Source organism: Schistocerca nitens, chromosome 7, assembly GCF_023898315.1.
Source record: "Schistocerca nitens isolate TAMUIC-IGC-003100 chromosome 7, iqSchNite1.1, whole genome shotgun sequence".
NCBI classification, from domain to species: domain Eukaryota; kingdom Metazoa; phylum Arthropoda; class Insecta; order Orthoptera; family Acrididae; genus Schistocerca; species Schistocerca nitens.
In genome coordinates, this window is record NC_064620.1 from 177,569,322 (window position 1) to 177,641,410 (window position 72,089).

Below are 72,089 nucleotides of genomic sequence, written 5' to 3' on the forward strand. Positions count from 1 at the left end.
CGTAAGAACAGCTGTAGTTTATTGGTCCATGACTTGTGATCTGTATCAAGTTCAAATGGCTCTGAGCACTATGGGACTTGACATCTGTGGTCATCAGTCCCCTAGAACTTAGAACTACTTAAACCTAACTAACCTAAGAACATCACACACATCCATGCCCGAGGCAGGATTCGAATCTGCGACCGTAGCGGTCACGCGGTTCCAGACTGAAGCGCCTAGAACCGCACGGCCACACCGGCCGGCGATGTGTATCAAGTGCTTAATATGGACAAGACGCGCTGGAAGTATTGTAACACGTATATGTAATTCATAAAAATGTTTAATAGACGGACTTGGCGAACTAAGATGAGAAACTGTGAAAGAAAGCCGTCGTTGTTGAAGAGAAATCCTGTTTATTATATTTTCCTGTGCAACAGATTTACTGCCTCGATTGTGCATCGTGTATACCGATCACTATAGTAAGACAAGAGAGACAAACGGGCTTACGGAGGTATACGGAAAGTAAAATTTTCCTACCTTCCGTACGCGACTTACAGAGGATGGGAAGTAGATAATACTGAAGTGAACTGCCATGGGGCTTGTACTGTACTATGGCTTGTAGAGCATATGCGTTTCCTGTAATTGTCAAAATTCTATTGTCAGTAAACATTTATTTTCCAAAATACCTTAGCATTATATTACGTTTTGCAAAGTGATTCTGTTGTAATGTATCATAACTGGACACGCCATGTAGCCGCCCATTTTGCTGTTGTAAACACCAAGCGGTTTCCTGACATACGATGGCAGCGGACACTGAAAGCGATATTTGAACTTTAGGAAAATAGGTTTTCTTGCAGCACCTATTTGAAATAAACTGGCAACAAGTCGTGGCAGGAAACAGCACTTTGCAGAGGAGTGGGATTGGCGGAGACAGGAAACGGCCACTGGAAATGGCTGCGTTCAGCTCTTCGGATTGATTGGCTAAAAGGTCCAAACGTCGAAAGAATTTCGTGATGGTGAGTGGAACTTGCAAAAGCGAGAGTTGGGTGGCAGCCCTTGAGGCTGTACTAAGCGAGTTGTGGGCCCTCTTCGACGGAGCTGATGTTACGCAGTCTTTAACATTTCTGAAGTCATGAGTTAGTGCAACTTCGTTTACGGCGAACTTACTTTTCCAACATGTGGAACCTACAAGAAATCGAAAGTCCAATACCATGTATGGGCTTGGGATATGCTTAGCCATTTTCTGGTTTTTTGAAGTATTGCGATATGCATTGAGATGACAAAAAAGTCCTAATGCCGTGTCGGACCTCCTTGTGCGCAGCGTAGTATAGCAACTGGATGTGACATATCTCTACAAGCCGTTAGAAGTCTTTTGCAGAATTACTGAGCCAAGCTGCCTCTATAGCCGTCCATAATTGCGAAAGTTTTGCCGTTTCAGAGTTTTGTGCACGAACTGACCTCTCGTTACGTCCCATAAATATTCCATGGGATCCACTTCGGATGGTCTAGGTGACGAAATCATTGGCTGGAATTGTCCAGAATGTTCTCCTAATCAGTCGTGAACATGGCGCATTGTCGTCGTTAGAAATTCCGTCATTGTTTGCGAATGTGAGGTCCATGAATGGCTGATAATGGTGTCCAAGTAGCCAAACATAACTGTTCCCAGTCGATGGGCGGTTCACTTGGACCAGAGTACCAAGTCCGTTCCATGTAAACACAGCTCACACCACTATGGAGCCACCACCAGCTTGCACAGTGCCTTGTTGACAATTTGGGTTCATGGCTTCTTGGAGTCTGCGCCACACTCGAACCCCACCATCAGCTCTTACCAAATGAAATCGGGACTCACCTCACCAGGCCACGTTTTTCCAGTCGTCTAGGGTCCAAGCGATATGGCCACGAGCTCAGGAGAGGTGCCGTTAGTAAAGTCACTCACATCGATCATAGCCCATTACACCAAATTTCGCCGTACTGTCCTAATGGACACCTTCGTCGTACGGCGCACATTGATTTCTGCGGTTATTTCACGCAGTGTTGCTTGTCTGTCAGCACCGACAAGTCTGCGGAAAGACCTCTGCTCTCGGTCGTCAAGTGAAGACCGTCGGCCACTGCGTTGTCCGTGGTGGGAGTTAATGCCCGAAAATTGGTACTCTCGGCTCTCACTTGACACTGTGGATCTCAGAGTATTGAGTTCCCTAAAGATTTCCGAAATGTAATGTCTCATTCGTGTAGCTCCAACTACCATTCCGCGTTCAAAGTCTGTTAATTCCCTTCTTGCGCCATCATGATGTCGGAAACCTTTTCACATAAATCACCAAATGACAGCATGGCCCAAATGACAGCATGGCCAATGCACTGGCCTTTTATACCTTGTGTGCACGATACTAGCGCCATCTTTATATGTCCATTTTGCTATCCTCTAACTTTTGTCACCTCGATATTCACATGTTTTTCGATATTTAGCTAAGATTTTCGATTTAAACGTGCGCCTGACGCGTAACCGCAGACAGTGGCGTATTGCATGTTGGGGACGTGGCGTGCAGCGACGCGTCGTAATTGCTTCTAAACGCCATCGGTGCAAGACGGGTGTCGGCGATCGCGGTGTTGCTCGGCGGGCGGCCGCAGGGCGGCTGGGTAGGCAGACGACTCGCACGCAAGCGCCATGTAGGAGCAGCTGTCGCCGGGGAGGCGGCCAGGGCAGCTAACTAGCAATAAAGACGGCCGGCAGCTCGTCTGCACGCGAGCCCTGCTCGGAGCGGTCATTTAAGGCTACCGGATCCCGCACAGCTTACCTCGCGTCTCCAGTTTTGCGCCAGCCACTCTTCTCTTTGCTCAGGCACCGTCCGGAACTTTTTGTTCAGCTCTTGATGTAGTATTTACAACCAACGTGTATATTATCTCCCATGTGCTGAAATTTGATTCGGCTGTTGTGCGGACTACATGCGATGCGTCATGGGTTATTATACGACTTCCCTCAGACGTTTACTCTTCTTGCGTCATAACCTTTTCTAATCTTAGTACTGTAGGCTCTGACCTCACAAGTGGAACCTCAGATACAGAGTTTTTATTCATTCTAGAGTTTTCACACGTTTCTAAATAATTTTCTGTGTTAAGGCCCAGATTTGAAATTCCACTGCACAACATTCGATCCTCCCTACCCCCTCTCCTTGAATAAATTTCTTCTCGTCGCGGGGGTTCAAAAAAATGGTTCAAATGGCTCTGAGCACTATGGGACTCAACTGCTGAGGTCATTAGTCCCCTAGAACTTAGAACTAGTTAAACCTAACTAACCTAAGGACATCACAAACATCCATGCCCGAGGCAGGATTCGAACCTGCGACCGTAGCGGTCTTGCGGTTCCAGACTACAGCGCCTTTAACCGCACGGCCACTTCGGCCGGCTCGCGGGGGTTCCACAGCTTCGTCGCATCCCATATCTCGCTCACCAAACGTCTTGATCTCACCATTCTTCCACATCCTCTTCGCTCCGTCTCTTCTTGGATACCCATTAATCACCCTTTTCGTGGTCTTCCTCTTCTTTCCCGCCATGGAGGTTGCAATGAAAGTGCTCGCTTTGGGCATCTATTTTCTTCGACATGCCCTAACCATCACATCTGTTCTCCTATTCTATCCGTAACACTGTAAGGGCTAGTGAAATGAAAAGCAGACACTTGAAAAAAGTAAGTAAACTGTTTATTACTTCAAAAATAATCGCTGTAACTGTTAATACATTTATCCCACTGTGAGATAGGGCGGTTAGTAGCCTCATGGAAAAATGTGGTTATCTACGGAACCATGATTGTACTCAGTCGTGCACCTCTTTGTCCAGAGCAAATCGACAGCCAGTAATGTCTTTCTTTAGGGCTTCAAAAATACGGAACTCTGGCGGGGACAGACGGGGACCGTATGGCGGAAGCGTAAGCGCTTCCCAGCGAAACTTGTGCAGCCCACATGTTTCCAAGGTTGTTTGGGTGCACCAACATGTTGTCAAGATTTTTTCGACTATACTGCAGAAGTTTCACTGTGAAGCCCTTACACTTCCTCCGTACCGTCTCGAACTCCTCCCATGCAATTTCCGTATTTGTCGCCATTGATTTGCTTCAGACGAAGGAGCGCACGCATCGGCACAATCATGGCTCGTAGGTAACCGCAAAAATCTTTCCGTGAAGGCTCTGACCGTCTTTTCTCGCAGTGGGGTAAATGTATTAACAGTCATAGCAATTACGTCTGAAGTAATATACAGTTTATTTACTTTTTTCAACAGTATCGTTTTCTTTTGCAATGGGACTGCGTATTTTCTGTTACTTCTTCATTTCTTACGCGGTCAAGTTGGAGAAATTCTAGTCTCAGCTTGTCCACTCAACCCTATTTTTATTTCTTCGTGCGAGTTTTGAACACTCATTCCCATTACTTGTTATTGGTTCCACGATGGATTTGTATAATCGTATTTTAACCTTTAACCTTTAAACTCATTTTTGAGGACCAAAGTACAGACGTTTACAGAAGTACTGTCGAACGAGATTGCACAATAATTAACTCAATGAATTTGTGTTCGGAAGGAGCAGGGTTTAAATAACCTATGTCTTGCTATCCACACTATGATCTTTTGAAGGACGCATGGCCGATATTGCTCGAACTGGTTTAGGGAGACCATAAAACCTCTTGAGTCACGATGGGCTGCTTGGCTCCGTATGTGACGGACAAAAGATATCCTCTTACATGTAAATTAATATAGCACATTCTCTCTCTTGTCCTTTATTAATACTTTTGTGTTACCTGGCAAAGTATCTCTTACCTAAGGCTGTCGCAGAGCTGAACAAGCTCCCTGACAGCAGGCAGCGCTGTTGCCAGCCTTTAGCTGAGAAGCGCCAACGTCTGCAATCGAAACACAGGCCTAGTCGTCTACAGAGGTGCGACAGCACTAAGGCACTGCCATAGAGACGTATAGAAAATCGCGTTACGTGACTGGTCAAGACAGTCCCACAACCGTTGAAGAGCTTCTTACGTCGAGTCTACTATATTACCAGCGTAAACCTCATAATGCTAACCTACTGTTGGGTCCAATAAAAAGACTGTGTAGTCTACTGTCACTGACGGTCATACACTCCTGAGAAAAGTCTGCACTCCACTTAGGACTTAAGCCCTTAACGCGGGACGGTATCTACGATCTTAAACAAGAGCCATTAAATACGATATTGCAGTGCCTGTGTTATTCCGAATTATGATGCAATGTTCCTTTGGAGATTGGTTTGTAATTCGGAATAACACAGGCAGTGCACTATCGTATTTGTCTGCCGACACTTGGCAAGCGACTTTCAACTAAAATGTCTCGCCTGTGCGGGAATATACACAATGGATGTACGAGTACAGGTTGTAGACCAGTGGTTCGCAACCTTTCTTAGACTATTATCACTGAGTGCAACCAGATGTCAGGCAGTACCGCCCCACCTTCCCCCTACCACCGCTCCCAGCACCTTCACCAACTTCAGCACCTAACTAAACTTTAGAATGAAAAAGAACTTTCTTTGAGCGCTTTCATTTTAAAAATAGTGAAAGTTGAATGGTATTTTATTAAGTCACAAACTAATGAGTGAATGAGACAATTGGTAATGATTATGTCTAACAACCATTTTTGCGTTTGAGCTGTTTTCAGTAACCCCACGTCATAAATCATGCTCCAGATCCATTCAGTTACTTGTTTTAACAACGATATTGTTATGCAGTCCTGGACTTTGCAATTACTTCCTTTTATTTTCGTTGTTATCATAGTCAAAAATCTTCTGTCACATCTATAAATCTTGAATCCCACATTTTTTTTCTACCAGTCATGTGCTGGGTTTGGGCAGAGAGAAAAAGAGAGAGAGAGAGAGGTAGAAAATGTGAACGAATGATGAAGCAATTCCCCGTGCATTGCCAATACTAACGTTTCTTCCTTCTCATGTAAGAAAGGTATCTAGTAATAGTGTGTGTGGGGGGGGGGGGGTTAGGGGGGGTAGGCACTTCTTACAAAACATGCTTCCCCTGCACTATTACTTTCCCTAGTGCCGCACGCTTCACCTGCACCTCCATCTAAAATGAACCAAGTTAAAAGTGTGTGCGCTATACTTGCCATTTGTAAATCACTTGATGGGTAGATTCTTTAATTCTGACCTGGCAGAAACTGGAAGACTTCAGACTGTTACCGCTTTGTGTATGACGATTCTTATAGTAATTAATAATAACAATAATAATAATAATAATAATAATAATAATAATAATACTGTACACAGCACTATAGTAGCCCTTATAAAGGGCGTCCCAGGAGGAATAAACAATATTCAGGGATAAGAGAGGAATGATAATTCGAAGCTGAAAAGTCTAGTAATCATGGTCTCTAAAATGAATACCTTAAGACTTACTAGTACTTCTTCATCTTCGATACTGTGAAAAAAATCTCTTCTACTGCAAGATCCTTACTTTCCACGTTTTGGGAGGAGACAGTATGGACCAAAACAAGAAAAAATTGTTTGGTACACATAGGCTCTAGAATACATGACTTAAGCACTACGCACACTTGTTCAGTAGTAAACATGTGATTCACAACAGCAAAGATGAACCAGTGCTCATAGGTATGCATTTCAGCTCGCGTTTCCTGGACTGTTTTTCGTATTTTGGTCCATTCTATCACCTCTCAAAATATGGAAAACAAAGAGCTTGCAGTAGAAAGGATGTGTTTCACAGTATCGAAGACGAAGAAGTGCTGATAGCTGTTAAGGTATGCATTTTATGCCTTTGTATACTAGACTTTTTTTGCTACAAATGATTGTTCCTGTTATACACCTGAATGTTAACCATTCCTCCTGAAACACACTCCGTACTGTTGTGCTGCCGATTAGTTTATTTATCTGTTTCGAAGTGAGCAAGGGAGCAATTTCTGGTCTATTGCAGAAACTATCTACAACTTGGAGAAGATATCTTTATTAGATATTCAGGATTTGTTACAAAAAAAAAAAATGGTTCAAATGGCTCTGAGCACTATGGGACTTAACTTTTGAGGTCATCAGTCCCATAGAACTTAGAACTACTTAAACCTAACTAACCTAAGGACATCACACACATCCATGCCCGAGGCAGGATTCGAACCTGCGACCGTAGCGGTCGCGCGGGTCCAGACTGTTGCGCCTAAAACCGCTCGGCCATTCTGGCCGGCGATTTGTTACATATATGTCTCAATTTTTCCATGATCAATCTATTGTGCGAACCACAGAGTATGTGTGTAGTAGGTGGACTACGTGAGAAACCTGTAATCTGCATAACGCTAGTAAATTAGAAAAAAAAAATATTGATAACTGACGTATTAATCTTACGAAATTGTGATCTTAGTAAAGATCTTGTAAAGGTAATTTAGTTTCACGACTGAATCACAATAAAACCCTTTTGTTTTTACCCCGTAGGGGGTAAACACACCCTGTTTGGAAATCACTGGCCTAATGGTAAGCGCTCGCGATAAGCAGGAAATCCGAGTTAGAGTCCTGGTCCGGCACAAATTTTCATTGTCGTCATTCCATTAGGCAGCTAACGGTTGTTCACGAGCCCGTAATTGTGGTGGTGCGCTGCAGAGAATAGAATAACTTCATTTGACAAAGTAACTGACGGCTGGAACAGTGACGCAGGGCAAGTACGAGAAAAGTCTTTGCTGTTTTGGATTCAACATCTATATCTATACTCGTCAAGTCGTAGTGTATACAATTACCATGCTCACAAGCATCAGCGAACGAACATTTTCTCTGATGTAAAGCAGTAGCCGGCCGCAACGAACAGCATTAGATGATGTTCAATTCGCATTCGCAGATGCTCGCTCATGTTCCGTCGGTGTTATCGATTTTTCAGCGAACCATCAGAGGAAGTTCTAGTCTCATCTTAGGCTCTCGCTTCGGTATGAATAGCAGAGAGAGTCTTCGTCTTTGCAGTCTGCTGTCAAGCGCGCGGACTACTCTTCATTCTGAATGTAAGTTGCGTGAGCGGTGGAAAAATGGTTCAAATGGCTCTGAGCACTATGGGACTTAACATCTTAGGTCATCAGTCCCCTAGAACTTAGAACTACTTAAACCTAACTAACCTAAGGACATCACACACATCCATGCCCGAGGCGGTCGCGCGGTTCCAGACTGTAGCGCCTAGAACCGCTCGGCCACCCTGGCCGGCTGAGCGGTGGAGTGGTCAGAAAAAAAATGTAGTGTACACTACCTGAGTTAAAAGTATCCGGACACCTGTAACGGAAAAATTAATATGGGGTGTGTCGATCATGAACTCTGCTGGAGACCTTGTAATTGATGTGACTGAAGATTAGAGGAGGCAGTGATGTTGGACGCTAGGGTCTGAAGCAAAGTGAACGTTATAACTCATCCCAGAGATCTTTGATTGTGTTCATATCGGGACCCTGGGCAGGCCAGTGCCTGTTACTGTCCTCAAACCATTGCCTCACAGATATTGCTTTACGACAGGCAGCATTGTCATGCTAATACAGTCATCGTCTCCGAACTGATCCTCTAATATACGCTGTACAGAATGCTGTGAAATGTGTCCCCTCAAGCGTCGCTTAGCATTGAACAGAGAAAAGTGTGGCTTATGAGGAACTGCTCGAATATTGTTTTCCATCCTTTTTAACTCCTTATGCACAGTCACTTTGTTAGCTCCACTGCTGGTAGCAATCAGGAGCTCACGAGTGATATCTTTCGCTGATTTCATGCGGTTTTTTACAATCACCCTCCGCAGTGCTCGACGGTTTCTTGCCGTCAGTACATGAGATCTGCCTGGTCTTGATTCAGCCATGGTACTTTCTTCACGTTTCCAGTCGACAATCACATCACCAACAGTCGATGTGGGCAGCTACAAAAGAGTTGAAATATCGTTGATGGGTTTGTTACTCAGGTGACATCCAATGTCTAGTCCACGTTGGAAGTCAGTGAGCTCTCCTAATAGACCTAGTCTGCTGATACTACTTCTGTAGTAACTCCCAGCTGCTCCTGTACTTGGAGAGGGGGGTCCGCCTCTCACGACATGTTGTGCTCTATTCTCCATGGCTTACGGGTGTCCAGATACTTTTGATCAGATAGTGCAGTAATCATTGGTGATTCTGGAATTAGAAATACAAGAGCAAAATACCGAACAAAAAGAAGTATAATTGGTTCCTTTGTGTGGACGTTAGTGCAGTCATTCAGGCCTGTAATCCCTCCTCCTGGGTAGAGAAGGTGTGTTCACATCAGCTACGACTTCACATTTAATTTCGTTCATGATATTAGATGTTTCGGGAAAGCCTGAAACTGTGTCATTCATGATTTGAGTAATGGAAACTGCACCAGTTACTTATTTTTTGCTGCTTAGCACAATGCATTTCGAGAATTTGTTCATATTTTCAAATGCATTTGTGCATTTGTTTGCATGAATATGTTTGGTGATGTTTGCGTGTGTGATTTTCTGCCCCTCTTAAGTCTTTTCGAAGATGGAAGGTGTTTGCCTCCTGCACTAAACAGAATATCACACACATGCAAATCAGCACTTACACTGTTTATTTACAAAACATCTTTGGAGCATGTTTTTTAAACAAACAATGTAAATGATGATTTCCGGTATGTGATATTCTGTTTAGTCTAGGAGGCACAAAACCTTCTAACTTCGAAAAGACGCAAGATGCAGAGAATCGTACATGCAAGCATCAGAAAGCATGCGATCTGAAGTTTTGCCGGCGTATTTCCAATTTGAACAGTTCTCGGGTATCCAACCGGGTAGCGTCGTAGTTTCTCCACAATATTTCGGCAGACGTTCACGCTGCCATCTTCAGGTGGTTCCTGACGAATGCTGTGGTGTTCCTCTCGGCGCCCTATATACACTAGCCGTTACCCTCTGCACCCTTCCTCTCCTGGTGTCTCTGGTGCGGCCGGCGCGGCGGCTACTGGAGGTGGTGGGGGAAGCGGCGCCTGGGTCTGAACTGGGGTCTGCAGTCTCCCTGCTGCCGACGTCGGGGGCGGACCTCGATCTCTTTTATGGAGAATTTCGAGGAGAAGGCACTAGAACAAGCCAAAAACCAACTTGTTTCTTCCGCTACTGGATGACACGTTCGTTGTTTGGCCACATGGACGGGGCAGACTGCTCCAAGAGAACAAGAAGAAGAAACAGAAGAACACAAGTCATTGGCGTGCATTCCGTTTGTCGGAAACACCTCAATAAAAATCGGTAGAATCCTAGGGAAACACAATGTGAAATGTGTATTCCGACCCCCTGCAAAAACCTTCACTCTACTGGGTTCAGTGAAAGATGACCTAGGCCTTCGAAAACCAGGCGTTTATCAAATTCCCTGTCAGTGCGGAAAATCATACATTGGGGAGACAAATGGCTATGAGCACTATGGGACTCAACATCTTAGGTCATAAGTCCCCTAGAACTTAGAACTACGTAAACCTAACTAACCTAAGGACATCACACACACCAATGCCCGAGGCAGGATTCGAACCTGCGACCGTAGCAGTCCCGCGGTTCCGGACTGCAGCGCCGGAACCGCACGGCCACCGCGGCCGGCATTGGGGAGACAGTCCGCACTGTAGAACAGAGGTGCCGCGAACACAAGCGCCATACCGAATTACGCCAGGCCACTAAATCAGCCGTGGCTGACCATTGTATAAAGACTGGCCATACTGTGGACTATGGAAAAAAATACTCTGTCAATCCTCCTACTTCTGGAACTGCGTTACTAAAGAGGCCATCGAAATTCGACTACAGGACGATCTAATTAATAAAGACAGCGGCCTTCAACTTGGTCAGGCTTGGAACCCTGCACTCAGCCTGGAGAGAAAGTTGCGGTCCCAGAGATCGAGGACCGCCGCCGACGGCGGCAGCAGGGAGACTGCAGACCCCAGTTCAGACCCAGGTGCCGCTTCCCCCGCCACCTCCAGTAGCCACCGCACCGGCCGTACCAAAGACACCAGGAGAGGAACGGTGAAGGAGGTAGCGACTAGTATATATAGGGCGCCGAAAGGAACAGCACAGCATTCGTCAGGAACCACCTGAAGATGGCAGCGTGTACTTCTGCCGAAATATTGTGGATACCCGAGAGCTGTTCAAATCAGGAAACATATTCATGTTGCACAAATGCACTTGAAAACGAGAATAAATTGTCGAAACGCGTTGTGGTAAGCAGTAAAAATAAATAAATGGTTCAGGTTTCATTATTTAAATCATACTTTACAACTGAAACAATGCAATACTGAAATGAAGCAGCTCGGTACTGGCAATAATGCTTTGCCTCCGCTTTGGAGCGAGGACTCATCAGCTGTGTATTGCCTCAGTGGTACATATTCAATAGTTCGACGAGGACTTCTCGAACACTCCGTACTAGCGAATAGTAGGGAACACTGGTGAACTGTCTGCAAATGGTCGTACGCCGGTGCCCATTCGTTCCGGTTTAAACGAGGTTTCAGCGATTTAAAAAAAAAGTTTGTTACTGACAAGGGGGGAGCGGGGTCGGTGTGGGCGGTGTGCGTGTGTGGCCTTGGCCGCGCGCCGCCGCTGCAGATGCAGACCGGAATGCCGGCTGCGGCCTTGCTGGGCTGCGGCGGCCTTGCGGCGGACGCTTCTTGCGCCCCGGCCTCCCCCGTCGCCGCAAGCCGCAGGTGGACGGGACGGCTGTCCGCGCGGCAAAAAGCTCGCGACGTACCTCGCTGCGCCTTGCGGCTTTTCTCCCCATTATTTCTCCCCCCCCCCCCCACACACACACACACGTGGCCAGCTCTGTCGCGGCGTATCTCGACGCCAGTGCGTGGTTGGCGCGACCGACAGTGCAAGCTCTTCTAAGTAAGGACTACTTTACTGTAATTTTCTAATGAAATGTACTTTCCTTGCAGTCATGCTTTGTGCGTCGTCAGAAACAGAGTTTCACTGCTTATTCTCTTTGTTGTTCTTAGACTGCACGCAGCGGCAGATCGTGTCATCTGTATATACTCTGCGTGGCGACGACAACGACTTGTTCAAGACCCAACCGTTCTCTGGCCCATTACATCTACATCCACATACTCCGCAAGCCACCTGACGGTGTGTGGCCGTACCGAGCTACTGAGCGTCTCTCCTGCAGAGTCTTCCACTGGAGTTTATCTATGATCTCCATAACGCTTTCGCGATTACTAAATGATCCTGTAACGAAGCGCGCTGCTCGCCGTTGGGTCTTCTCTACCTCTTCTATCAACCCTATCTGGTACGGATCCTACACCGGTGAGCAGTATCCAAGCAGTGGACGAACAAGTGTACTGTAACCTGCTTCCTTTGTTTTCGGATTGCATTTCCTTAAGATTGTTCCAATGAATCTCAGTCTGGCATCTGCTTTACCGAAGATTAATTTTATATGGTCATTCCATGTTAAATCACTCCTAATGCCTACTCCCACATAATTTATGGAATTAACTGCTTCCAGTTGCTGACCTGCTATATTGTAGCTAAATGATAAAGGATCTTTCTTTCTATGTATTTGCAGCACATTACACTTGTCCACATTGAGATTGAGTTGCCATTCCCTGCACTATGCGTCAATTCGTTGCAGATCCTCCTACGACAGTCCCCTGCGGCACACCTGAAATCACTTTTACTTTCGAAGACTTCTCTCCATTGAGAATGACATGCTGCGTTCTGTTATCTAGGAACTCTTCAATCCAATCACACAATCGGTCTGATAGTCCATATGCTCTTACTTTGTTCATTAAACGACTGTGGGGAACTGCATCGAACGCCTTGCGGAAGTCAAGAAACATGGCATCTACCTGGGAACCCTTGTCTGTGGCCCTCTGAGTCTCGTAGAAACTAAAATTACTGTTGATTTTGTTTTCTGATGAAACCTGATGAAACACAACTATTTTGTACAATATTTACCATTACAATTACAACACGAAGAAGGAGAGCAAGCAACAAAGTGTCACATATTATTTATGTACGGTATAGTGGGAAAAATATATGATTGTACGAGGGCCATTCGGAAAGTAAGTTTCAATAGGTCGCGAAATGGAAATGATAGTGAAAATCCGATGAAGCTTTGCACACATGTCTTGGGCAATGCCTCTGGTATGCCTGTCGATCGCATCACTCGCTCTTTTTGGTTCTGAGCACACAGTGAGCACGTAAAGATGCCTAGAACAGTAGTGTATCCCGCCAAGTATGGATGGCCACTGCGAGGTTTCGCCTGACTTCAGGCTACCCCACATAACGTACCTGCCATGCCTTTCCTTCTTCATGACAGTTGTTCGCGCACACTGCAGGGGAAATGAGGACGCCTGTTCAGCGTTTTCGATGAGAAGTGTTTGCCGGCCGAAGTGGCCGCGCGGTTCTGGCGCTGCAGTCTGGAACCGCGAGACCGCTACGGTCGCAGGTTCGAATCCTGCCTCGGGCGTGGATGTGTGTGATGTCCTTAGGTTAGTTAGGTTTAACTAGTTCTAAGTTCTAGGGGACTAATGACCTCAGCAGTTGAGTCCCATAGTGCTCAGAGCCATTTGAACCATTTTGATGAGAAGTGTTTGACTATCCACCATACAGCCCGCATTTGACTCCCTCTGATGTTCATCTCTGCTCACATGTACCACTGGCTATGAAGACAACATTTTGGCACACACACAACGAATTGAAGACCAGCATAGAGAAGTGGCGGGAAGCACAGATGGATACCTTCCATGACGAGGGTACTAGAAAGTTGGTACAACGCTACGAGAAATGTCCAAGTCGGAGCGGCCACTATGTAGAGAAGTAACTGGAAGGTGTAGCAAATTCTTGCAAATAAAAAATTTTTGATTTTCACAGTAGTTACCATTTCGAGACCGATTGGACCTTACTTTCGGAATATGTTCGTACTTGTAGGTGGCTTAGGGATCTATAGAGTGCAATATTTGTAACCAGAATTCCCTCCTCTGGCAGAAACAACGGCTCTCTCGGCTTGTAGAGAGTCGATCTGAGCTCGGATGGCATGCTGTTTGTATAGCCGTTTATTCTGGCAGTTAAGGCTGTGCACCAACTTCGATGTCCCCGCTGCGTCATCTTTGAACTAGGAGACGCAAGACTGCATGTTGTGCGTACTGTCCTGCTCTACCTCCACACAGAGGTGTTCGCTGGTTGTCTTTGCCAGCGCATTCTTGAGATCTCTCATCCGCTGAGAACTTCTGGCATAGGGGTTTGAAGCAGCATGGAATGACTTACCCGTATCAGGTCGACTCGATGTGCAGCCGATTTAGAGCCGTTGTTGGTGCGAGAGGTGGGAGTTCTGACGACTAAAATTTGCACCCTGTGCACCAGTGGTTCCCTATCTGGGAGTAATTGATCCCTAAGGGATAAAATGAAATTTTCTGACGGGTGAAAACAAATGGCTTCGATTGTCTTTCGGTCACTGAATTATTTTCAGAAGATCATCGCTATTATCACTGTTTCGTAAGACTGTAACACTGGCTGCACAAGGTACAATAACTACACTCTTGTCAGATTGTTGTGGTAACGCGTGGTAGAATGTGGTGGAGGTTAGAAACGAATGTTTGAACACATCTTCCTTGTTCCTAAATCGAGCGTGGTGGCGCAATGGTTAGCACACTGAACTCGCATTCGGGAGGACGACAGTTCAAACCCACGTCCGGCCATCCCGATTTAGGTTTTCCGTGATTTCCCTAAATCGCTTCAGGCAAATGCCGGGGTGGTTCCTTTGAAAGGGCACGGCCGATTTCCTTCCCCTTCGTATCTCTAATCCGAGCTTGTGCTCCGTCTCTAATGACCTCATTGTCGACGGGACGTTAAACACTAATCTCCTCCTCTCTGTGCCTAATGTAGTCCACTCCCATACATCTACGACAGTAAATAAAGACATATATGCTTAAATATCTTAGGAAAACGCCTTCTTCGAGTTGCAGGCAGTTTCTGCAGTGGACCAGAAACTGCTTCATTATTCATTTACAAACAAATAAACGGACAAATTGACAGCGCAACACAACAGCAACTATGTAATGCCTACTACTCTCCTTTAGGGCCAACACATTATTATTATTATTATTATTATTATTATTATTATTATTATTATTATTAGTGGCAGAGTTTAGACCAAAACATTTACAGCCTGAAGTCTTCCTATTTCTGCCAGTTCAGAAGCAGAGAGTCCAGAAATAATGTGATTTACAAACAGTAAATGTAGCGCACATGTTTTAACTTGGTTGATTTTGAATGAGTAAGCAGGGTGTGACTGAAGCAAGTGATGCCAGAGAAGCAATAGTTCAGAGGAAACATATTTTGTAGCAAGTGTCTATCACGAATGTCGATACTTAGCTTTCTTTTCTGAGCAGGAGTTGTACGTAGCCCCTGCCATGCAGCGAGAAGCAATTTATCTTTCTATACGTTTTTTAGAAATAAATACTACCATTTGTCTCTGTGCTCATTATTTCGTGATTTAATGAAGCACCTACAAAATTAAATATAGTTTATCTTTCGTTCAGAAGTTCATTTGGCTTCTAATGTTGATGATGGTACGGAAAGGGGGGGGGGGGTTACTAACTAATATGTATTTGCATTCAGGAATAATGGTCTTAAATGTCTGGGAAGCAATGATGTAAACCCGCAAATCACCTGCCAATATAAGCGTGAATTATTTCACTGTACTGCGCACACACAATAAATAATATTTCACTATTTGCTTTCCTTAATCGTATTGTGGCTAACATTGGACGAAGTAGTTTCGTTTCCTGAGGAAACTGTCTCACAGCTACGAACCGTTGCCACCCACAGGAGATAATGTGTGAACAAACGTAGCTCGTAAACACCAGAATGAAGCCTGTGCCACTGTAATAATTTGCCAAATGTCTTTACCCGACGTTGAGAAATTACACCCCGTTAACACTTGTATGTCAGTTGTTTCATCGTTTCTACTGAGGTAGAATGAAAAACCAGAAATGCGACGTAAATCTCCTTTAGTGGTTTTCGGAGCGGTTGGGTAGTGGTCCTCACAGGTCTCTGAAAGTATGGAAAACATTTGAAGACGGTAACAAGGGATTTAGTAAGCCTGGCGCAGTTTAACGTGTCCCACCGTAGCGTAACTATATAGTAAGTGGGATATTAACTTTCGTTTTGAAAGGAGATATGGTGTTGTGAATTACTTGTAGAGGATATCTGTTGTATGCAGAGTTATCAGACACGGGGACAACAGTGTTATAATTAGAAAACTAAAGTTGTTCCTCACTATCGACATAACTGATTCACAGCAACTGTAAATGTTTAATGTTTTCTGTGTGTACCATAAATGGCATGAATTCCTTATCCTGCCAGTAAACGACAGCGAGGTAGTATCAGCTGACGGCCCAACTCAGCAGGAATGGAGGAGTTATCTGCTTGTCGATCATTATTTTGCATATATAATTTTGTGCGGGGCAGCGTCCGGAGCAGTTTAACCTAACTTGCTATACCTATGACAAAACCTGGCTTGCCCTACTTTTAGGGGGGGGGGGGTAGTGGGTAACTGTGGAATGACTAGAGAGAATTCAACCGAACAAGCACCGCGTTTGACACGTGATTAATTAGTATAGACGAGAAAGCTCGCGAGACTCTGACGTCACTATGAGAGAAAATGACCACCTCATAGGAGAAGCTTTGGTAGATATCTGCGGAGACTTTCTTTAAACTCTGTCCGCCATCACAATAAGTCAGCGCCAGCCGATGAGATCAACACAATTTAAAACATTCAGTTTCACGGTGACCTGTGAGAAAGATAACTTTAAACCTCGAGGAAGTACATCTGGGGGATGACAGTGCTTAAATTTTCTCAACCCAGCTCTTCTGGTAAGGTGAAAGTGCCATATATTTTTTGAAAAATGATGACATTCCTTGTGGAGTTAATAAATAAAGTCTTGCTGTTTTCCAAAACTATCAGAATTTGGCATGGTTGCGAGAGTAGTCCACGCTTGCAACTAAAACTGAAGACATGCTTAAAATAAACGAACTCGAACACACTATTTTCATGTTGCTAAGAGTGGTCACTGAATATAAGTGTGTCGATACCGTAGTTAAGTCCAGATGTTTCCCATCAGAGCCCTCAGTGTTTGTGATACAGCTCAGTTGCCACCACATCTTCTTTTAATTGAGATCTCCAATTATTTTTCTGTGGAACCGCGATCCGCCGAAACTCTCCAGCAGCGCAAGGCTGCCTGTAAGGATGACGTCGGGTGACTTAACCGAAGTAACAGTCTTAATTTGGAAGGAAGAAGGAGAAACAATCTTTATCACGACAGATCTCCTTTTTGTCTGAGACTGATATTTTCTGTGGAAGTTGCATTCTCAGTCACTATCAGTAAGCCACATATGTATTCTATTAAATACTGTGGAATGAATTTGAGATCATCATGTTTCGACAAAGATCAATTTTTTGTTGCGTTTTCAAGAAATGATTTTTGTAAAATATTTCTAGCGTATCATTCCTAGCCTCATCATATAGTCCTTCTATGGGATGTAGGAGGCCAAGAGCTGAGTTGGTTTCTGGTATATGCTGATAGTGGTCTTCATGTAGCCTAGACCTGGTGGGCCAGTCTAAATCCATCTAAAGTTGTTTGTGGTCGGAGGTCGGACTAAAGGCACATTAAGGCAGACGTTTTCCAGGAAATCTTGGAAATAATATTGTGAGAAGTTCTGGTAAGAATCAGCACTTCGCAGAGAGGGCCTTTGATGGGGGCAGGAAATGGCCAATGTAAATACCTACAGCCTGCCCTTGAGGCTCATTGGCTTAAAGGCTAGACTGTGAAGTCAATATTGTGGACGGTTTGGAGTTCACGAATTCAAGGAGACACCTGGCGGCCCTTCCAGGCATAGTAGGCGACTTGTATGTTCTAGGGACAGAGGTGGTGTTTAATGCAGTTAACATTTCGTCACTTTCGTTTTCAAATTACCTTTTCTGCATAGGTAGGGTAGAAAAATTCCAAACTGCATTCCCGCGCGCGGACATGGAATTGTTTTATCTCATTCTCCGATTTTCTAGGTCAACGTTGAAGACAGTAAATTATAGCGGTTGGACATAGATATGGAAACATCATGAACTAAACGTAGACACTCTCCAAGCCTGCACGTGATCTTTTTTGTATTTGTCGAGGAACGGCACCTGTCCAACATTGCACTGTAATTCGGAATAACACAAGCTCTGCGATATCGCACCTGTGGATTGCCCTTAACACACTGCAAGTGTCAGTATTGGTTAGAACGGAGCTCTGTGTAGCTGTGAATGCATTACGGCGGAGCTAAGGGAATTGGAACGTGGGCTCGTATGGTGCGTGCTTCTGCGTCCAAGGCAGCCGGAGTGTTTGGTGTTTCAAGAGGCAACATATCGATGACTGATACCATATACAGGTAAAGCCGAAAAACACTATCCGCTAAGTCACAACGCGGACGTAAGTGTGAGTATGAGATACCGTGACAAACGGTCACTGAAGAGGATTGTGACGAAAAATAAGAGGACGATCACTGGAAAGTGACTGCAGAACTGAATGTCGCATTCACGAATCCCGTCAGAATCACAAAAACACGAAGAGAGCTCCATAAACTGGGAATTGCAGGACGAAATGAAATTTCAAAACGAGACGTCAGTGATGCAAGTGTCCGCAACAGGAAGACGTGGTGCCGGAGCCATAAAATCTGTATTGTGGAACAACGGAAAAAAGTCACTTGTTCGGGTGAGACTTGTATCACACTATTTCCAACTTCTGGCCGTGGTTACGTTCGAAGAGTGGAACGTGGCGGGAGTTCGGTGATGATTTGGATACCCGTATCGTGCTATTCGATGGGCTCCACAGGTTACTTAGTAAGGTGGCATTATTTCCAAGGAGTCTGTGATCTTTCTGGCTAAGATCTTCCCGTGGTACAGTCTTGGTTTTTCTCGATGTTGATGTTGTATTCCTAGACGACAGGGCCGCTACTCGCACAGCTTGCAAAGTCCAGGAGAGGTATTGTGAGCACAAAGATAAATTTTCGCATCTCCCAAGGGCGCCACAATCACCTTATCATATCAGTATTATTGATGTTCTGTGGTTTACCTCCGAGAGAAGGGTGCGTCAGCGCTGTCCACCATCATCGTTACTTGGTTCAAATGGCTCTGAGCACTATGGGACTTAACTTCTGAGGTCATCAGTCCCCTAGAACTTAGAACTACTTAAACCTGACTAACCTAAGTACATCACACACATCCATGCGCGAGACAGGATTCGAACCTGCGACCGTAGCGGTTGTGCGGTTCCAGACTGTAGCGCCTAGAACCGCTCGGCCGCTAGCCACTATCTTGCAGGAAGAATGGCATAATCGTTTTGAACACTCCGTATTAGGCATGGTATGTGTTGTGTTTTCGGTGTTTCGATATTTTTGTGGACCCCTGTACACTGCTTTGTGGACACACACACTTTTTAGATGGCGTGGAGTCATTCCAGAACACACCTCTTGTGCAATCTGCAGAGCTCGCAGAGATGAGCGGTGTGGGTCTCGAAGTAATGACTGTCGGTGCTGAAAAACCGCCGGAATCGTGGCATTTCCCGCTAAGCGCATAATGCATCATTTCCTGCGCGGCAGTGGCGGTACCGCAGTGTGGGCGGCGTGGGACCGGGCGCGTCCTCAATGAGCGCGCTCTTCTCACGAGGCGCGGCCGGCAGCCTCACCGAGGATGGACGTGACACGGTGGGCGCGGCCGGGCTCCGGGCTTCTTGCGCGGGGGCCGGCGGTCAGTGACTCGGCGGCGCAGACCGCAGGCCGGCGCGCCGTACCGTCTTGGCCGCTGCGTGAGCAGATGCTGCGGCCGGCCGTTCCTCCCGCCGCGCCGCCGACGGCTTCTCGGAATTATGCGGAGGGCGACTGCTGCTTATCCAGTCGCCATGTGACACGAAACAATGCGCGTCGTTGGAAGAACGCAGGTGTCACTAACGCCTCGTTGGAAGAACGCAGGTGTTACTAACGGGTAGGAAAGAGGAAATGCCGGCCGTGTGGCCGAGCGGTTCTAGGCACTTCAGTTTGGAACCGCGAGAGCGGTACGGTCGCAGGTTCGAATCCTGCCTCGGGCATGGATATGTGTGGTGTCCTTACGTTAGTTAAGTTTAAGTACACTACAAACCATTAAAATTGCTGCACCAACTAGAAATGCAGATGATAAACGGGTATTCATTGGACAAATATATTATACTACAACTGACATGTGATTACATTTTCACGAAATTTGGGTGCATAGATTCTGAGAAATCAGTACGCAGAACAACCACCTCTGGCCGTAATAACGGCCTTGATACGCCTGGGCATTGAGTCAAACAGAGCTTGGATGACGTGTACAGGTACAGCCGCCCATGCAGCTTCAACACGATACCACAGTTCATCAAGAGTAGTGACTGGCGTATTGTGACGAGCCAGTTGCTCGGCCACCATTGACCAGACGTTTTCAATTGGTGAGATATCTGGAGAATGTGCTGGCCAGGGCAGCAGTCGAACATTTTCTGTATCTACAAAGGACCGCACAGGACCTGCAACATGTGGTCGTGCATTATCCTCCTGATATGTAGGGTTTCGCAGGGATCGAATGAAGGGTAGAGTCACCGGTCGTAACACATCTGAAATGTAACGTCCACTGTTCATAGTACCGTCAATGCGAGCAAGAGGTGACCGAGATGTGTAGCCAATGGCACCCGATAATATCACGCCGGCTGATACGCCAGTATGGCGATGACGAATACACGCTTCCAATGTGCGTTCACCGCGATATCGCCAAACACGGATGCGATCATCATGGTGCTTTAAAAAGAACCGGGATTCATCCGAAAAAATAACATTTTGCCATTCGTGCACCTAGGTTCGTCGTTCAGTACACCATCGCAGGCTCTCCTGTCTGTGATGCAGCGTCAAGGGTAACCGCAGCCATGGTCTCTGAGCTGATAGTCCATGCTGCTGCAGACGCCGTCGCACTGTTCGTGCAGATGGTTGTTGTCTTGCAAACGTCCCCATCTGTTCACTCAGGGATCGAGACGTGGCTGCACGATCCGTTACAGCCATGCGGATACGACGGCTGTCATCTCGACTGCTAGTGATACGAGGCCGTTGGGATCCAGCACGGAGTTCCGTATTATCCTCCAGAACCCACCGATTCCATATTCTGCTAACAGTCATTGGATCTCGACCAACGCGAGCAGCAATGTCGCGATACGATAAACCGCAATCGCGATAGGCTACAATCCGACCTTTATCAAAGTCGGAAACGTGATGGTACGCATTTCTCCTCCTTACACGAGGCATCACAACAATGTTTCACCAGACCACGCCGGTTAGCTGTTGTTTGTGTATGAGAAATCGGTTCAAAAATGGTTCAAATGGTTCTGAGCACTATGGGACTCAAAATCTGTGGCCATTAGTCCCCTATAACTTAGAACTACTTAAACCTAACTAACCTAAGGACATCACACACATCCATGCCCGAGGCAGGATTCGAACCTGCGACCGTAGCGGTCGCGCGGCTCCGGACTGAGCGCTTAGAACCGCTAGACCACCGCGGCCGGCAAGAAATCGGTTGGAAACTTTCTTCATGTCAGCACGTTGTAGGTGTCGCCACCGGCGCCAACCTTCTGTGAATGCTCTGAAAAGCTAATCATTTGCATATCACAGCATCTTCTTCCTGTCGGTTAAATTTCGCGTCTGTAGCATGTCATCTTCGTGGTGTAGCAATTTTAATGGTCAGTAGTGTAGTTCTAAGTTCTAGGGGACTGATAACCTCAGATGTTAAGTCCCATAGTGCTCAGAGCCATCCATTTGCCATTGAAAAAGGAAATGAATAGCTGTTACACTACCAGGTGACACTAAACAATGCGCGTCGTTGGAAGAACGCAGGTGTTACTAACGGGTAGGAAAAAGGAAATTTATATGTTACCGTAAATGTGATTCCTGCAAGACAGAGCAATTGGGAAAAAAGAGAAGCCCACTATCGCTTAAACTTAGTCAAACGCTTGCCGGTACGCTCAGTCACGAGGGACGATCGTATGGAAATGCGCATCTTGTAAACGATAGCTGGTCACAACAGTAGTGTATGCTACGTCGAGACGAACACTTTGATTTAAGACACTTGCGGTCTATAAAACGGGGAAACACCCTCAGACTGGCCTGTAAAAGCCACCTCAGCAGCAGCGCATGAGCGCCGTTCCAGCTTTTTAATATCTTCTCGCCCTCTTACGTCGATGGCTTAGTCGCGCACTTAAGAGGGGCGTTCAGTAACTAATCGAACACATTTTTTTCTGAATGCAGGTTGGTTTTATTCAGGATTCCAATACACCATGTTATTCCCCATTCTGTTTTCTTCAGAACTCTATTATGAAACATAAATCTCCGTTCAGTGCGACGGCGTTATGTTGTCTCAAAAGGAGGGCCTGTCACGTGTTACCACTCTACTGGTCAACGTCGGAGCCATGGTCTTGCTGAATCGTAACTTCCCAATCGTCTACGCACTGCTTCCCGCGGAGTGCATCTTCCATTGGGCTGAACAGATGGAAGGCGGAAGTTGCTAGATCCGGGCTGTAGGCAGGGTGAGAAACAAGCCAAATAAATTTTTGTGAGCTCAGACTTGCTTGAGGCCTTGGTGACGAACATGCTGAAGTCGTTTCTTCAATTTCCTGTGGGTAGCAGGAAACATTTGAGAGTAGATTGTTGCACCATGAGATCGGACAGGTTTGCGCGACAATGTTGTCATGGTGACAGACGCCTCGCCCAACGACTCACCTTGATTTTTTCACTACCAGATCTACGTAGACGTTCTGCAAACACCTATGAACATCTGCGAAGCTCTGGTTTTCCGCCAAAAGAAACTCGCCCCTCAGTTACAGCTATGTATAGCGCTGCCACCTATTGAAACTTCATGAAACTATAGGGACTGCAGCTGAAATATTCCACGATGTACCACGACAATTTCAGCAGTTTTGAAACTAAATTCGCCGAGAAAAAATTTGTTTATTACCTATTGAACCCTGTCGTGCATATAGTAAAATTAACATTTGTGTAAACATCAGCTCACAATTTTGTGAATTTTAACATAGTAAAGCTAAGAATTAAATATTTTTTTCTGGCCTTCTTACTACAAGATAACCCCTTGTACGGGCTAAATTTAGATCGAATCGGGAACGTAATTAGTTTTTGGATAACTTTTTCAAAATTTGTTGTCTCGTTTCATTACCATCACGCCCGCCCCCGGTAGCTGAGTGGTCAGCGCGACGGAATGTCATTCCTAAGGGCCCGGGTTCGATTCCCGGCTGGGTCAGAGATTTTCTCCGCTCAGAGACTGGGTGTTGTGTTGTCCTAATCATCATCATTTCTTCCCCATCGACACGCAAGTCGCCGAAGTGGCGTCAAATCGGAAGACTTGCACCAGGCGAACGGTCTACCCGACGGGAGGCCCTAGCCACCATCACAGCGAAGGTTAACATACTAGTGTTAACGAAAGCCAGCAGCGTAAGAAGGCGAGAGGATAATAAAGATCTCCGATGGCGCGCTTGTGCTGTAGCGTAGATGGCTCTTATTGGCCTATTCTTCCTCAAGAGCCAAACCCGACAACTGATTTTATTTTACGATGTCTGTTTTGACAATTCACGCTATACAATGTTCCTTCAGACACGTATGCGTCTGAAGGAACAGACACTGCGTGACGATCCACAGCTGCTCATTAAATATTACGAAATTTGATTCGCAAATTGCTAATCTAAATTGACTTTATCTATTTTATGTAACAGTGACATAAGAAAATTTGCGCCGCACCAGGACTCGAACCCGGATTTCTGGCTTTTGGCCAGCTGTCGCCTTAACCGCTTCCAAACGCGTGCGTGCGCGCACACACACACACACACACACACACACACACACACACACACACACACACACACACACTCACACTCTGTGTGATTTCCGCCATGGAGGGACATTCGATACGATAATCGTTGAGGCATTAATGTTTATTGTGATATTGTACAGTTTCTGTGTTGACAGTTGACGTTATACAATGTTCCTTCAGATATCCATGCGTGCCTGAAGGGTCAGACACTGTAACAATCCACTGTTGCTCGTTAAATATTACGAAATTTTATTCGAAAGTCAAGTATCTAAATTGAGTTTAGTTGTACTATTTGTACGAAACCAGAGAAGGTAATGAATTGGGACGCTGGGTTCTGAAGCGAAATCGACGTTCCAACGCATCCCAAAGAGGCCAACTTGGGAGTCTGGGCATACCAGTACGTTTAATGGACATTATTATCCTAAACCATTGCATCAGAGATAGAATTTTATGACACAATCATCAACAGGGAACAGTCTCTCTACTGTACGCAGTACCCAGTACCGCAAAATACTATATCCTTTCGCATTTAGCGTTTTATTTAAGCACTATAATGATATCACACCCTAAACACGAAAAACAGCCCCTTTTCTTAACGTTACCCCTTTTTATTTCACATGATGGCAGGTAACGTTCTTCAGACACTCGTCAAACGCAAACTACAGCTGTTACTTCCACTACCATTTTGGAATTCTTGAATCGAATACGTTAGAACATAAACAGGAATTCATGACACAATTGTCTTAATTTAAACGCCACTTGATGTCGTCTTGCAGCTTTTCCATTCCCCTATGTTTATCTTCCCCTATGTTTACCTCCAGAACATCTGTTTGCTGCTTTAACAGCGATGTGACATGCAGGAGTTCTGCAGTTACATTAAACTGGTTATTGCCATTAGGTACAGCAGTACGATGACCATTAGTACTAACGTTTGTCTGTGCGTAGAATACATTCTAAGACAAAAAAAGAAGGCACGCCACGAAGGAATTATCCGAATGGGACGGAAATCAGTAGAAGTGATGTACATCTACAGAAAAATACATGATTATAATTTAATAAAATACTGGATGATTTCTTAAAGATCAAGAGTTTCACAAACTGAGCAAGTAAATAAGGCTTTGGTCCACTTAGGGTCCTTATGCAATTAGTTATTCGTCGTGGCATTACTTGACAGAGCTACTGGATGTCCTCCTGAAGGATATCGCACCAAATTCTGTTCAGTTGGCGCATTAAATCGTCAGAATTCCAAGATGGTTGGAGGGCCTTGCCAATAATGCTCGAAACATTATGAATTGGGGACTGCTGGCCAAGGTACGGTTTCACAAGCACGAAGACAGGCTGTAGAAACTCTTGCCGTGTGTGAGCGGGCATTATTCTTGCTGAAATGAAAACCCAGGATGGTTTGCATGAAGGGCAACCGTCGACGTACTGCTATGATGTCAGGGTGTTGTTGATGGCAACTAAAGACGACCTGCCATGTAATAAAATGGCACCCAGACCATGACTCGTGGTAGTTGGGCCGTATGGTGGGTGACAGTCAGGCTGGTATCCCACCCGCTGCCTGGGGCGTCTCCAGACATATCTTCGGCCGGGAATCTCATTGACTGAATTAGAATTGTCTTCAATGATAAGTGCCTCTCTAACTGAGCCCCGATGACCAACGAAGAGCCGGCCGCAGTGGCCGAGCGGTTCTAGGCACAACAGTCTACGCTACGGTCGCAGGTTCGAAGCCTGTCTCGGGCATGGATGTGCGTTATGTCCTTAGGTCAGTTAGGTTTAAGTAGTCCTAAGTTCTAGGGGACTTACGACCTCCGCAGTTGAGTCCCATAGTGCTCAGAGCCATTTGAACCAACCAGCGAAGACTTGTCTGTAGACGCCCTGGACGGCGGTGGGATACCAAATTGTCACCCGTCAACGGCCCTAAAACCGAGAGTGACTGTCTGGAGTGCCATTTCTTTTCATAACAAGACCCTTTTGGTTGACCCCTTTGGTTGTTGCCCACGGCATCTTTACTGCACAACGGTACGTTGACGATCTCTACGCCCGGTTTTGTTATTCTCATGACAATGCCACGCCCTTACAAGAAGAGGGTTTCTACTGCTTATCTTCGTGCTTCCCAAACCCTATTTTAGCGCCGGCCGCGGTGGCCGTGCGGTTCTAGGCGCTCCAGTCCGGAGCCGCGCTGCTGCTACGGTCGCAGGTTCGAATCCTGCCTCGGGCATGGGTGTGTGTGATGTCCTTAGGTTAGTTAGGTTTAAGTAGTTCTAAGTTCTAGGGGACTGATGACCACAGCAGTTGAGTCCCATAGTGCTCGGAGCCATTTGAACCTATTTTAGCTATAAACGTCACCGGATCTCTTCCCATTTGAGAACATTTGGAGCATATGGGCGACGTCCTCCAACCATCTTGGGATTTTGACGATCTAACGCGCCATTTGGACAGAATTTGGCGTGATGTCCCTCAGAGGGATGTCTAACAATTCTGTCAATAAATGCCGAGCTGAATAACTACTTGCATAAGGACCAGAGGTGGACCATCGCGTTACTGGCTTGCTCAATTTGTGGAGCTCTTGCTCTTTCATTAATCATTGGTTCAAATGGATCTGAGCACTATGGGACTCAACAACTTAGAACTACTTAAACCTAAGTAACCTAAGGACATCACACACATCCATGCCCGAGGCAGGATTCGAACCTGCGACGCAGCAGTCGCGCGGTTCCTGACTGAAGCACCCAGAACCGCTCGGCCACCGCGGCCGGTGATTAATCATTAATGTTTTTCTGAAATTGTAATCATTTGTTTGTACATCACATATGCCAAAATACTTAAACCTAACTAACCTAAGGACATCACATACAGCCGTGCCCGAGGCAGAATTCGAACCTGCGACTGGAGCAGCAGCGCGGTTCCGAACTGAAGCGCCTAGAACCGCTCGCCCACAGAGGCCGGCATCACATATACCGATTTCCGTTCTGTTCTGGTAATTCCTTCGTGTTGATTTTTTTTCCCTGTCTTAGAGTGTTTGTCTTGACTCGCAGTAATCTACAACATACTGGAATATCACGCAGTGCCGTACGCACTGCATCTTATTCAGCAACTTCCGTATAATGGTGCGCCTTTCGAAACACTGTGTGCGAAACTGAGATGTGTGTTCAGTCCGCCGCGCGGGATTAGCCAAGCGGTCTTAGGCGATGCAGTCATGGACTGTGTGGCTGGTCCCGGCGGAGGTTCGAGTCCTCCCTCGGGCATGGGTGTGCGTGTGTTGGTTCTTAGGATAATTTAGGTTAAGTAGTGTGTAAGCTTAGGGACTGATGACCTTAGCAGTTAAGTCCCATAAGATTTCACACATATTTGAACATTTTTTCGTTCAGTTCTTGACAGTTATGAGCTCCATCGATTGTGCAATACGTTTTTTGCTACCTGATAGTAATAACGATATTCCTGACGTAAAATTTTCCGATTTCAAAAACACTGGAATATTTTCATTCACTGACTGAAATAATGAGTATAGTCTTCAGAGTCTAAAACCCCACTGGCACGAGAAATAAATTGTAGCTGACCATCTTTCGTTTGGTGTTTTCACCCGTGAATGGGGAAAAATGCTCCTTAAATGAAATTTTATTGTAAAGGTAAAATATGGTTTTTGTAATCTTGTTGTAATCATGTTGTAATCACCGAGCAACGTGGCGTGGGGTTTCTGGTGTTACGACTCTTGTGGTGGTTTGAAGAAACTGTAGTAATCACTGTCTGTGTCAAGGCTCATAACTCTTTCCTGGTGGAAGCTGCATACTCTCCATTTGTTTAGAGAAACATACCTGTAGTGCTGAACTTTACTGGCGCTATCTGATGGAAAGGAATTGTCTCGTAAAGCTTTCATAATCGTCGTGTGCGGAACCTGAAGGGGCAAACTGTAATACAGCATTCCCCCGCAAAATCTATTATTTTATTGCTCTATCACACTAGAAGTTTATAGGAAAAGTAAAGGTTGAGAGGAATTTGCTTCAATTGTAAGTTGAGAGAGAGAGAGAGAGAGAGAGATAGAGAGAATATATATAAGAAGACCGGCGCCCAAGGGAATGCAGCTCACCAAACGTATATTTTCCGTGTAAATGTTACTCTTTAAAGGTATCTTTATTTTTACTGGCCGTACACCGAAGTACGGAACCATTTCGTAGAAAACTAACAACAGAAGAATACAAACGGTTGTCGTACATATGTGTTCATTTAACTGCTGCAGGGAAAATTAAACGATGCTTCCATACAGCCATATAGACGAAACAAAACAACTGCCTAGGGGCATATTACTATAACGAATTTAATTTAATCATTGTGATAATTATGAGGTAAATATGCTGACGATTTCCAGCCGCAATATTTATGGTTTTGAACGTCAGAAAGAAAACGATGCTTCATTGCCAGAGAAAACTGACTATATAACACTATATGGAAGAAATCAAACTATGGAAAATCCAGTATGGAACGTAACAATATAATGAGAAGGAAAGTAGCTACTCACCATATAGCGGAGATGCTGAGTCGCAGATAGGCACAACAAAAAAGACTCTCACAATTAAAGCTTTCGACCATTAAGACCTTCGTCAACACTACACACACACACACACACACTCACTGCGTTTATGTGTGTGTGTGTGTGTGTGTGTGTGTGTGTGTAGTGTTGACGAAGGTCTTAATGGTCGAAAGCTTTAATCGTGGGAGTCGTTTTTGTTGTGCCTATCTGTGACTCAGCAAAAATGGTTCAAATGGCTGTGAGCACTATGGGACTTAACATCTATGGTCATCAGTCCCCTAGAACTTAGAACTACTTAAACCTAACTAACCTAAGGACAGCACACAACACCCAGTCATCACGAGGCAGAGAAAATCCCTGACCCCGCCGGGAATCGATCCCGGGAACCCGGGCGTGGGAATCGAGAACGCTACTGCACGACCACGAGCTGCGGACTGCGACTCAGCGTCTCCGCTATATGGTGAGTAGCTACTTTCCTTCTCATTATATTGTTACTATATGGAAGAAAGTTGTATCTTCTTCTGATTCATAAAGAAAATTTTACGTAATCTATGGAGGAAGAAAGAAAGGAGGATAAGAATTGACACGGATATATAAGCAGTTAGCTACGTTGTAGCATTCTAGGAACTACAGAGAGTAAGTGTATTATAGTTAACAGCATTTGAATGTTACGCATTTCTTTCACTGTCCTCTCCAATACGACGGTGATGTAGTGGCCGCTTAATATTTTAACATTTGTTTATTCCCGATAGTGGCAAATAAATTTCTTATCTAAGTTTGACTGGCCAGGGCTAGAGAGACAGCTGCCTACATTCTTGGGTACAAGGGATATCCGTAGTTAAAAACTAGAGAATGAGTGGTTTTTGACAGTTACGTGAAGTTTTTTGGAAAAATAAGCTAGAAAAACATATTGCAAAAGGGCATTTATAGCGGCGGTCAGATAATTTCTCATGCCGAAGTCAGAACTAGTGGTAGTCCAATGAAGAGGCTTAAGGAAACAACAGAAAACATTTATTATCAGGCCGGCCGCGGTGGTCTCGCGGTTCTAGGCGCGCAGTCCGGAACCGTGCGACTGCTACGGTCGCAGGTTCGAATCCTGCCTCGGGCATGGATGTGTGTGATGTCCTTAGGTTAGTTAGGTTTAAGTAGTTCTAAGTTCTAGGGGACTTATGACCACAGCAGTTGAGTCCCATAGTGCTCAGAGCCATTTGAACCATTTATTATCAGAAGTGTCAACAGGTAAGGCAAAATAAAATATTATTGTTGGAACTATTTGTCTACATAAGTTATGTGTCTTTGTTAAACGCACAGTCATGATGTGTAATCATCACCTTAAGCAAACAGGTAGGGCTACAGCCTACACCATTAGACGTGAGATGCTGATGTATCACATTTAGTTGTTGTGTCATAAAGCACTCGATGACTTGCCAGTTGCTAGGTGCACCTGTTGGACACGTAACATATGGAACGCCCGCAGTATATGTTTGACTTTATCATGTGACTGCTGACGTGTCGTATCTGTTTGCACGGATCTCATGGAGTATCGATATGAATAGAAACAGCTGGGTTACTCGATTTTCGCCTATGGGTGCGCCGTTGTGCACTAATTAGACTCTACAAAAAGGCTTGTAGCTTTGTGTCGTAATACCCCGCTTCATTTAAACCATAGTATCAAAAACCAATGCAACACTACCTACCGCTTATCAAAGATTCGAACTATTAGGAAGTTAAAATGGCTTAACTACTTCATATTATGTGCCCTTCGGTATCATGGCCCATGTCACTTACGAACTTCCGCCTTTTCTGCCTACTCCTTTTATGATGTCACTCAAATTTTAGACTTTTCTTTTACTTCCTTATGCGCCTGTTAATGTTTCCTTTAACTTACATTTCTTTAATGTCACGGTAATGCTAACGTCTTGAACCCTACCATATTTTTTAATTAGAGGGAATTTTTGTAGAGGGATTTTTGTCATTTTTTCTATGCCCGTCCCGTAAAGTCTCTAAGGATTGCTGTACCAGAAAGACCAGTTAAATGCTGGGTGAAGGCACCTTACATCTAAATGTTGTAGGTGAGTTGAAAAGCGCTTGTATCGCGATTAAGAAGCTGCGCTGGCGTTACAAAATTTTTGGAAAGTTGATTCCATTGGTACAAATTACATCCTGAGAATTTATTGTATCTCTTTAAGTGGTTGTACTTCCCACGTGTTCATTGTCGCCTAACTGCGACATTATGGGTCAAAGAGAAGTGTTGGACTTAATTTCACCGTAATGTGGACCTAATTGTAGAAAATTTGCTGGCAAGACTGTACTTCTGTCACGACCTAACGAAGTGCACCGGCGTGTTTCTCCGAGAGAAGTATATAAAGAGTGGGCGGAGGATTCAGTGCTTACCCGGTGACTCTTTGAAGCCATTGTGAAATTCTTGTGGGAGACCATGAAGTCAGGTGGAACGTTTAGTGTGTAAATATTTTGTTGTTGCTTTTGAACAGGCGCGGTTAGCGAACAGTAGGGGCGTTGTGCGCGGAACTGACGGCAGCTGCTTCCTGCGTCCGGGCACGCAGGCTCGAGACGCGCCTTCTGGGCACGCACAAGGCCGCCTCTGTCATGTTTCGCTGTGCAAACGTAACTGCGGAGATCGCTGATGGCTGTGGGAATACCCTTTTGGGACGCAAGAAAATTAGTGTTGCCTCTGTTGCGGTTGATTGCAGTTAACGAGCAGGACAGTAATTCCGACAGATTCTCCAAATCAACACGCGTACTTCGTCCCACAGTATTTTCGTAGGCGGTTCTATTACTGCTGACTATAATAATAATAATAATAATAATAATAATAACAATAATGTACAGGGCTTATGCAAAAATATTCAAACACTGCGAGAAAAGCGAGCGAGGTGGTCCAGTGGTTACCACACTGTTCTCGCATTCGGGAGGATGACTGTTGAAACTTGCGTTCGGCCATCTTGATTTAGGTTTTCCTTCATTTCCCTAAAAAGATTCAGCCAAATGCCGGGATGATTCCTTTGAAAGGGCACGGTAGATTTCCTTGCCCCCCTTTCCCTAATCCGATGAAACCGATGACATCACCGTTCGGTCCCCACCCCAAGTCAACCACCCAACTAGCCAATCAACTGCGAGACATGAATGCTTGAACATAAAAGCTGACTGCAGCCAAGCTGCAGGTTGATACCGCTTACAGGGAAAGCGGGAAACATCATCCGCTAAGTCACCACGCCGACGACATTGTATGTAGAGTCATAGTGACAGACGGCCACTGATGAGGATTGTGACGGAAAAAAAAGGACTAAAGCTACAAAAGTTACTGCAGAACTGAGCTTCGCATTCGGGAACCCTCTCAGCACCAAAACAACACGATAGCAGCTCCATAGGCAGAGAATTACAGTGCGCGCTAGAATTCCAAAACCACTTACGAGTGATGCAAATGCCCCTATTGGAGAACATGGTGCCGAAGCCACAAAACATGGGTTAAGGAGCAATGGAAGAAAGTCATTTGGTCGGATTAGTCTTGTTTCACACAGTTTGCAATTTCTGCAGTTTGTTTGCAGTTTTGGCGTCTACCGTGTTGTTACGTAGCGTGTCATGTACTCAAGTTCGTTCAGTGGCTTGCAGCTATTTTTAGACACAGAAAATACATAACTTTCGAACCATATTCGTTGTCCAAAACATTACGCCATCTTCTTCCGTAGGTAAAAGTAGCTGCACGTCGTCCAGCAAACGTGAGCACATGACACACTGCGTAACAATAAAGTTCTCACCAAAATTGTATCCACAATACTACCGCGATCCAATTTGTATAAAGCTGACAGACGTTAAGTTCCCTTTTTTGTATTTGCTTAGTAACAGCCACTTACACAGTTGCAAATGACGTGACGTATTGCGAGAAAAACGGCAACAAGAAAACGCAGAAAATATGCCGGGGACAGCGAAAACAATCGTACTACCATGCTGTGACGTATAGTAAATAAGGTATTATGAAATTATTCACGATAAACAATATCTGGAACCAGACAGAATTCACGTTTCACAGTGTTTTATAAGTATACTATTTATGCATGTTTTAGAATCAAAGCACCCACTGATGATGGCGATATTTGTCGCTGAACTCATGGCTCGTCTTCACAGTTCCAGTTCTGCCAGTACCTCGTCTCCTACCTTCCAAACTTAACAGAAGCTCTCCTGTAAACCTTGCAGAACTAGCACTTGTGGAAGAAAGGATATTGCGGAGACATGGCTTAGCTGCAGCCTGGGAAATGTTTCCAGAGTGAGATTTTCACTCTGCAGCGGAGTGTGCGCTGATATGAAACTTCCTGGCAGATTAAAACTGTGTGCCGGACCGAGACTTTGGTAGAGCGCTTGCCCGCGAAAGGCAAAGGTCCCGAGTTCGAGACTCAGCCCGGCTCACAGTTTTAATCTGCCAGGAAGTTTCAATAACTGATGGCTTCTGTAAGTTATACAGACCGTGGAACAAGAAAAACCTGTACCAGCTGAAGATATGAAAGAAGATGATGAAACTGCTCTCATGAAATTCGACACCCAGAAGCCGCTGAAAGTGGAAAATAACGAAGAATTAGTAATGGAATCAGTTGTGCAAACTCACATGGACAGCTGGTTCAATAAAGCATTGCATTGATAATATTTGGAGCGCACGAAGGCAAAGAGACAAGGAAGAAGCGTGATTATCACTGACCAATGGAACCCTAGAAAAGGAGACAGAAAGACTGGTTGCGACAGCCCAGAAGCAAGCTATCAAACGCTATCAAGGTCAGATTTGACAAATCAGCAGAAGACCCGAAATATAGACTTTACAAATAAGCAAGGAAACCATCTACCACATCTTGAGCTGTTGCAAAAAGATCGCAGGTCGGATCGGAAACAGACTTACAACGGTTGCCAGATATATTGTCTGATACTGGGCCACAAGCCAGAGAAAGTAATCTAAATGTACAAAGCAAACTGCTGTGGAACGTCTGGTTTCCGGTGGTCAAACACTAGAACGCAACTGCGAGGAAAAATAAAGTTTCAGTCGTCCATATTTCTAGTCCAGTCAGCAGAAGAATCGACGAAAAACGCTACGCTGTGGCAGGTAGAACCACCATTAGTGTTGCTAATGTTTAGTGTTGTTTCCAAGCCTGGTGCGGTATATAAGGGCGTGAAAACGCCAGAGACTGAGCGATCATTGTGAAGGACACGGAAATGCAGTGTACTCGAGTGAGACAGAGTTATCTGCACCATACATAATTTGAAAGAGGCCTCGTTGTGGGTCTTCATTTGCACGATTAGTGATTCGTTTAATATCCAGATCTGTCTGGCATACAGTTGCGACGGTGGCCCGATGATGAACTGTTTGTGAACATGGGGCCAGCCATACTCATCGTCAAGGTTCTGGTCGACCGCATCTAACCACCATAAGGCAGGATCGTTGTACTGTGCACCAAAGACGTCGTAAACCTTACACATCTGCTCCTGAAATCCAAGAACAAGGATCGGTCTCCCTAGAATACTCTGTGGTCCTCTACCACAGCTCGGAGGCTAACAGCAGCGGACTACACAATTGCCGTCCCTTGCGTAGGCCACCATTACATCACAACACAAACGGCTGCATTTGGAATGGTGCCGTTACCAGAAAGCGTAGGGTGCTGATTAATGACGTCGTAATGTTTTCAGCGATGAATCACGGCTCTGCAGTGCCGTGGATGACGATCATCGGCGAGTATGGCATCGACCTGGGCCGAGGTCCCATTCTTTCAATATTTTGTAGAGGCACATCGGTGTTACTCCTGGCGCGATGGTGTAGCGAGACATCGAGTGCGACTTTAGATCACTCCTGGTAGTGATTAAGGGAACTTAGGCGGCACGGGGGTGCCTCACGAACATCGTGAGTCCTCATGTTCTACCTATTATGCAACATTATCATGGTGACGTTTTTCAACAGGACAGTACCCGTCCACACATGACACGCGTCTCTTTGAGCTGTCTGCGTGATGTTGAGGTACCTCTGTCGCCAGCGAGGTTCGCTGATCCGTCCCCGATAGAACATGAACACTGCTGGCCATTACAATTGCTGCACCACGAAGATGACGGGCTACAGACGCGAAATTTAACCGACAGGAAGAAGATCCTGTGATATGCAAATGATTAGCTTTTCAGAGCATTCACACAAGGTTGGCGCCGGTGGCGACACCTACAACGTGCTGACATGAGGAAAATTTCCAACCGATTTCTCATACACGAACAGCAGTTGACCGGCGTTGCGTAAGGACGAGAAATGCGGACCATCACGTTTCCGACTTCGATAAAGGTCGGACTGTAGCCTATCGCGATTGCGGTTTATCGCATCGCAACATTGCTGCTCGCGTTGGTCGAGATCCAATGACTGTTAGCAGAATATGGAATCGGTGGGTTCAGGAGGGTAATACGGAACACCGTGCTGGATCCCAACGGCCTCGTATCACTAGCAGTCGAGATGACAGGCATCTTATCCGCATGGCTGTAAAGAATAGTGCAACCACGTCTCGATCCCTGAGTGAACAGATGGGGACGTTTGCAAGACAACAACTATCTGCACGAACAGTTCGACGTCTGCAGCAGCATGGACTATCAGCTCGGAGACCATGGCTGCGGTTACCCTTGACGCTGGATCACAGACGGGAGTGCCTGCGATGGTGTACTCAACGACGAACCTGGGTGCACGAATGGCAAAACGTCATTTTTTCGGATGAATCCAGGTTCTGTTTACAGCATCATGATGGGCGTATCCGTGTTTGGCGACATCGCGGTGAACGCACATTGGAAGCGTGTATTCGTCATCGCCATACTGGCGTATCACCAGGCGTGATGGTATGGGGTGCCATTGATTACACGTCTCGGTCACCTCTTCTTCGCATTGACGGCACTTTGAACAGTGGACGTTACATTTCAGATGTGTTACGACCCGTGGCTCTACCCTTCATTCGATCCCTGCGAAACCCTACATTTCAGCAGGATAATACACGACCGCATGTTGCATGTCCTGTACGGGCCTTTCTGGATACAGGAAATGTTCGACTGCTGCCCTGGCCAGCACATTCTCCAGAACTCTCACCAATTGAAAACGTGTACTGTGGTATCGTGTTGAAGCTGCATTGGCAGCTGAACCTATACACGCCATCCAAGCTCTGTTTCACTCAATGCCCAGACGTATCAAGGCCGTTATTACGGCCAGAGGTGGTTGTTCTGCGTACTGATTTCTAAGAATCTACGCACCCAAATTGCGTGAAAATGTAATCACATGTCAGTTCTAGTATAATATATTTGTCCAACGAATACCCGTTTATCATCTGCATTTCTTGTTGGTGTAGCAGTTTTAATGGCCAGTAGTGTATGTGACCAGTCGGACGTCGACTCCGTCCTAGTGCCAGTAACCAGGAAACAGAGGACCAGTTACAACAGTTGTTGGCCAGCTTGTCTCAGGAGAGGATACAACGGTATTGTGACACCCTTCCCATACAGCCAGGCGAGAGGAGGTGCCACGTCACACTGGTAAGTGGCCTTATGCTGCCATGGCCTTTTTGTAAATTCGTCTCGATTTTGTAATTACTGGAATAACATTATATATCCTTTCAATCCGCGAACTACATCCGTTCCCTGCCCCCTTTCTGTGTGCTTCACTTTTTTTTTGTCAGGGTCTGTATGTATTCTGAGCACGCACGGCAGTGTCTGTCACATATACGATTTATTAATATGCAGACAAAATAATATCAGTTGGTATAATAACCTTATCGAGTATTTTAATTAGTGCAAGATTCGCTTTGATCTACCGTGATACCAATTTCTCCTCGTATCCACATCGACGCAGCATATCAAGTCCACCACTCAATGAAGTTAAAAAGTTTCTTTTTTTTTTTAATTTAAACTGAACGCAAATGGAAACGGATAGCCACAGACGAGGCCCTCGCGAAGTCGTGAACTTTATGCGTTGTATCAGTGCTCTTTGGTCTTGACAGCTAGACCGCTCGGATCAGGTAGTTTTTTTCCTTCATGCACATTCTGCCAGCTGCACCACTGAATATAAAAGGAATATTTTACCGATGCTAGTAACAAGGCTCGTCATATCTTGACATTTCCTTGGGAAATTCTACTAGAATTCATAAAAATTCGATTAAGGGAGGTTAAATATCTGTTCAGGCCATACAGTCTACGTGAGCGAGCAGCGGGCGCTAAAATAGTCGAATGTAGGTTAGGAAATGATACACTAAAAGTAGTAGATGAATGGTTCAAATGGCTCTGAGCACTATGGGACTTACCTGCTGTGGTCATCAGTCCACTAGAACTTAGAACTACTTAAACCTAACTTACCAAAGGACATCACACACATCCATGCCCGAGGCAGGATTCGAACCTGCGACCGTAGCGATCGCGCGGTTCCAGACTGAAGCGCCTAGACCCGCTCGGCCAGTCCGGCCGGCCAGTAGTAGATGAGTTTTGCTATTTTATCAGTAAAGTAACTGATGATGCCCGAAATAGAGAGGATATAAAACATAAACTGTCAATGGCAAGAAAAGCGTGTCTGAAAAAAAAAAAAAAGAACTTTAACATCGAATATAGATTTAAGTCTTAGGAAGGAATTTCTCCAGAGTGTAGCCTTGTATGGAAGTGAAACATGGACGATACACAGGTCAGACAAAAGTGAATAGCAGCTTTTGAAATGTGGTGCTACGGAAGAAGATTAGATGGATAGACCATGTAACTAATAAACAGACACTGAATGTAATTGGGGAGAAAAGAAATTTGTGGCACAGCTTGACTAAAGGAAGGGATCGCTTAATAGCACACATTCTGGGAGGTCGAGGGATCATCAGTATAGTGTTGGAAAGAAGTGTGTGGGAGGTAAAAATTGTAGAGGGAGCCCTAGAGAGGTAGCAGCACGTAGGTTCAAACGGATGTAGGTTGCATTAGTTATTCAGAGATGAAGAAGCCTGCACAGGATAGAGTAGAATGGAAAGCTACATCAAACCAGTCTTCGGACTTAAGACATCAACAACGTCACGGTACTCATGTACATCTACACACCTGGGTGATTACTCTGCAGCTCACAGTTAAGTGCCCGGTAGAGGGTTCATCAAACTGCCTTCAGGCTATTGTTCCACCGCCACTCTCTAACAGCGCGAGCGTAAAATCGATTATTTATATATTTTGTGCGAGCTCTGATTTCTTTTATTTTACTATGAAGATCATTCCTCCATATGTAAGTATGCTCTAACAAAATATTTTCACGCTCCGGGAAGGAAGTTGGTGATTGAAATTTCAGGAGAAGATGCTGCGGAAACGAAAATTACTATTTTTTAATGAACGCCGCCCCAATTCACGTATCATATCTGTGGCGATATCTCTCCTATTTCACCATAGCACAGAATGAACTGCCCTTTGTCAATCCTATCCAATGCTGATCGCTCACCACACAGCAGTGTTCCAGGAGAGGACGTACAAGTGTAGTGTAGGCAGTCTCCTTAGCAGATCTTTTGCATTTTCTCGGGATTCTGCCAATAAATCGTAGTCGGCGGTTTGCTTTACCCACATCGTCATCTATGTGATCGTTCCAACTTAAGGTTTTCGTAACTGTAACCTTTAATCATGTAGTTGAATTAAGAGCCAGTAGATTTGTGTGGTTTATCGTGTAACCGAAATTTGGCAATTTCTTTTTGGTACACATGTTGATGACTTCAGACTTTCCATTATTTAGAGTCGATTGCCACTTTTCGCACCATACAGATATCTTGTCTAAATCGTTTTGCAATTTGTTTTGATCATCTGATGACTTTATAAGACCATCTACAAACAATCTAAGAGGGCTGCTCAGATTGTCTCCTAAATCGTTTATGTAGATCAGGAACAACAGGGGATCTGTAACACTTCCTTGGGTAACGCCAGGTATTACTTCTGTTTTACTTAGTGACTTTCCGTCATTTACTACGAACTGTGATCTTGCAGGCAGGAGATCTCGAATCCCGTCGGACAACTGAGAAGATAGTCCATAAGCATGCGATGCGATTAGAAATCACTTGTGAGGTACGGCGTCAAAAACCTTCTGGAAACATAAAAAGGTGGTATCAATTTGACATCCCTTGTCAATTGCACTCATTACGTCATGAGAATAAAGTGCTTTGGGTTTCACAAGAACGATATTTTCTGAACCGATGTTGGGTTTTGTCAATAAATCGTTTTCTTCGACATAACTCGAAATATTCGAACACAGTATATGTTCCAAAATCCTACTGCAAATCGACCCTGGCGATATTAATCTGTGATTCAGTGGATTACTCCTAATTCATTTCTTGAGTATGTTTTGGGTGCGGATCCTTCAACGACCGATCAGTTGTAAATGATAGCTAAATATTGAGTTATTTTATCAGCATACTGTAAGAGGAACCTGACCGGTATACAGTTAGGACTGATGCCTTGCCTTTATTAAGTAGTTTAAGCTGCTTCGCTACACCGGGGATATCTACTAAGTTTTTCGTGTTGACAATTGTTCTTGGTTCGAATTCTGGAATATTTACTTCATCTTCTTTGGTGAAGGAATTTCGGAAAACCGTGTTTAATAGTTCCGCTATAGTAGCACTATCATCAATAACATCGCCATTGTTATCGCGCTGTGAAGGTATTGATTTTGTCTTTTCGCTGGTGTACTTTACATACGGCCAGAATTTCTTTGGATTTTCTTTTAGATTTGGAGACAGAGTGTCGCTGTGGAAAGTATTAAAAGTATCTCGCATTGAAGTTCGCGCTATATTTCGATCTTCTGTAAAACTTCGCCAATCGTGAGGCTTTTGGGTTCTTTTAAATTTGGCATGCTTTTTTCGTTGCTTCTGCAACAGCGTTCTGACCTGCTTAGTGAACCACTGTAATCAGTACCATCTCTTATTAATTTATTTGCTATATGTCCGTCAATAGCTGTCGATTCTGTTTCTCTGAATTTAAACCACGTTTGGTCTACGCTTACGTATTCAGACTGGAAGGAGTGGGGATTGTCTCTTAAGGAGGCCTCAAGCGAGTTTTTATCTGCTTTTTAAATAGATGTATTTTGCGTTTAGTTTTGGTAGATTTGGATGTTACGGTATTCATTCTCGCTAATCTCGTGATCACTAATCACTGTATCCGTCATAATGCTTCCTGTTTGCTCAGGATTACTGCCGTGCGGTCTGGGGCACCTTGCCACGCTTCGCGCGGCTCCCCCCCTCGGAGGTTCGAGTTCTCCCTTGGGCGTATGTGTGTGTGTGTGTGTGTGTGTTGTCCTTAGTGTAAGTTATTTTAAGTTAGATTAAGTAGTGCGTAAGCCTAGGGACCGATGACCTGAGCAATTGGTCACACAGAACTTACCATAAATTTCAATTTTCAGGATTATTTGTTGTCAAGAGGTCAAGTATATTTTCGCAACCATTTACAGTTCGAGTGGGCTCCTGAACTAATTATTGAAAATAATTTTCTGACAACTCATTTAGTATGATTTCGGACTACGTTTTATGCCTACCTTCGAGTTGCACGTATTTTGGCCTACATATCGAGGGTAGTTTGAAGTCACGACCAAGTATTACTGGATGAGTGGGGCACCTATTTGAAACGAGACTTAAGTTTTCTTTGAACTGTTCAGTAACTGTATCATCCGAGTCGGGGGTCGGTAAAAGGAACCAATCGTTACTGTATTCCGGTTGTCAGATATAACCTTTTTCGACTGACGCCTTTTCTGTAGTTTCCCTAGATTCTCTGATTTAAAAAAACCACCCAGTGTCCTCCACACAGTCCCCGCTACCCGTGTAGACACTTGCTGTGTGTTGTGGGCACCTGACCTATTAATCGGAGTCCCGAAAGCTATCACCCGTTTGGCGCATGTCGAGAAATCTGCAGCCTACATGGTCACCGTCTGAGCCTTTGATTCAGACTCGGCAATACACCAAAGGTCCACAGTCGGTTCTTTTGACGATGCTACAGATGGCGAACTCCGCCTTCATTTCTCAAGCAAGTGGCGGTCTTTACTGCTTGAGCTAGCCGTCCGAAACCAGAGAGAGAGAGAATTTCTTGTGATCAAAAGCGACGCACATCGTTAGTTCCGAAATGAGCCACCACCTGCAGTTGGCTGCACCCTGTGCTCTTCATGGCATGCAGAAGCACCCTTTCCACAACTGAAATGACTACTCCCAGAATGCACACAGAGAGCACAAGTGCACATTCGGTTCCTTCCCCCCCCCCCATCCCCCCCCTCCTCTTGCAAGCCATATCCACAAGGGCCCCATGATGCGCTGAATGTTGGAGCGCCCAACTATAAGTAAACCCATACTCTGTGAAAGCCGACCATATCCTCTGGGCCTGGATACTCTGTCTGGAACAGGACGAGCGACTTCATCTGGCTCAGAGACTTCGTCAGCCGAAATCTGTTCGTAAGATGAACCAGGGTGGCGTTCGGATCCCCCACCCCCCACCCCTCAGAAGATCTTCCAGTGCCTGCCTCTCCTTGGAGCGAACTCCCATTTGACCATGGGTGAGGGTCAACTTCAGTACAGGCAATACTTGGGGCGGACATAGTAGTGGACCAATCCGGGATATGTGGGACGTGTTGGACATCCCCTAGGTCTCCACGTCCCCCCCCCCCCCCCCAGTGAACGAAACCAACACTGCCTGGAGCTGTGCATGAAGGGTCACCCACTCATTTCGTGTCTGAACACAACAATCACAGTCCCTGTCCATACAAAATCCGGCAAACCTGTACACTACACACACCGTTATTAGAACGCTAGACTGTGCCTCGTAAGCACTCAGACATGCACGAAATTAAGGAAGTAAACTAGTATCCACTCACGTAACTGAAAATAAGTCGCTCCTGTTTGGAACCCGTAAATATAATTCGTAAACAAACAGTGTACTTGGCTTGTGTGCAGCAAAAGCAGAAGACTACTCTCTCTCTCTCTCTCTCTCTCTCTCTCTCTCTCTCTCTCTCTCTCTCGACAGTGGCTGAGTAAAATCTTACCGAAAGTCAAGAAATACTGCTATCTGATTGTCTAGATAATAACAATGAGGATTTGCCATCCTAACGTGCTGTGGAGCGTGTTACAGACAGACACACAGAGTGAAAAGAATTAATTTTGGACGTTCGGCTGCACACGGCGCATCTCGATAGCGTTGTGAGGTCAAGGTGGTGCACCCGGCGGCAAGTGGCGCTATCTGAGAGAGATAAGAAGTGCAGTTCCGCAGCGCGGGGCCCTGGCGACCTGCTTAATGTAGCGGCGGCCCGAGTTGGACCGCAGTCGCCGCCCATTACAGTTGCGCCAACTTGGGATTACTCGGCGCGCAGGCTGCAGCTGCCATTAGGCCGGCGCCGGCTACAGCGAGGGCGTCGGCGGCGGCGGCGGCGGCGGCGGCGGCGGCGGCGGGCATTCTTGTCGCCCAACTCGGCCGACCGCTGCAACTCCGACAGCCGGCGCGACGCGGCCGCCGGGACACCGGACAAATGCGGAAGAAACTCCGTCCAAAACCGCTGCGCTGCGAATTGCCAAAGGCGACCTTCTTATTGCTTGTGTGCGTGTTCGGATGCTATGCAATAATACTAAGGCTCTTTAAATATGATGTAGAGCTACCTAGCCAACCAAAACAAACAAAGGAAGAAATACAGGGCATCTCAGTAATCTCGGCTACCCCAATAACTTTTTGTCTAGAAGCAAAATAAAAAACTGGTCAAGCAAATGTTGCACAGGTTGCATGATTACCTGTCTTACGGCTTTAATCGTAACGAAGATATGAACACCGGTACATCTTTTTCAAATAGCATCGTATACTTGCTATTTGGTATTCCGCTTCCATTCAGAAATGTATCACATTGTACCATTCACGGAAATCTGACTTTATTAGAAAAGTAGCACAAAACTGACTTTGACCATCGTCTACTAGCACACAGTGTAGGTGCCCCTAGGTAACTCAGCTCGCCCACTTGCTGGAGTTGACACGAAACAAATGAAGACACAAGGAAAATGCACACCGGTCATTCAGCTAACCATTTTCAGTTGAAGATTTTGTGTGAGTACTACGTCTGTACTAGTTACACGAAGATTACATTGCCTTTGGTTGAAACTTAACGTTCCCTGAAGCGTCAGAACACGACGAGAGAAAACATCTGTTGCGAAAGTGGTTTCTTATCAGGATACCCCTCTTTGTAGAGGTCCTCCTGCGTGAGTAGCAGTACGCGTACCTTCACTACAACAAAATAAAAGCAACGATGGTGCAGTTTTTAATGAAGGCCTGCCTGTACTTGACACGACTTATCTCTTAAAAGTTCTAGAGTACAGTACTAGATGCACTAGTATTGTACATAAGATATCGTTATTGCAATTACTGCTCCGCTAACTTACATTCTGCATCGATGAGTAGCATTTTAGCATGTCTACCTTCTCTTCGTTGGTACTGTATTCACGTCAACTAATGACGAAATGGAACACCTACAGCCGTCGTTACGATGTTGTTTATTGTAAGGCTACCAATTTCGGTGCTTCAGTGCACCATCTTCAGGCCTTAACTGACGCTGAGTGGGTTAACTCCAGTCGTATACACGTTTCATGAGTGCCCAACATCTGTGAACTGGTTTTCGCAGACTACTTGTAACAACGATGTTGTGTCTCCAACCATCAACTAGTTGGAGTTAACCCTCACAACGTCAGTTAAATAACGTCGTAAGGACGGCTGTAGCTGTTTCACTTTATTACATAAGTGAACGGCCAAAGTCCCTCAAACCTTCAGTTAGAAGAATAGACATAGAAAAACTCAACTGAAGACGGTTGACTGAATGACAAATGTGCATTTTCCTTGTGTTCCCATCCGTTTATTGCCAACAAGAGTAAGCGGACGAATTACGTTACCTTTAGTACTTGCACTGAGTGCTGGGAAGGGACAGGCAAGTCGAACGCAATTTTGTGTTACTTTTTAATAACATCATCTTCATATAAATGACACACTGTGATACGTTCTTGAATAGGTCTTCAGAAAAGCGAGTAGATTACCAAATAAATAATATCAGCAAGCCCTCGATCCCTTAAAGAATCGGACTTCCATACATAAAGCGGTTTCAAATTTATGATTGTTAAACAAATCATTTAATGTGTTAAATATTGAAGATTATGCAAGTTACAGTGAAAAAATTTAGTAAAGGTTTGAAGTAATGCTTAGAGTTTGTTGGAAGTGCTCTCATTAGGAAACAGTGGATGAGTGTACAGTTGCCTGAATAATTTGCGCTCTAGTTTAAGAAAAAGCTAGTTTTTCACGCATCTCAGTGTTTATGACGTCTCATATCCCGAACTGTATGTCATACAATGATATAATTTTGAAGGTAAATGTAGATACAATCTACAAAGTGTGTTGCGAATAGAGTTAGTAGTAAAGAAGTAATGAATTAACACGTCACACCTGATGCCGCAGTTTCACTGTGTGAACAGCGAAAATGTAGTAAGCGTGTAAGGTAGCGGGGGTTTATTATTGCTTGCTTATTCTTGAATTGAGAACAGTTGTGTGAGGTGAAATGACAAGTTTAATGTCGCAATATTTCACACCAAACTACAACTTTTCACATAGTTTTCAACTCGCCAACATAAAAACAGTGCAATGGATAACGCATCTTGCCAACATCAAAAAGTGAAATAAGTTTATACACAACAATGTTAAATATTAACATTCTGAAAGAACATCAATCTTAATCACAATATTATGAAAGTTTAATTGGAAGTTTGTTTACATTAATCCTAAGCACAGTGATATGAAAGTTTTAATTGGATGTTTCTTTACAAACTTGCTCCTACACATACGTTATGATGTTGGTCAGTACTACCAAAATCGTCCGATTCCGGCTCAAAGTTCGGTACTATTTAGAATGACAATCAAGTATACGGTGGATGGTTAGTCAAGTGATAAATTTGAGCGCAAGATTACCCAAGGCTGCTCGAGTTTACAGTGGACTCGAGCAGGTAAACCAACACAAATTACACCTCTGCTCGCGGTATTTACCTTAAACTGCGACGTGCTGCTGTCTGCAAAGCCGCTCTCTCCCACTGAAATTCCTACAAACTAATCTGGCCTTTGGTGAACTTTCCAGCAGAAACTTTCCCTATGTTTCTCGTTATGCAAGAAAACATGTACTCAGCCCTAGTCTTATTATGTGGCGATATACACGTACATGGATGGAGCAGCAGGTATATTATAGTGCCCTCTCAGTTCTCGCAAGAACAATTAACTAATCTGGCTGGATCGTTTCTCCACAGTTGGAGCTAAACGTTGCTACAGCTAATTTTAGCTGTAGTGCAGCCACTGTGAACGCAGTGTCCACACCAGTTTCTTCTCTGCACTCCGTTCTGCACTTGATGCCAGTTCAGAGAAGAGTCCTCTGAAAAATTTCTCTCTTGTCCTACTCATGGCAGAATTGCCTCCCTCCACTGGGGTTCGTTTTTCACGTCACGGCTTTTTCCGACCAATAGGAGCATTCCTCTTATTTTGCAGAAACTCACTCTACCAACCACAATGTCCCTTCTATCAAACTGCGTCGAAACTTCAGTAGTTTTCTCCTTCCTAGTGAGTTTCCGCCAATCGGACGTTTTGTCCCCATTCTAGACGCCTAAAGTACATTGACCTTTCCATGTGTTGCACTCGCTGGACGAAAATGCGTCACTTGCTTTTATTTGTCTTTTGTTGGGATTTCGAAACACAGTTTTCTAAAGCTTCTTCTCTGCTCTTGTACCGATGCCCTCGCTACAAGCGGCCCTGCAGCTTGAACCACCTGGCCCGGGGTCACTGTCTTCCTTTCTGCCACCCCTTTAAGTGGTTGCCAGCATAACTCCCACAGCGCGGCTTCACTACGCCGTTGTGGAGCTGTCTTTTCAAAACTAAAAACGACTCGACTCGCATTCCCTGTTCTATCTTCCGCTCAAAGACATGCACTGTATAGGAATGGTGTGTTAATTACTGTTTATTGACTGTCATCCTGTAACCTCCCCCTCAGTTATCGACCTTAATGACAGTGAAAAATGAAACCGCGTGTACCTAATGGGAATTTTGGAAAAGCAATCGTCACCGAAGATAATCTGTCGTTAAAGAGGGAGGAAAGGGTTACATCTAAATGAAAGGAAAATTGCAAATGAAACTGGTGGAAATTAATTTTGAAAAGGGGTAAAGTTAATAAAGAAAGTAAATGTGCGGCCGTTACGTTAACAATTAACTAGCGGTAATTAGATATTTGAGATTTGGGGGAAATCACGGTCGCCAGTCCTAAGGACAATTACTATAGTAACTGAAAAAGAAAAGTTATTACACATATAATTAGCACTAGAAGCGTGGCAACTGAAGGTTGACACGTGTAGTGTGAAAACTGAAAGTTTGTCAGAAGTAAGAAATTTCGCTACACTCTGACTTAATTTAGCAAAAGAATTAATAAAACCGGAAAATCGAAAGTTAATTTAGTGACTGAAGTTAATAGTGAGCTTTCTTTCTGAAGCACATCGAAATCCAGCAGAATACGGTTAGTCTTGGACTACCTCAACAATCATTTCAAAAGCAACTTGACTCTACGCAATTTAGAAACAAGGGATTTAACTTTGAACTTGAATTAAATGATTCTGAATAATTAACAATAGTAAAATTTAGTACGTACCAAGCTGAGCTGCAGTCACAGGTAAGCTAAAATATGCTAACAAAACTCGCACTCTTAATTTGTGCTCGTGTAATCTAAATATTGTAGCCAGCTATGAATAACTGAACTTTGAAATTAAAGCAGTGAAATCCAATTATATTATTTTAATGCTGGCGTTTGAATTTCAACGACACTCGGGTTCATTTCGGAAAAGGAAGGGACCCTGCTTGGCAATGCAATTGGGACAATGAGCAACAAAGTTTCATGTTAAGTTGCTGTAATTTTGCGAGGCAAATAGAACAATTTGAAAAGCTGAGGTCTGCCATACAGTTCTGAAACTTTACGTGCTTTTAGACTTCCTTGTTGGTTGATTGAAGGTTTGAAGCCGTCGATCGAGGAGGTGGCGACAGTCACTCATTGTCGGCCGTCGCTGTTGCAGAAGCTGGATGCTGGCGCGCCTTCTTCTCGACACGGTCACCAGGCGAAACGGGCTCCTGATGTGCGCCAGCTAATGCTTCCCGTCCGCGACACCATGTCAGAAACTATCATCGCAAGTCGAGCGCAATTACATGCTGCTAACCCCGAAAGCGCGGCAACTCGCGGGAGCGTCACACCACACACCTGCTCCACTCGCTACTCCAGCCAGACTCCCACTGCCCTGCCCGCGCTCCACGCGGCAGAGTTAACACTACCAAAGATCCTACACACTTTGATTCTTCACACGACCTATCGATGTAATCGTTCGATAGCAGTTTTCCCTAGGCAAGACCCAGCGTAAAAATACAAATAATATTTACGAAACAAACCAATTATACATCGACATAAATGCATAAGTATATATATATATATATATATATATATATATATATATATATATATACAAATAGTAAAACAATTACAATATATAAAGGCACAGAAATGTCATATATTCAGGTAACAAAATAAGGAAAAAACTTACAGTACAATAGATGGAAATAGGAGGGTATGCATTTCCGGCGTTACAATCCCTTTTTGCATTACATATTGAAAGGCAAATGTTCTCATAACTGTCAATTTACGTTAGTTCTCATCTTCACCTTCTCATTGTGATTTGTAAAGGGCTCATGTTAGGTGAGAAGAATCTGACCATTTATTCTGCCACCTTACAAGCGATAAACTTTTTTCCTTTCGTGAATTTGTGGAGTGTGTCAAGGAGAAAAAGTTTCATGAAGGTTTGAAATTATGTGTAACGTTTGTTGGAAGTAGCTAAGTGGTTTCATTTTCAAATTCTGGATTAATGAAGTATGGGTATTTGCAGCCCACCAATTATGGTGCCTCAAGATAAACAAACAGTTTCTAATTGTAATACTTGTTTTAATGTGTTAAACTTTAGCATATGATTATACCTCTTAATGAGTAGTTATGACGGCCTTTGAAATTTTTAAAGTCGGCCAATAATTACGCGAAATATTGTAAATCAAATTTTTGTTATCCCTGGAAGTCGTTTGTTGTCAGCTAACTGTGACTGGTTTCCAGGATATTTGTTTAGTAATACAAATAGGGCGCCATTTAAGAAAAAAATGGCTCTGAGCCCTATGGGACTTAACATCAGTGGTCATCAGTCCCCTAGAACTTAGAACTACTTAAACCTAACTAACCTAAGGACATCACACACATCCATGCCCGAGGCAGGATTCGAACCTGCGACCGTAGCGGTCACGCGGTTCCAGACTGAAGCGCCTAGAACCGCACTGCCACACCGGCCGGCTTCCATTTAAGAAAGACTTTCTGCTGTTCAGATCTAACAAACATACAAGAAAGGCAACCGGGCTGGTTAGCGTTCCTCTAGTAGCTAAACAATATTTGTTTGATTCATTTTTATTTTCCTTCTGAACAAAAAGTGACTTCGGGTAGTCGGGATAAATGGGATACCTTGCATAATGGTTTAACATTCCCTCAACCGTGGTCAGCAGAGTCGAAGAACAAACTTGGTTTGCGGAGAGATCCGAAAGGAAATTGGCCGCTTTCTTTTCAAAGGTTCTATCTTGGCCTTAATCGATTTATGTAAACCACAAACAACCTAAATCTTGCTGGCCAGACGATGGATTGTATCACCGTCATCCCGAAGCAAGTTCAGCATCTTATTACTGCGCCATTTCGCTCGGAATTTTTATCACGATACACCGACATAGATGAATCAATATTAATCAAGAAAGTTTCATTCATTCATCGAATCGACGCACATATTTCTCCGTTTGTGCTCAGAGGGATACAGGAGTTGTTTGATATGGATGCAGGATGAACCTAACGGACCAAAAAACGTTTTCAAAATGGAAAATGAAATGGCTCTGAGCACTATGGGACTTAACATCTGAGGTCATCAGTCCCCTAGAACTTAGAACTACTTAAACCTAACTAACCTAAGGACATCACACACATCCATGCCCGAGGCAGGATTCGAACCTGCGACCGTAGCAGTCCCGCGGTTCCGGACTGAGCGCCTAGAACCGCTAGATCACCGCGGCCGGCAAACGTTTTACAATACGATGTAATTATGATAATGAAGTCCCGCGATTGTGCGTACCAAAGAAAATCGGGGAGATACAAATACCCTGCTGGTAACAGAGTGTGAGCTTAATAAACCTTGTTAGTTAAGTTCAGGTTTAGTATGAGCATGGAACCCACCGGAAACCATGGTTCACACGTTAAGACAGAACTGTCTGTTTCGTACACACGACAGGTAAGTACCACACATAACACATTCTGTCGTAGATAGCAGCTAGGGCGCCCGTACTATAGTTTGTAGGGGCAGGGAGAGAGGGGGCAAGATCTGATTGTATAAATTATTTTTAATATTTTGGATGGCGAATTGCGACTTGTAAGTAGCCATAAAAAAAGTTCCAGTTCCGACCCTGTTAAAAACCTCCACCGAATTTTAAATCTGTTTATCATTTTCTTAAAAGAGAGACACCTGACTACACCCTATTTGAGCCGGCCGGTATGGTCGTGCGGTTCTAGGCGCTTCAGTCTGGAACCGCGTGACCGCTACGGTCGCAGGTTCGAATCCTGCCTCGGGCATTGATGTGTGTGATGTCCTTAGGTTAGTTAGGTTTAAGTAGTTCTAAGTTCTAGGGGACTGAAGACCTAAGATGTTAAGTCCCATAGTGCTCAGGGCCATTTGAACCATTTTTAGAACACAGTTCAGAAACAAAAGTCAAACTCTGTTCCTCAGCTCCTGTACAAATTTCGTGAGCCCAGAGGGAGCGCAACTGGTAGTTAACCCATTGCTCTTCTGGCCTTGAATCTGAAAATTTTTCTTTGCGGTACACGCATTCTGTGTGATCAGTGTTGTCGAAAAAAGTTGTTCTAGGATGGTTTCCTGCGCTTCGCAGTTTTCTTTTTACTGCCATTCTTTTCTTCGGCTGCTTTCCGGTTTTTCTTGTTCTTAGTTTTTCTTCTCTTGCTTCTAGGTCACTGTTATAACGACCGCTGGATGAACTGCCTCGGAATCTTTCTTTCAGCCATTACTTTTGATGTTTTCCCTCTGCATAAAGTGACCCACCGCTGATATGGCAGCTTTGCTACGTTGACGTCTTTGCACAAAATATGTATACCTTGTAATAGCAACACCGAACTTTCAATAACTGAAGTTGGACTGTGGAGTCGATATGTGAGACTTTCAACTGAGTTTCATGAAAAGGACGTAAGTGACATACCTTCTCCTTAATAAGTACACAAAGTGACCACTTGCCGTACATCTGGATAGCTAAAATCCACAAAGATTATCATAAGTCAGAGCAACGGCATAGCAGACAGATTGGGCTTCATAGGGTGACTGGCCTCACCATTTCCCGCACGATGCCGGTACGTCATAGCTCCCGGAACCGCAGTGGATACTTTGCCAGCCATGGCCACTCAGATAGGCTCTTCCCCGCCTTCTGTCGTTCTTCAAGAGCTAAACAGTGTGTTAGTATCTTCAAAATGGTTCAAATGGGTCTGAGCACTATGGGACTTAACTTCTGAGGTCATCAGTCTCCTAGAACTTAGAACTACTTAAACCTAACTAACCTAAGGACATAACACATATCCATGCCCGAGGCAGGATTCGAACCTGCGACCGTAGCGGTCGCGCGGTTCCAAACTGTAGCGCCTAGAACCGCTCGGTCACTCCGGCCGGCTAGTATCTTCCTAGGGTATAAATTCCGTCTCTGCGGCCAAATGAAATGTTGTTTCTTGGGTTGATATTCGCGATTTTCTTCTTTTACCGTTACCAGTTGCGTACACATTTCTCTTACTGCATCATATGTTAGATACATTATTGAAATGTGTGTTAATTTGTCTCTATATTACAGTTATTTTATTATTTTAAGGTTAATAATAAGTTCTTGATAATCTGAATAAAAAGTTTCTCAGTTAACTTGCCGCCTCAAATTCGGATAAAATCCCAAGCTTTCGATGACTGCCTGCAGCATCGTGTCATGGGCTAAGTCTACATTAGGCATGTTGAAGGCAGTCATCGAACGCTTGGGATTTTATCCGATTTAACATGGCAATTTATGCAATAACGTCTTATCTGTGGACTCTGTCATGAAAAATCTCGTTGTTGTTCTTCGTAATTTATTCACTTTAATTAGACCCCATAAAGTCCCTCGCTTTTCTTAAGCCCCACCTCCAGCTAGGTAACGGCTCCAAAAACTGATACCAAGCTTCTTCCTACTGAACATGTTCATTTTCACTAAAAGAAAACTTTCGGAAAATGACGAGTCAAAATTCTTACACCAGTGCACAGAAATGCACTGGTGAATTTTTGTAACCTGTCTGTATAGTGCCGCCTGAGAGTTGTCTGGCGAATTATTTCTGGTGTTTCGGCAGAAATTTACAGTTTCTTTTTGGGTTGTACAACTGGAGTCGGCTCAAACAAATACTGATCATCACATCTTTCATGCAATGCCCAGTGTCCGTGGAAAGTGTCGATCTGTTATTTTCCGTTACAAACAAAACTATTTTTAAAGCGGAGTTTTACATGTCCATTCGATACAGCGGCCCCAAAAATTAGTCCAGTGCGATATTCGTTTTATCGGTGTATTAAGAGGGACAGCAAAAACGAAGAATAGCCAGTACTGCAGCAGCGACTGAGCAGTGCTGCTGCATAGAGGTAGCAGTCAGCGCGATCCAGTGCTGCACCGGTGGCGCGCGATCGCTGCTGGACTAGAATGATCTGGGGCCGCTGTATCAAAAGGACATGTAAAATCCTGCATTAAAAATAATTTTGTTTATAACTGGAAACAAACAGACGCTTTCCGTCGTCAGTGGGCGTCGCATGAAACATGCCGTGAGCAGTATTCGTTTGGGGTGACTCCATCTCTACGTTGCAAAAACGAAATTGTAAATATCTGCCGAAACATCAGAGAAAATGCACCTAACGACTCTTAAGACGGACAGCTGGTGTATACTTGATCGATCACTATGTATCACGAATTACCGATTTCGGTGATATTAAATACTTTTTAAAAGGCCTTCCTTCCCACAGACCACATGACTTATACACTACATTCAGAACAGCTGCTGGCTCAACGATTTTACGTGCTCCGAGCAAATCTACGAATTTGTTTTTTTCATTGAGGGCTTTCATCCAATCAGTCTCAGAAGCAGAAAGCAGCCACTCTCACTGACATTATCCTGCTCCCACTAGTAGTCCTCCCTTGGAAGGTGCTGCCTCCTGTCAGGACTTTCCAGAAGTTAGATGAATTTTGGAAGTCTGGAGAAAGCTCCCTACTACTGGGTGCCAGAAAGCAGCTTTGTCGTTCTCAAGAGGCAACGGCATGATCACAGAGCGTAGCTGGGAATGAAATGTTTCGTTGATTCTAATCGTGATTAGTTTTGTACTGCTCGAAAACCAGAGCTTTGTCTTTATCTTCAATTTGACTCTACAAGAAGTTTCACAATAGCATCTCTACTCTGTATTAGTTTTGCTTTTTCTGAATTTAGTGTCACGGTCATATCACAAGATCACGAGATGTGTATGCTAGTAGGTAATAGGTTGCTCGACTTATCTTGTAACATACGCACGGAAAATTATAAAGGTAAACGAATTTGTAATCCACAACGTGTACGAGCATCATATCATCTGTCACTGAGAATTTAACGTGACGCATTCGCTCTTATCAAACGGATCCTTGACAAAGCGGGCGCCTGCCTTTGTGGCCGAGCGGTTCTAGGCGCTTCAGTCGGGAACCGCGCTGCTGCTACGGTCGTAGGTTCGAATCCTGCCTCGGGCATGGATGTGTGTGATGTGCTTAGGTTAGTTAGGTTTAAATAGTTCTAAGTTCTAGGGGACTGATGACGTCAGATGTTAAGTCCCATAGTGCTCAAAGCCATTTGAACCTGCCGGCCGGTGTGGCCATGCGGTTAAAGGCGCTTCAGTCTGGAACCGCGTGACCGCTGCGGTCGCAGGTTCGAATCCTGCCTCGGGCATGGATGTGTGTGATGTCCTTAGGTTAGTTAGGTTTAATTAGTTCTAAGTTCTAGGCGACTGATGACCTCAGAAGTTAAGTCGCATAGTGCTCAGAGCCATTTGAACCATTTGACAAAGCGGGTAGCTCTTTCTTCGGGTCTTATTCGGCTGATCTATTAATTTACCTATTAAGGGTCCATTTCGGTTTTTGTAACCGTTTTAGCAATTACTCCCAATATTAGGAACGTGTGTAACCTCCCCCTCACTTATCGACCTTAATGACAGTGAAAAATTAAACCGCGTGTACCTAATGGAAATTTGGGAAAAGCAATCGTCACCGAAGTTAATCTGTCGTTAAAAAGGGAGGAAAGGGTTACATCTAAATGAAAGGGAAAATGCAAATGAAACTGGTGGAAATTAATTTTGAAAAGGGGTAATGTTAATAAAGAAAGTAAACGTGCGGCCGTTACGTTAACAGTTAACTAGCGGTAATTAGATATTTGAGATTTGGGGGAAATTACGGTCGCCAGTCCTATGGACAATTACTATAGTAACTGAAAAAGAAAGGTTATTACACGTATAATTAGCACTAGAAGCGTGGCAACTGAAGGTTGACACGTGTTGTGTGAAAACTGAAAGTTTGTCACAAGTAATAAATTTCCCTACACTCTGACTTAATTTAGCAAAAGAATTAATAAAACCGGAAAATTGAAAGTTAATTTAGTGACTGAAATTAATAGTGAGCTTTATTTCTGAAGCACTACGAAATTCAATAAAATTAGGTTAGTCTTGGGCTACCTCAACAATCATTTCAAAAGCTACTTGAATCTACGCAATTTAGAAATAAGAGATTTAACTTTGAACTTGAATTTAATGATTCTGAACAATTAACAATAGTAAAATTTAGTACGTACCAAGCTGAGCTGTAGTCACAGGTAAGCTAAAATATGGTAACAAACTCGCACTCATAATTTGTGCTTGTGTAATCCAAATATTGTAGCCAGATATGAATACTTTAACTGAACTTTGAAATTAAAGCAGTGAAATGGAATAATATTACTTTAATCCTGGCGTTTGAATTTCAACGATACTCGGGTTCATTTCGGAAAATGAAGGGACCCTGCTTGGTAATGCAATTGGGACAATGAGCAACAAATATTCATGCTAAGTTGCTGTGATTATAGTTATGAAAATGGAACAGTTTGAAAAGCTGAGGTCTGCCATACAGTTCTAAAACTTTACGTGCTTCCAATCTTCCTTGTTGGTTGATTGAAGGTTTCAAGCCGTCGATCGAGGAGGTGGCGACAGTCACTCATTGTCGGCCGTCACTGTTTGCAGAAGCTGGATGTTGGCGCGCCTTCTTCTCGACACGGTCACCAGGCGAAACGGGCTCTTGATGTGCGCCAGCTAATGCTTCCCGTCCGCGACACACAAAACACCTGCTCCACTGCACTACTCCAGCCAGACTCTCCTCTGCCCGCGCTCCACGCGGCAGAGTTAACACTACCAAAGATCCTAAACACTTTCGTTCTTCACACGACCTATCGATGTATTCGTTCGATAGCATAGTTTTCCCTAGGCAAGACCCAGCGTAAAAATACAAATAATATTTACAAAACAAATCAATTATATATATATATATATATATATATATATATATATATATATATATATATATATATATATATATATATATATAGTAAAACAATTACAATATATAAAGACACAGAAATGTCATATCTTGAGATAACAAAAACAAGGAAAAAATTATAGTACAATAGATGGAAATAGGAGGATATGCATTTCCGGCGTTACACGTTTATTGGAAGTTAGAATCATATGTTATTCGCTGTGACACAACAGGTTTTGTGTCTGGTATATCTACCGTGAACTCCCATTCATATACTTCTGTGCACTGTGTCTTGAATAAAATTGACTTTCAAATCAATTTAAAATTATATCAAATACAATTTGCACAAAAACACATGTCGTAATTATAATGTACGGCTTGACTCACGTCGTAAAAATGATATCAACAACCACAATTTCAAAAGAAACTCCTCAGGTGTAGGTATGTGGTGTCAGTGTGAAAGCATGACTGGAGGGTTGGCTCACTTAAGCTGGAACAGTATCTTTCCGACAAAATAATTTTTCTGTGGCAACACTGATGTCAACCACGTTGAAATTCAAACCAAACTGTACCTTTGATTCATATTATGTTATTCGAGGTGCCAGCGAGAGAAATTCGTAATTTACATTACGTAAAGTTTTTCTTGTAATTCTACATTGAAATGACCTTAGTTCTCAAAAGAAGGCGGGAACCTGGACCTTCACACAAAAATGTCAGCAAAGACAAGCATATCTGTGGGAGTTCAGGGTTTGGGTATCTACTAACGTAACTTCATGAGGCTTCGTTAAGTTACCGGAATTAAACATTAGGTAGATCTGAGATCGGCTGAGTTGCTTTTTATTTATTTTATTTTAGGTGCCGTACTAATTAGAAAAAAAATTCTTGAATGGAAAATTCCGGTAATTTTTAAGAATTCAAAATCCTATGTGAAGGTAGCTGCACAGTCTGACGTCAAAGAAATGTAAATGTATTAGTCAAATGTTTTTTGATACATATGTGTGTGATCTTTGACAATTTGGAAGTAATGTTTGGACCACGCCTTTTTTTAGTTTATTTTAAAAAATTTCTTTGGGGCTATTGAATCATACGGCCATCAACGTGCGACAAATGTTGAAATATCTACATAGAAATATTATAATAGAAGGGACCTTTGGAATAGTTTCAGAGTATTTTACAGTATCGACAAAGGCACGTAATTTCACAGCTAAAAATTCTTGCCATGAAAACTGTTCTGGTTTGAAGAGAGTACAAAGAGGAAACTCAGTAAAATTTGGTGAACAGCTACCGGTAGATCATCGCATTAATGTGATGACTGACAGCACATGCAACTTTTATTAACAAACTTGACTGACCGACGTTGCTGAGATACTTGCTACTAAGAAGGCATTTATTACACATTGTTTGTATTTATCTTGTACGGGACTGCCGTTTGCAGAAGTTGTCTATTCTCGCTAATGAAACGTAGGGAATGAACGATAACCTTTCAGGAATTACCGCTGCTAATTTGAAGCAAATGGCTTCAACCGTCGAAGGAATCTCTATTAAGTTACCATTGATGTCCACTTCCCGGTTGTAAATGTTAAACGTTTATTGCTTCGCCAGTAGTGTTATCAATTTGAATATTGGACGTACCAGTAAGGAAAATGTTTACTTACGCTTACTGCCGCGTGCTTTCGAGTAAAAGTCATTTGAGTTCTTGCACGTCGACGTAGTGTTAACCTTTCGTGGACTCCGAGCCCTCTTAAAGCAGAAAGAAGCGGGCCTGCATATGAATAATTACGCCGGCCTTTCCGGCACACAGTTGTAAACTTTAATGTGCAGCTTCCCGACCGTTATGGCTAGCAGAGTGCCGTTACTATTGCTTCCCACCCGGGCCACAGTTCGCGCCCGGCAGCCCTTGTAATTAGTCATAAGGCGCCTGCCCCCGTACTAAGTGGTACTCCGTTCAAGAGAGGCATTTTAACGTGTAATCGCTTGGCCATCTTGGGTGGTGTTCACGCGCGGTTTTCTGCGTGGCGCGTCCTGTGAACATGGCTCACGCGAGTGTAATTAGCTACCATAACTTTTTCCCTTTTCGTAAGTCAAAAATATCTGCTTTTTATTTCTTAGCTCACGCTATGTTGGTGCATTTTGCTCGGGCTCTCTCTGTTCCAAAAGTTTGCCTGCGTGTCGAATAATTTCTACTGGCATGTTTTGAAGACGTTCGAGATGACCTTCGATGCACAGTTGTGGGCATGCGTTACTCCTCCTCGCCACCAACGAAAAAGCACGCAAAAGGGTGAGGCTGGTTTCACTCAGAATGGTGTGTCTATTCCTGCAGCGTACATCAACGATGATCATTCAACAACTTAACGCCCAACTTTTTTTCTTAGAACATATTTATTCTTAAGCGTTAAAATTTGTTGACAATATCAATCAACATTTCTTTTACGGGAACTGTTTTCGTACATAATCTCCACCACGTTCTATGGCCTTATGTCAGCATTGTTTAAGGGCATGTATTCCCTGCTGGTAAACTCGTAGCCATGTTTTAACTGCATATATTACGCTTTCATCATCTTCGAAGTGTGTACACATAGAGAATCATTAAGTGGCCCAAACATTGTTGTTAATGTAGATGTGCAGGAAAAACCCCTTACTATTCCGGTACAGTATTGGTAGTGTCCTGCTTGACACAGTCACGCCACTTAAGAGTGTGGGCACAACGAAGCAAAGCGATATGCGAGAACTGTGGTAGGAGAGTCGAGCAGTCGACTTCGGTTACTGGGAGAATTTTAGGAAAGTGTGGTTCCCCCGTGAAGGAGACACTATGTAGGAAGCTGGTGTACCATGTTTCGGATCCGCACTAGGTAAGATGAAAGGAAAATACTGAAGCAATTCAGAGGCGAGCAATTAGATTTGTCACTGGTAGATTCGTACAAAACACAAGTATTGCGGAGGTGCTTCGGGAACTCAAGTGAGAATCTCTGGAGGGAAGACGACTTTCTTTTCAAGGAACACTGTTGAAAAAAATATAGAGAACCGGCATTTGAAGCTGACTGTAGATGACTGTACTGCCACCAGTATGCATTTCCAGTAAGGACCACGAAGATGAGATACGAGAAATTAGAGCTCATACTGAGGCGTATAGGCAGTTGTTTTTCCCTCGCTGAATCTGCGAGCTGAACAGGAAAGGAAACGACTGGTAGTTGCTCAGCAACCCTCCGCAACGTACCATACTGTGGCTTTCCGAGTATGTGTGCAGATACAGAAGTAGATGTAGAAATGCCTCGCCAAAGCGTGCGGATGTAAAAACATTGGGTTTATTTGTAAATAATTTTTCTGTTACCAGTCACGATTTTCTTTTATTTATATTTTGCGCGACGTGTTTCGGGAAATGATTCCCGTTTTCAGGTTGTTTTTTCTCTGTGTTCTATTCCACTTTTTTCCCCTTAACGTTTTTGACGTATGTGGTTCTGCATTGTTCCGTTGTGTTTTAGTTTTCTTATTGTCCATTTGTGCAGCGCCTCACACAGATTTCTGCGCACAGTATTCATCGGTGCGCCCAGACACGCCCTGCCTGGCTCAGTGAGGTCGCTAACGCACCCAGCCACGGTGCGCCTGCGTGCCGCCCGAAGCGCGCCGTCCGGCGTCTCACGTCCCGGCTGGCGGCGAGCAAACATTTGCGGCGGAGTGACCGGACCGCTGAACCAACAGAGCCGGCCGGCCCACGTGACGGAGGCCGCGCTGTGCTCATATCGCTGCCGGCCGCACAAAGCCGTTCAAAAGTAACCGACCCTGCCACTCCTCCAGTAAAACCTGCGCTTCCTGTGTCGCGCACGTGAGCCCCTTGGTGAGGCGCAGTAGCTGTGACCCCGACACACTGTGTGGTGTCGAGTGACCCGCACAGGCGAACTGACCGTGTGCGCCGCAGCATCTCTGCGAGGTTTAGCTGCACAAAAATGCTTCAGATGGCTCTGAGCACTATGGGACTTAAGTTCTGAGGTCGTCAATCCCCTAGAACTTGGAACTACGTAAACCTAACTAACCTAAGGACATCACACACATTCATGCCCGAGGCAGGATTCGAACCTGCGACCGTAGCGGTCGCGCGGTTCCAGACTGTAGCGCCTAGAACCGCTCGGCCGGCGACGTAACTTCCTTTACAGAAAATTCATCGATGGCACATAATGCCATTCAGGTCTCTGCTCCTGTGTATATTATGCCTTTGGTGCAAGTATAGTAATTCTCATATAATTGAAATTACCACCCCTATTAACACGGGAGCACATCAAGTTTAAAAAACTACATACATTTGAAGTCCCGCCGCACTCAATACAGTCGTTGTGGCCGGTCAATGTTTAATGTGGGTATGCGATTACTAAACAGCTGTTGCAGAAACCTTATGCTGAAGTATATCCAGATATGTATAGTTGATGGACTCAAACTGCGTGGGTGGTTCATGTTGTGTTGGCAGAAGAGCCAACACCGTGTTGCGAGGGGAGGCCGAAATGCAGGCGTTTTAGCTCACGCAGGCTGGCGTGAGGAGGGAAGGATTATACTGACGTGAGATCTGGAACATGACAAGGAATTAGAATTCAGAAAGCGGACGTAATTAGTTTCATACTTAACTTTAATCCATTAATGATGAACGTCGCTCTTGACGGTACATGATTCACAATATTGTCTGTTCACAAGACATAGTAACTGAATATGGCGCCTTGCTAGGTCGTAGCAAATGACGTAGCTGAAGGCTATGCTAAACTATCGTCTCTGCAAATGAGAGCGTATGTAGGCAGTAAACCATCGCTAGCAAAGTCGGCTGTACAACTGGGGCGAGTGCTAGGCAGTGTCTCTAGACTAGACCTGCCGTGTGGCGGCGCTCGGTCTGCAATCACTGATAGTGGCGACACGCGGGTCCGACGTATACTAACGGACCGCGGCCGATTTAAAGGCTACCACCTAGCAAATGTGATGTCTGGCGGTGACACCACTGTGCATACGGGTGTAATTCCTTTATGTGAACAGAAAAGTGGTAAGGTAGATTAAATTAAAATAAAAGCCAAAGTGTATAGTTTAGTGGGGGATATCTAAAATGCTAAAAATTTTGCTCATGAAATTACACAATAAAATAAAAATAAAAGTTATAAAAGAAGAATTTTGCGGTCGTGGTGTTTGCTGACCATCTCTGTGACGCTTTCGCGCGTACTAAATGAATCTGTAACGAAACGCCCTGCTCTTCTTTGGATCTTCTCTATTTCTTCTATCAATTCTATCTGGTACGGATCCCAGACTGACCAGTAATATCCAAGTATTCGTCGAAGGAGGGTTTTTGTAAGCTGCCGTCTTCGAGGATGGGCTGTACTCCCTCAGAGCTTTTCCAATGAATCTCAGTCTGACATTCCGCGTATCAGCGATTAGTTTTAGATGGTTATGCCACTTCAGATAGCTCCGTACGCATGTTCACAGATGTTTAATGGATATGACTACATCCAGTGATTGTTCTGCAAAGGTATAATCATATAATAATACGTTTTACTGTCTATTTGTGCGCTATACGTTACATTTTTTTTATGTTGGCCATCATCTGCCTATCGCTACAATTTTCCAGCGTTGTGAGTTGTCTGTATAAAAAAGCATCATGCGCGAAAAGCATCACGGAACTTCCGACGTTGTCCACTAGGTCATTTATGTATATTGTAAGAAGTAATGGTCTCTTGGGGTATCACGAAGTTACTTTTACTCCTGAAGATTTCTCTCCATTGAGAATTAAGTGATGTGTTCTGTTTACTAGATACTCTTCGAGCCTGTCGCGCAACTGTTCTGGTATTTCGTACGCTCGTATCTTCTTCATTAAGTGGCATCGCGGAACTCTATCGGACGCCTTCGCGATGTAAAGAACACAGCATCAGTCTGAACGTCGGTATGTGCTGCTTTTTGGTCTCCTGGACGAACAGAACCAGTTGTCTTTCACACGATCATCGGTTTCGCAGCCTGTGTTGATGTTTACAGAGGAGATTTTCGGTCTTGAGAAACGCGATAAGACGCCAGCATAAATCACGTTGAAAAATTCTACTGTAAACCGATGTCAGAAATATAGACCTATAGCTTTTTGGCGGCCGTCCCATGATCCTTCTTGAAAACGGGATTAACCTGCGGTCGTTTTCTCTTCTTTTTTTTTGCGAAAGAGTACGAAAGCTTTACTCCTCCAGCGAACTATAGTACAGGGGGAGTAAGTTGTTTCGTATACTCTATGTAGAATCGTAGTTCTATTCCAAAGGTCCAGGGGCCTTTCACCTGTTGAGAGACTTGGCTTTTCTATCCCGTGGCCATTTATTTCGATTTATATAAAAAATGAAGAAATTCCTCCAGCTGTATTTAAGGTGTCGATTTTATTTTGGCAACGAGATTCAACGTTGTAACAACGTCATCTTCAGGCCCATACACTTGTTGACGTCAACTGCGTGCGGCGGAGTGTATGGGCCTGAAGATGACGTTGTTACAACGTTGAAACTAGTTGCCAAAATAAAATCGACACCTTAAATACAGCTGGAGGAATTTTTAATATAAATTTATACCAGCTGACGTCCCACTGTCCTCCATTTCAGTTATGGATATACGAAGATTTATTTCCATGTCTGTCATTTTGAGTATGTTGCAGCTGGCGATAATGCACTCCTTTTGAAGTCGTCGACGAATTCCATTGCGTCTGACAGTCGTTTCTCGATATTTAATTGATGAAGCTCAGCATTTCTTGGTAAGGAAGTATGTCATTCAGCATTTCGCCTAAGTTCATTGCTCGGTTCGCAAAGCTGTCTAATATTTCATTAGGAACTATTCAACTGTGTCGTGAAATCCAGAAGAAATTTGTTAGTATTGGTTCTCGATTATTTGTAGCGTCTTTTTTTTTATAAAGTCTATAATTATAGGCGACACACCTTGTTCCATTTTGGTTTTATAGGCCCTTGATTACGTGGAGGAGATCAGTTAATGTCGCCAAACCGCTTCGCGTGGAAAGTCTGCCACGTTTTACTGCTTCCCTAATTGCGATGGCTTCCGCATAGTAGATTGTTGCGTCCTTAAGTAGACAACATAGTGCTTGATAATTATCTGCAGGGTTGTGTACTGCACATCCTACCGTGTCGCCTTCAATACTCCGATCCATTCGTAAAGTCTTCATTGAGTTCAGGAAGATGTTACTGGGCGCAACGTTGATCTCCATCTTCAAGTTTAGAGAATCTTTATTTTGTCCCATATTATCGAAGATTAGTACATTTTCTTATCGGTGGCTTAATGCGGCTAGGAGTTGTGGTAAGATTTCGTATTTTTTCATTTTCTTTACATAGAAGGTCCACGATTCAAGAGATTTCATAATCAGTAGCTTTCTTCTATTTACAGTGAAATAGTTACATGTTTCGGTATATCGTCAATATCTCATTAATTTATTGATCCGTCGATTAAAGAGAGCTCTGTTTGTGATACTTGCTTCAAAATGACTGTATTCTCAAGTTTTTCCCATCTGATACTCAGTGTTAGTTCCCCTGCCTCAACAAGCAAAGATAGCTTGGCTGAACTGCATTTCTTTACTCCGTATTTGTTCTAGCCAATTAAGTGCTAAGTTGCACAGTTTTCGGCCAACATATCATTGAAACCCCGAACAAGTTCAGTTTGTGATTTAATGCCGGAGCGCATGTGTTACGTTGGATCGCAATTCCAAAATTTCCTCTTGTGTCAATTAACAATTGGTGTGGATACTTGTCGCCTCCGCAATTCTTTGTTTGCTGGGCATACATGTATTTCCTGCCTGGAATTCTACGCTATCAGTGTGTGGATTAGCAGTTGGTTGACCCACGCCAAACGTCTTATACTGTATGACTCTGGGAGCCTCTACAATCCTTCTTGTTTCCGATGCAACTCTTGATGGCGGAAGGAGGGAGAGAGGGTATAATTCTTTCTCATTTCTGTAAGTTCATGTGGTCGAGTTTCAGGTGCATTAATATCTGAAGATACAGGGAAAGACGGAATATATGAATACGTTGCATTGCGTAGATTATTCTCAGCCATTTAAAAGATTTAATTGTTTTGAAATGATGTAGGGAACACACTACATTTTTGTCCGTAGCTTCGTTATCTTCACACCATTTATTTTATTTGTTTTATGACAATATATATATACAAAGATTACAAAACTGCTGCACGTCGACATTTAAGCACAGCTCTCCAGCATAAAATACCACAAATGACAACATCTATTTGTGGATATCAAGGTCTTTTATGTATTTGTAACATCAGTCGTTGCTATGAGGAAATCTTCGAAAGGATCCTTGTAGCCATGTGCGCGACATGTCGATACAACATGAGCAACCGCCCGTTGTTGCGCAACACAGTCACACGATGATATGGAGTTTCGCCCTACTTGTAGAGATTGTCTGCACATCGTCCATGGCCCTTTCGGACGCAGTTAAAGATAATCCAAAGTTCCCGATGCTGGTCGAATCCAGGAGGTTTCTTCTAGATGCAGACAGCTTTAGGCGTTGTTGGGAAAAGTTTTGTTGCCAGCAGCGTTTCCATTCATCGATGGTACTGAATTCAGTTTCCATGAGAGACCTAACTGTGACGAGAATGGGATATCTTGATCTTCGTCTTTTTCGCTCCGCAGAGAATACGTCGTCCATTATTAGAAGATCGGTGTTATTAGCGATCTTTTGGTATTCACGCAGTTGCGCGCTCTTCCGCCTGATATCAGGAGGTGGAATGTGACTCAAGATAAGTAGCCAGTATGTGAGAATAGATCGCATTGACCCACTAAAAATGCGCTTGGCCTTTTTAAGTTGGACGTCTATCTTCCTTACGTGTAGACTAATAAACCAGTCAGGCGGACAGTACTCTGCTGCTGAGTACACAAACCGAGTGCTGATACCCGGATAGTATCTGCTGATGATCCCTACCGAGAATGCAGAGTTTATGGAGAGCGTTGTTTCTGGTTTTGAGCTTAGCAGATGTTCGTGTTAAGTGCTCCTTAAAAGAAATTTTCCTATCTAACGCGATCTCAAGGCGTTTTGGATGCATATTATGGTGAAGTTTGTCTCCTTCAAAATAGACATCGAGGGCTCTGTGTGCCAATCTATTGGACAGATGAAAACATGAAACTTCTGTTTTACTTGAGTTTGGTAGTAACCTCTATTTCCCGAAATAGTGGCTTAAAGATGTCTAGATCAGAAGTTAGAATTTATTCAATTGTTTCAAAAGGTTTTTGTTGGGTAGCTACTGCCTAGTCGTCTGCATAGCCAGACTGTCTGGACTGTGTTGGATGGACATCAGATAAATATAAATTAAACAACAAAGAAGCAAGGACGAATCCCTGTGGTAAGCCTTATTCAGTACTTTTGGGCAACCAGCAGTCGCTGGAAGGTGTGGCTAACTATTGCAAATAAAACACTTTAGATTTTAACTGTGGTTTCCATTTCGCGACCGATCGGAATACGCCTCGTTTTTGTTGACCTCGGAAATCGTCAGGTAGCCAACGTGCAACTGGTATCAGGTTCCCGGATCCTGGAAAGTCGTTTATAAATGTCGATAATTCAATAATATAAAGTGATTGGAGACTGCAACGAGGCCCGCGCGATTTGCATTGAATTATTTCACGGGTTTAAGTCGCATTTAATACGTGGCAGCCATATTATTACAGATGCTTATACGATACGTGTACGTGATTCTTGGATCACAAATCGGAATATAATTGCGAAAATATCCTCGAAATACGCGAGACGCCGTGCACAGCGAATGCAGCGTTTCAGACTCACTACATTATTTTCTTATTTATTTACGTATCATCCCTTCGCGGTCGTGAGCGTACACCTCCGTGAGAGGACACATTATTGTGTCTGCGTAAATCAATTTCGCTTGCAACCGCAGCGCGGATCCGAGACGCCAAATGACGAGTGGTTTTTGTGTCGCCTGCGATCCACGGTCGTATTTGTGATGGCGGGCCGAGTTATTTAAAGACGGACCGCGCACAGGGAGCCGCGAGGCGTCGCGCCCGCACTCGCACGCACGCACGCACAGTGTGGGGCGGAAAAAGCGTCGGCCGGCCGGTTCCGCGTGGCCGCGAAGGCGCTCGACACGTCGCGGCGCGGTTTGCTGACGCCGCGAAATTGAAAGGGACCTCCGGCTGCGGAGCCGGCCCCAGCCGCGGGACGTGCCTGCCGGGGCCACGGCGGCAGGGGGCTCTGCCGCTGCCGCTGCCGCCTCTGCCTCTGCTCTCTAAACCTCTGACGGCGGCACCAGTAAATCCATTTTCAGTACTGTAGGCGCCCCGGTGGTCCCGGTCGCCTACGGGGGACTGGAGGTCGAGCGGTGACCTCTCTAGTTGTCAGGATGCTAGGAAATGACTGTGGACGCGCCAGAAACGCCAAAGAAACATTATTAATTCATGACACCTTTATTCCTGCCGAGTACAATGTGGCCCGCGTAATACAGGCTGGCTGAGCTTGGTGATATCAACGACCTTCCCTGAGTCCTCGCCGACTCCGGGCCGCACCAGTCTTGCTAGCGCAGCGCCGCGTGCTGTGACGTAGCGGTGGAATGCCCTTACTTCGGCCGCGCGTGGCTGGTGGCGCCCGGCTGGCCTGCCGGCTCGGCGACGGACAGCAGGCCGCTGCGCGTCGAGGCTCCAAGTTGGAGTCCTGGCGCTGTCGGCACGAGAAGCGTTCTCGTAGTGCGGAGTGTACTCTATCCCACCCAATCTTCTTTCCTGCTCCTCCTGGTGGCTCGTCCGCGGTGGACGGGAGGAACGGACTGCAGTCCCCCAGCGTCGTCGGCTCACCCGGTTGTGACGGAGGATGCACAGGGCCTAGGCCTCGCACGATCTCGATGACTGCTCACTGATGTGGTCAGCATGGGCGGCGAGCGAGTCTGCCGTGATGTCTGCTAATCCTGGGTTGATGATTGACAGCGGCAGCAGAGAGGACCAGAGCTGGTACTGTCCCTGCCCTTACTGCAACATCTCCTTAATAAAGATTAACATGTCGCTCACCGAGCTGAGCGCTACACAGCTACCCAGTACACATCTAACTGCAAGTCTAACTGCGAGTGCCTTGTTGCTATCAAAGCTGGCGTATTTAAAGGAAGCATGAGCAACGTCCTGACGTCATGCTCGTTTGTAATGAACGCATTCGTTCCACTTATACTCCTGATTTATCTGTCGTACTCGCCCCTTAGGTGTTCTTGTGACAGACTTACGTGTTGTTGCGGCAGACTTGTGCAAAGTTGTGAAATGCAGTACAGCTGACGCTATACCTCTGTCTTACACTCTACGAAAGTCTCCATCTAACACAAACCCGCGTGCTAAGAAATTCTCTCTCGCCTGTTGCGTGTAACCAGGCCATTGCCCCTGCGTGACGACACATTCTGATACATGCGCAATCCTCTTACCTCTTGGCTAACCTACTGCCTCTGGCTCTCGGCATAGGCAACGAAATTTTGCAATATTCCACGTTTCCAACTCTTTACTATTCTGCGACACTACAGTACACCACGTAACATACCATTTTCCAGACCGTGTGCAGATTCGAGGATAGGAAGGGTTTCGGGACGACCTCTACACTGCTCTGCAAAACGTGCGGAGAAAAGTAACATTCGCACGATGTGCCACTTCCATGTAACATACGACAGACGTTCAGTAAGTAAGGGAACACATTTTTTTCCTCGGCCAGTTTCGGTCGAAAGTATGCGGAATTTGTTGTGCGATACGGTGCAATATTCCCGCTTCAACCCATATAAACGTAAGCGCCAAAGAAACTGGTATAGGCATGCGTATTTAAGTACAGAGATATGTAAACAGGCAGAATACTGCGCTGCGGTCGGCAACGCCTATACGAAATGCAGGAAGATCTGCAGCGGTTAGGCCCTTGGTGCAGGGAGTGGCAACTGACCCTTAACATAGACAAATGTAATGTATTGCGAATACATAGAAAGAAGGATCCTCTATTTTATGATTACATGATAGCGGAACAAACACTGGTAGCAGTTACTTCTGTAAAATATCTGGGAGTATGCGTGCGGAATGATTTGAAGTGGAATGATCATATAAAATTAATTGTTGGTAAGGCGGGTGCCAGGTTGAGATTCATTGGGAGTGTCCTTAGAAAATGTATTCCATCAACAAATGACGTGGCTTACAAAACACTCGTTCGACCTATGTTTGAGTATTGCTCATCAGTGTGGGATCCGTACCCGGTCGGGTTGACAGAGGAGATAGAGAAGATCCACAGAAGAGCGGCACGTTTCGTCACAGGGTTATTTGGTAAGCGTGATACCGTTACGGAGATGTTTAGCAAACTCAAGTGGCAGACTCTTCAAGAGAGGCGCTCTGCATCGCGGTGTACCTTGCTGTCCAGGTTCCTATAGGTGCGTTTCTGGATGAGGTATCGAATATATTGCTTGCCCCTACTTATACGTCCCGAGGAGATCACGAATGTAAAATTAGAGAGATTCGAGCGCGCACGGACGCTTTCGGGCAGTCGTTGTTCCCGCGAACCATATGCGACTGGAACAGGAAAGGGAGGTAATGACAGTGGCACGTAAAGTGCCCTCCGCCACACACCGTTGGGTGGGTTGCGGAGTATAAATATAGATGTAGATAAGAGAACAAGTATCTCGCGGAGTTGTTAGATCGGTTATTGCTTCTACAATTGCAGGTTATCAAGAACCAACTTCAAAAATGGTTCAAATGGCGCTAAGCGCTATGGGACTAAACATCTGAGGTCATCAGTCCCCTACAGTTAGAACTAAACCTAATTGACCTAAGGACATCACCCACATCCATGCCCGCAGGATTCGAACCTGCGACCGTAGCAGCAGCGCGATTCCGGACTAAAGCGCCTATAACCGTTCGTCCACAGCGGCCGGCAAGATTTGAGTGAATTTGAACGTGCGCACGAGCGATGGGGCGCAGCATCTCCGAGGCAGCGATCAGGTGGGGATTTTCACGGACGACCACTTCACGAGTGTACCGTGAATATCAGGAATCCGGTAAAACATCACATCTCCTACATGGCTAGCGTCGGAAAAAGATCCTGCAAGAACGGGACCAACGACGACAGAAGAGAATTGCTCAATGTGACACAAGTGTAACCCTTCCCCAAATTTTCTGCAACTATCAACGCTGGTCCATAATTCATGTCAGCGTGTGAACCAACCAACGAAATATCATCGATGTGGGCTTTCCGAGCCGAAGGCGCACTCGTGTGTCCTTGATGAGTGCACGACACAAAGCTTTACGCCTTGCCTGGGCCCGTCAATACCGACATTGGACTGTTGATGACTGGAAACATATTGCCTTGCTCGGACGAATCTGACAGGTGACACGTACGTAAGCAACCTTTCTGGTCAGTTCCGTCCATTCATGTCCGCTGTGCATTCCCACGGACATGGGCAATACCAGCAGGACAATGCGACACCGCACAGGTCCAGAATTTCTACTGAGTGGCTTCAGGAACATTCTTCTGAGTTTAAACACTTTCGCTGGCTACCAGACACCCCAGACATGAACATTATTGAGCATATTTGTGATGCCTTGCAACCTGCTATTCAGAAGAGATCTCCACCCCCTCGTACTCTTACGGATTAATGGACAGCCCTGCAGGATTTATGGTGTCAGTTCCCTCCAGCATTTCTTCAGAGATTATTCGACTCCATGCCACATTGTGTTGCGGCACTTCCGCGTGCTGGCGGGGCCCGCGCACGATATTAGGCAGTTGTAGCAATTTCCTTAGCTCTTCAGTGTAGTTTCTTGAAGTATCGATATGTGACGGCACTATACGTAGTCTTCAAAATGTCTGTAACGTGTTTCAAGCACAGAGCTTTCAAGTTTCTTTTGGTGGAAAGAAAGAGCATCGCAGACATTAATACACACTAACAGAATGTTTGTGGAGAACAAGCAGTGAATAAAAGCTCGTAAAGACTTTGGGCGGGCGACGTGTCTGTTATAGGTTCGAGTTCTCCCTCGGGCACGGCTGTGTGTCTGTGTGTGTGTTCGTAGCATAAATTAGTTTAAGTAGTGTGTAAGTCTAGGGGCCGATGACCTCAGCAGTTTGGTCCCTTAGGAAGTCAAACAGATCTGAACATTTGAACTGTGGTGGCCAGGGGAGATGCGGCAGTTCATCCTCGTGGTCACACAACCAGTCCTGGACGATCTGAACTATGAGAACACGAACCCTGCCCTATTGGAATGCAACCTCACCATTGGGGAGCCAACATTCTACCATGGGATGGACCTGATTAGTCAAAATGGTCAAATAATGGTTGGTAGTAACGCGATCTAGCAGAGTAACCATTGGGTCCTTGGAATACCAGGTTATGGCTGCCCAAATCATCACCTATCCCCCGTCATGCTTCACTATCGGGACTTAAACAGGTCAGAAGTTGGAAATTGTATCCAGGGAAGCTCTACAGACGAAATGACTTTTTTTCCATTGCTCAACAGTCCGGGCTTAATGGCTTCGGTACCACGTCTTCCAGTTGCGAGCATCTGCATCACTGATAAACAATTTCGGAACTCCACCTCGCTCTGCAGTTCCCAGCTTATCGAGCTCCCTTCGTGATGTTTTGATGCTGACCTGGTTCGCGCTGCGACATTCAGTTCTGCAATGACTGTTGCAGCTATCGTCCGCTTATTTTTCCTCTGTAATGACCGTTTGTCACGATCACTCAACACGCACTTTCGCTCCCGTTTTGACTTAACGGATGACGTTTTCCCACTTTCCCTGTATGCAGTTTAAATATTCGGTATGGTGCCTCTTGAAATACCAAACGAATCTCCTACACGGCTATGGAAACACCCACAATACGAACATGTTCGGAGTCACTGAGCACTGTTTTGACTAAGACTGACACTTGCACTGTAATGAGGACACTGCACATATGCCGTTCGTGCTCAAACACAGCAGCGCAGGCCGAGCTGTTCTAACCGCTTCAGTCCGGAACCGCGCGACTGCTTCGGTCGCAAGTTCGAATCCTGCCTCGGGCATGGATGTGTGTGATGTCCTTAGGTTAGTAAGGTTTAAGTAGTTCTAAGCTCTAGGGGACTGATGACCTCAGATGTTAAGTCCCATAGTGCTCAGAGCCATTTGAACCATTTTTTGAACAGCAGCGCAACCTGCAGTCCTGGTTAGCGTCTTCATTTATGTTCAGGCACGCATTTCTCGCGGCGTTTCCATATTTTTGTCAAGCTTCTGTAACTGAAAGAAATACCCAATCTTTGGACCAGTCTCTATGCTCTTGGCACCACCGCAAACGGTGCCACAGATGTGTAGGGTGAACGGATCACAACGAACTGGTCGTCGGCCAAGCGGACCACCCCCATGCAGTCGCCTTGCCACTATGGAGCGTGAAATTGTGCGGTTTGCAATCCTGTTAAATGTGTTTGCAATTGCACCCGCTTTTTGACTTCGGTTCATTCCATTGTATTGTTATCTGTTGCTCTAGTCAATCGAGTTTGACCACATCCTCTGCTACAGTCAGCAGTGCCCTTGGCTCGGAACGCTCCCCATGCACGTGAAACAGTGTTGTGCACAGTACCCTGCTGCTGGACTACCTTCGTCACACTTCGTCTCCCTTCCACTTTCCCGATGATTCTTCTCCGTATGATGTTATCCAAATGTTGTCTCCGAGCCATATTGTAATTAAGAACACTGCCACAAGGCACCATAACTGGTAGCTGATTAACAGACACTGTCAGAACCCTTTCCGTCAACCGCTTCCTGTTGCGGGGCCAGTCTCATTTGGCGCTATAGTCACATTGAGCTCTCCCTATGTGACGTTCAGGTTTTCTGTGCACGACTGGGAGACCTCTGGCAACACGATTCCGCACTTTCATACATTTCCACAGAGTTGTTAATATGTTGTGTTACTTTATGGAGTCATCTTTTAGTTTTACGGAGGAGTGTACATTTACTGAACGTCTAAAAGTGTGAGACGGTGACTATTTCAGGCTTGCTGTCTAACAGCTTCCAGGGGGTAGAAAAATTTGATTTTCAGTGTTTTATATTATTGATGGAATTTAGAAGTTTAAAATTATGTCATAAGATTTTTATGAAGAGAGATAATCTCACGCTAAATCTTTAACAGAACAAGTCAGGCATTAAATTTAGAAAAGGTGTATATGAAGAGTGTCAATGCGAAGTGTCAATGCGAAATGTCGTAAGTGCCAAATCGGAAATTTGCCAGAAAAGTAAAAAAAAAAAAACAACGTATGTCCGTTTGAATCCAGAAAATTGAGACGGTATTGTGATAATACAGAAGTATGCTGCTCGCAAGTTCACTCCAAAAAATAATAGACCTATTAAAAGAATAAATATTTTATTAAGAACTTTCTGTGTTCCATACCGGAAAATTGACTGATTCCAAGTACGAGTAAGAAAGTTTTTACAAGCTGATTCTAGCAAAGAGTTAAAGAACAACCAGCGACTGTTAACAATGCTGTTTATTTACACAAATATCGCCGTTACCTGTTTCGAAACGAAAGGTTTGTCTTCAGAGGCTGTTAACGTTTATATTACATTTGTTTGTGTTCACATTACTTGTTGGCTTGTAAACTGTAGTGACTTGGTAAGACAGCCAAGCCACTCGGAGGTAGCCGAAAGGCACGCGTTTAGCTCACGCAGACTGGCGTGAGGTCTGGAACAGTTAAGGGAATTAATAGTAGCAAATAAAGTGCGTAGTTGATGTAATACTTAACTTTAATCCATAATTGGAGAACATTGCTCTTGTTGATACATCAATAACAATCTCTATATAAACTGGTAATGGCGCCTTGCTAGGTCGTAGCAAATGACGTAGCTGAAGGCTATGCTAACTATCGTCTCGGCAAATGAGAGCGTATTTGTCAGTGTAGCATCGCTAGCAAAGTCGTCTGTACAACTGGGGCGAGTGCTAGGAAGTCTCTCTAGACCTGCCGTGTGGCGGCGCTTGGTCTGCAATCACTGACAGTGGCGACACGCGGGTCCGACGTATACTAACGGACCGCGGCCGATTTAAAGGCTACCACCTAGCAAATGTGGTGTCTGGCGGTGACACCACATAAACAACAAAAAATGTAGTATAAGCGTGGACAGCCGTCTGAAGGTGAACCTGTCGGTTCGAAACTGATAACGCACCATATTTGTAAGTGCGTGGTGTTACTAACAATGGCTGTTCGTTGTTTTTTTTTTTCTTTGCAATGTTCAACCTGTATTTTGTACACCGCCACGTTCTCAAAAGGGACAGTTTTCGACAAAATTGGTAGAAGCAAGTTTAAAAGACTTTCTCCGCGGTTTCGCACCTAGATCAAGTCTGGCGACTTGGAACTGAGCACCGAAATGAAATAGCACTGCAGATATGTTTTGTAAAAATGTGGCACTTGGAACGTCTTCTGTTTCCACTCTTCGTATGTCTTTCGGCAGCCTTACTGGAGGCGCGCGCAAATTACCCTGACTATATTCATCCTGTATTTAGGAATGAGAGACTTCCAACAAACTTTACGCAAAATTTCGAATCTTTCTGTGATTAATATCCTCCATAAAGTAAAGAAAGTAAATGTTTTATCACATACTGCATTTTTTGCTGTTCATGCGTAAAACCTCAGCATCAGGCATGATGTATTAATTTATATCTTCTTTACTCCTAACTCTGTTCGCAGGCAATTTTTCAGACAATATCCACGTATAACAATGAATGTACCTGTAAGACACATCGTTCAGGAGATACGACGTTATAGACATTGAGGCGAATGAAAAACTTGCTTTTCTTAAAACTATGCACTTTTTGCCGTAAAGGTCTTAGACGATAATATAAATGTCTTGTCACTTATTTTTCGTTCTGAATTTTTCATGAGTTTAAGCGTTAATAACCCTAAATTATTATTATATTAAAACACTGAAAACATTTCATTGTCATCATTATGAAAATCGTAGCCATGTGTTGTACGCTAAAAATGAGCGTAATAGCAAGTCGTATGTATGAATATGTGTGTATGTGTGTGTGTGTGTATGTGTGTGTGTAGATG